Source organism: Rana temporaria, chromosome 1 (genome assembly GCF_905171775.1).
Source record: "Rana temporaria chromosome 1, aRanTem1.1, whole genome shotgun sequence".
NCBI lineage: Eukaryota > Metazoa > Chordata > Amphibia > Anura > Ranidae > Rana > Rana temporaria.
The window spans coordinates 479,144,117-479,216,205 of record NC_053489.1 but is presented as its reverse complement, the minus strand read 5'-3'; the positions used below and the strand labels follow the sequence as shown (position 1 = coordinate 479,216,205).

Genomic DNA, 72,089 nt, shown 5'->3' with positions numbered 1-72,089 from the left:
ATGGGATTTTAGTGTAGTTACATCTTTGCACAATATGTTCTGTGATGTTGCTATAATAATATATACAGTAATACTGTAAATAGTAAAAACTCACAAACTATAGTCAGACCTAAAGGAATTCAGTAATGGCTCTGAATTCCGACTTCTTTTAGTGAGCACATCGCCCGTGAGGAGGCCTGCTAAAGTCTAATGCCGCGTACACACGATCGGATTTTCCGTCGGAAAAACCTTGGATGCTTTTTCCGACTGAATTCCGCTCAAGCTTGGGTTGCATACACAAAAGTTCTTTGAACTTTCGTCCGTCAAGAACGCTGTGACGTACAACACTACAACAAATTAAGTTCAATGCTTCTGAGCCTGCGTCGGAATTTTGCGCGTCGGAATCTCTACAGACGATCGGATTTTCCGATAGGAATTTTTTTCCTTCGGAAAATTTGAGAACCAGCTCTCAATCTTTTGTTGCCAGAAATTCCGACAGCAAAAGTCAGATGGAGCTTCGGAATTTCTGATCGTGTGTACTGGGCATAATGGCGCTTTCACACTGCGGTTTGGCTGCAGTGCAGTGTATCCGCTGTTTTTGTGTGGGTTACCTGTGGTTTGACATAGATTTCTATTATGTCCCACGTTTTTGGTGCATTTTCTGAATGCGCACTTAAAGTCCTGCATGCTGCATCTTTGGTGCAATTTCAGCAAATGCACCACAAATATGCATCATATTTGAAGTCTATGAGAAAGCGCGGGTAACCCACATGAAAACTGAAGGTACACTATGCTGCACCCGTTCTGCAGCCAACCCACAGCAGGGCAGTGTGAACGTGCCCTAAAAGAAAACACAATCCAATGAATGGCTTTTTATCATTACCAAAATTCAATGATTTGCCCATTATTATTACACAGATTGCAAAGAAAATCTTTGTGAGGATGAAAATAATTGAAATCTGGATTGCTAGCACTGCAGGATCACAAGCAAACTAGGTAGCCCACTGTCTTCTAGATTAGCTTTCCCAAACTAAAATTCTATATTCCCTGATCCCTCCAGGCCAATCTTTTTCTGATGTAGCTGTACAGAGAAGGAATTTATAATAAAGTCACAGTGTCTGGCAGAATACCTACCTTACTTATATTTGCTGACAGCTCCTTTCTTCTGCATTATGCATGTTTTCCTGTTAATTGAAGAGAAGAACCTAACAGATTAGAGGCAGGAAGCCTCATGACATATGTTTTCCAAAGTGACCAGGAAATGCTGAGGGTCAGATATCTGTCTCATGTATTTGTTCAGAATATTCACCACTGTCCCCGTTATGCTGATGCACGGATCCAGTTCCATCTCCTGACAGCTGCCCAGCGAATAGAAATAGGTGAATACAGTACTTGGTGCTGTATGTAAATGAAAGTTTCAGCATTGGCACATGCTTAATTAAAGCAACCGCTAAGGGGTTACTGATCTGCACTAGTGGGTTGATTTACCAAAGGCAAATATAGGCTGTGCACTTTGCAAAGTGCAGTTGCTCTAGAGCTCAGTAAAATACTTAAAGGGGTTGATTTACTAAAGGCAAATAGGCTGTGCACTATACAAGTGCAATTTCTCCAGAGCTTAGTAAATTAGCTAAAGGTTCACTTTACAAAGAATACCCAATCACATGTAAGGAAAATAAAAAAAAATGCATTTTTGCTTGCACATGATTGAATGATGGAAGTGGTCGGAGCTCCCCCTTATTTACTAAGCTCTGGAGCAACTGCATTGGTAGAGTGCAACTGCACTTTGAAAAGTCCACAGTCTATTTGCCTTTAGTAAATCAACCCCATAGCATCCCTTTGCAAAGAATACTCACGTGCAAGGAAAATAAAAAAAAACAGCATTTGGTTTGCGCATGATTGCATGATTGAAGTCAGCAGAGCTTCTAGTCATTTACTAAGCTCTGGAAAAACTGCTCTTGCAGAGTACAAGTGCACTTTGCATGTTCACAATCTTTTTGCCTTTGGTAAATCAACCCAATTAAGTTTTGGTTCTCACTATTTTGCATGTCAGGAGGTTGTGACCTACTCTCTATGGAGTCGGTTCACACATCTCTGGAGCGGCTCTGGTGCGAATTACACAGGAGTCCTGTGCGTCTTCTGCTCTGTTTCTAGTCCGAATTCAGCCAAATTTCAGGCTGAAATCGGACCTGAGAGCAAAAACAGTGACGTTTTTGTGTAAGTACAGTACTAAAAACATGTACACAATGATGCATTTTTTAAATAAAAAAATGGCATTCATATTTAACCAGACCATCACAGGAGTGATTCCTATTGTTTGCTTTTGCCTTGCTCTTCCTGCAAACTCAGTGTTTTCAAAAATATTTCCCATCTACTACTAACCAGGTCATGTTTTGTGTGTATTTGCAAAAGTAGTTAAACAGGATTGATAATGAACACATTTTTCCAACTGTGCATATACAGTATGATTTTATCTGCTAAACATGTGTTGTTGGTAGGACTTGAGAACTGGTTTGGAAACTCAACTATAGCCATGTATAATGTATTGAGGCCACCAACATCCATTTAATAACTGAAATATTCGTTTTGAATGGACTGAGCCTTATCATTAAAAACTATGCAGAATATAATTATGTTCATTCTGTATTTGCCTTTAATTTATTGATGCAATACAGTTTAAAGACTTATATTTATCCCATATGTAATATGGTACTATGACCAGATTAAAGGAACACTAAAGGTTTGTGTTTTATTAGATCAATTGATTGCTGTAAGCTAGAGCATTTAAATATCACTTACCTCGTTTTTCCTTTTGACCTCCAAAATACAGTAATCCAGGTTTGAAAATGGCATTTCCTGTCTCTCCTCTTCTTGCTTTCCACCAGCATCTGAGCCGTTTTGCATGGTGGAAAGCAGAATGTGCTCACCCCCTACCTATGACTACAGCCCTGCGTGAAGATGCTCTCTTATCCCTCACAGGCATGGAGGCTAAGCCTAATGGGAACTGTAGTTCCCATTAGGCCGTGATGTAGCAAGAATGAATGCGCACCGCAAACCAGGAAGTAAGTGAGAATAATGATTCAGGAGTGCCGGTGGTGAATAAAACAGCTCGATTTCAACAGATATCAAACTAGTTATAATGCAAAACATTACTTTTTACTTTATCAGATACTGTCAGACTTTAATTTAGGAGGAAAATATGTTTGTCTTTACAACCCCTTTAAATTATATTTATAATGCAGAGCTATTTATGCCAGTGGTCTGTTTACACCAGGTACATTGGAACTGCGCTGGGCAGCCTCAGATCCAGCACAGGACAAGGCGAAAAACGTTCTTCCACATGAGGCCACTTCTTACCACCATGCGGCCTGTTACAATGCAATCCACCAGACAACAAAACTGAATTAACCTCTTCATATTCAGGCCATTGTAGTTTGACGGCCACAAGGTGGCTCTACAATGCCGGGAGGACGTCTATTGATATCCTCGGCTCCCCCGGGCTACTGGGGGGCGCGCCAGGTACACAGTCAAGGACATGGATCTGTGTGTGTAAACACACAGATCCACATCCTGTCAGGGAGAGGAGACCGATGCTGTGTCCCTTGTACATAGGGGCACAGATCTGTGACCTCCCCCAGTCAGTCCCCTCCCCCCACCATAAGAATCACTTCTAGGGAACACATTTAACCCCTTCCTCGCCCCACCCTAGTGTTAACCCCTTTCCTGCCAGTAACATTGATACAATAATCAGTGCATTTTTATAGCACTAATCGCTGTATAAATGTGAATGGTCCCAAAAATGTGTCCTCCATAATGTCGCAGATCGCCGCCATTACTAGTAAAAAAGAATAAAAAAAATTCTATCCCCTATTTTGTAGGCGCTATAAATTTTGCGCAAACCAATCACTATATGCTTATTGCAAATTGTTTTACCAAAAATATGTAGAAGAATACATATCAGCCTAAACTGAGAAAAAACTTTTTTTTTTTTTTAAATGGGATATTTATTATAGCAAAGTGTAAAAAAAATGGTGTTTTCTTTCAAAATTGACACTCTTTTTTTGTTTATAGCGCAAAAAAATTAAATCGCAAAGATGATCAAATACCACCAAAAGAAAGCTCTATTTGTGGGAAAAAAAGGACGTCAGTTTTGTGTGGTAGCCACGTCGCACGACCGCGTAATTGTCAGTTAAATCGACGCAGCTGAAATTTCGCCTGGGCAGGAAGGGGGTATATGTGCCCAGTAAGCAAGTGGTTAAATGTCACTTTAATAAAGTTCTAACAAAAAAAAGTAAACACCTCACGTAGCTTGCTGGTGTAAGCGAGGCCTAAATGATTTAGATTTTTTTTAACCCTATATTAAAAATGACATTAATTGACTAACACTCAGTAAACATGATGTGCAGCACCTTGTAATACCTTGAGATTATTGTCTTATTAGCAGACTATTTTTGTAACAGACGCACTGCTGCCTGTCACCCTATATTCGTGTAAAGCCTGAAAGACCGAAACATTGTATCAGGTTTACAAAAGCTAGAATGAGACCTTGACAAGTTCGTAAAATTTCATTCACGTGGGCAGTGTTTGCAGGAGAGCAACCTGTGTCAGTGTTTTAACCTCTTTTTGGCCCATGCTACTGTCACTAAGATGGGAAGAAGTGAGGTTGTTCTAACGGGAAAAACAGTTGAAGTGAATTGCTTAGCACAGATGAAACGTTCAATGTTCAGGGCCAGTCAGGACCACTTGACAAGCATTAAAACTGTCTGCCAAGCACCCATAGGCGTGCCTGGGCACACCCTAATCACTATGGGTGGTGCTGATTCCCTCTACTGTCTGGGCTTCCCCACCCCCCCTGTTGTCCCCCCTGCCCATCAGTGCTTCTGGCTTCCCTCCTCTCTTCTCTCCCTCCGGCTGTCTGCGGGGGATATTTCAGGATGGAGAGCAGGGGAAGGGGCTAGTAGATATGTAATTTAACAACCCCTCCCTTTTCTAAATGAACATAGTGAACACACTCGCTCACTGTTTCCACTCATAACTGAAGCATAGTAAACTGTGTTGTCAGAATCTCTTAACCACTTCAGCCCCGGAAGCGATACAGCACTACGTTGTATCTTCCGCAGGGGGAATGCACCCTATTAATGTGAGTACCCTAATATAGAGATTGTTGTTGCATATCAATAAATATTTTTAAACGTTAATACACTATCAAGTTTTCTCTATTATACCAATATGTGGAAAAACGTACCATAAGCCAGCCCAGGATCCCAGCATATACATTGAACCCAGAGGTGGTTCAGAAGCGTGTTTTGTACAAGCTTAGCCGTAAGGTCGCGCGCTCTAAGGTGAGCGCATAACCGAAGGGGGAACACTAGAGTGGACACATATGCACGTTTGATTTTTATTACCTGAATTTATGGATTTGATGGATCTGAAATGGACTTCATATGTACAGTAACGCATGGGATCGCATGAAAAAAATCGCAAGCAGCACTTCAGTGCACTCAAAACACATTTTTTGTGATATCATTGAATTTTTTTTATAAGGACTTTATATACATTGTTATATATTTTTTGACTTTAGTACTTTTTATCACATGGACACTTTAAATAATGGATAAGGCAATAGTTGTATGATTTGCAATAAGAGCATCTATTGTTTAATAAGGTATCACAATTTTAGGTTAAGACAGAGCGGCACTCTTCTCAATTTTTTTTTACTAGTATTGGTGGTGATCAGCGATTTTTAGTGGGACTGCGACATTGCAGCAGACAAATCGGACACTTTTGACACTTTTTTGGGACCAGTGACATTAGTACAGCAATCAGAGCTAAAAACAGCCACTGATCACTGTATAAATGACACTGGCGGGGAAGGGATTAACACTAGGGGTAAACAAGGGGTTAAGTGTGTCCTAGGGAGGGGTTTCTAACTGTGGAGGGAGTGGACTGTCTGGGAGTAGAGACAGATCACTGTTCTTGTTCCTGATCACTAGGAACAGACGATCTCTCTCTACTCCCCTGTCAGAACAGGGATCCGCCTTTGCTTACACTGGCAGATCCCCGTTCTGGCTCCCTGTGGAGCATTCACAGGTGGCCAGCAGACATCGCGGCCGCAGTCCGTGCGCATTGGATCCGGAGACACGTGCACGTCTGCTATAGCCATTGCAGGGAGCGCCGCACCGGTACAGCGATTCGCGCAATAGAACCGCCCTGCCACAGTATATCTGCGGCGGCTGGTTGGCAGGTGGTTAAAGAGCTTGTGTACATATACGTCTTTAGGCTGTCTTTCCTTGATGTAGGTCATAATATATATATATATATATATATATATATATATATATATATATATATATATATATATAAAGCATAAAGAGGACAGGTTTGCTGCTCCTGTCAGAAGGAAAAAATAGTTTTGCGTGCTTTGTCACCAACTTTTTTCCCATAGAGGTATGGAGTGTGTAATTTTCTTAAAAGCATTTATGTGCGTAAGAGGTTTCCTAGATGATGATTCAGTCACCACAATTTCCTTGCAGAGCAGAAACAGGTGGCCTTTAAGCAGGCTCTGCAGATACTAGCCTCATGTGGATGCACTTGGTTCTTTTCAAACAGCTGGGATGCTGAGGTGTTTTTTTTTCTGTCAGGAGTAGCCGTAATATCGGCTAATGGCTTTTGTTTTCTTTATACAAGGCACATGCACCCAGATCTGGTCAGGTAGCTGGAGATGTTCCTAAAGCAAAGGCGCACAACAGATTCACTATTAGTTAACAAAAGAGCATGAAGAAGCTTGTAATTTCCACAGGGAAAGGCAAGTTTATTACTGCAGAGGTGCTGAGGAAAAGAATAGAGGAGAAAGGCAAAAGTAAAGACAGCGCAGGGCACAAAAGAGAATGGTCCCAGAGAAAAAAAAAGCCCAACAGAGAGAACATGGGACACCAAAGGGTTGTGGATGCAGAAAACAGCAATGGCTCTGAACAGTGAATATGGCATTTTGAATGAGACTTGAACATTGTAAAGTTTCAGCACAATACATAAAGTAACAGCTCAAAAACAGAATCAATTACAGTTAGGAGAGCTTCTTCCTTCTAGGCTATACAGTTGTGCTCAAAAGTTTACATACCCTGGCAGAATTTATGATTTCTTGGCCATTTTTTTGAGAATATGAATGATAACACAAAAACTTTTCTTTCACTTATGGTTAGTGTTTGGCTGAATCAAAAAAATTTGGTCAAAATTGATAGCAAGATGAATGCAGTATGTTATCAAAAAAAAATGGAGGAACAATTGCATTCATGAGCCTAGAAGCTGCGCATGGGATGTACTTGGACATTCCAACATGACAATGATCCAAAAAACAAGGCCAAGTCGACCTGTCATTGGCTACAGCAGAATAAAGTGAAGGTCCTGGAGTGGCCATCTCTGTCTCCTGACCTCAATAACATTGAGCCACTCTGAGGAGATCTCAAACGTGCAGCTCATGCAAGACAGACCAAGAATTTACAGGAAACGGAGGCTTTTTGCCAAGAGGAATGAGCAGCTTTACCATCTGAGAAGAAAAAGAGCCTCATCCACAAATACCACAAAATACTTCAAGCTGTCATTGATGTTAAAGGGGCAATACATGGTATTAAAGCGGGAGTTCACCCATTTAAAAAAAAAAAAAAAATCTCCCCTTAGCTTCCTGCTCGTTCGGTCTAGGGGAATCGGCTATTTATATTAAAATAGGTGCAGTACTTACCCGTTTTCGAGCTGCATCTTCTTCCGTCGCTTCCGGGTATGGGTCTTCGGGAGCGGGCGTTCCTTCTTGATTGACATTCTTCCGAGAGGCTTCCGACGGTCGCATCCATCGCGTCACTCGTAGCCGAAAGAAGCCGAACGTCGGTGCGGCTCTATACTGCGCCTGCGCACCGACGTTCGGCTTCTTTCGGAAAATCGTGACGCGATGGATGCGACCGTCGGAAGCCTCTCGGAAACCTGTCAATCAAGAAGGACCGCCCATTCCCGAAGCCCATACCCGGAAGCGACGGAGAGGATGCGTCTCGTAAACGGGTAAGTACTGCACATATTTTAAAATAAATTGCCGATTCCCCTAGTAATAACGAGCAGGAAGCGAAGGGGGAAAAGTGCCCTCTAAGGGTGAACCCCCGCTTTAAGGACTGGGGTGTGTAAACTTTTGATCATGGACATTTGGGTAGTTTATGTTGTCATTATGATTTAAAAAGAGTAAACACAGTTGATTGATGATAAATGGCTTCAGCCAAAAACTAACCATAAGTGAAAGAAAAGTTTGTTATCATTCATATTCTCTGAAAAATGGCCAAGAAAACATAAATTCTGCCAGGGTATGTACACTTATGAGCTCAACTGTATATAAATGGTGGTTCTTCCATGTTGGAAGTGGCATTACCACTTTCTGCACCAGTCATTAAACAGAAACAAGAGGTTGGAGCTTAGGCCTCGTACACACAACTCGACAAGCCAATTTGCTCCATTCCCATCAAGGAAATAGAGAACATGCTTTCTTTTTGGCTCGTCGAGTTTCTCGACAGTTTCCTAGACGAAAATGTACATGACCGGTTTCCTCTGCAAAAAATATCTCCCAGCAAGTTTCTTGCTGGTTTTTGCCGAGAAACTCAGTCGTGTGTACGAGGCCTTAGAGGGATGTGGCTGAGCTTAGCAGAAAGGCCTCTGGGGTACAGTAATAAATAAACAATTTATTAGTGGTTTGGTGACAGGGGTGCTCATAGGTAGCCTCATTCATGTGGTAGTGTGTATGTGCAGTACAGCAAAGCAGAAGTCATGAAGGCTGGACACATGCATACACAAGGCTTTCTGTGCCAAAGAATTAAACTTTGTGTGAGGCCTCGTACACACGACCGTTTTCCTCAACAGAATCCAACAAGAAACTTGGTGGGAGAGCTTTTTTTTAGAGGAAAACGGTCGTGTGTATGTTTTTCATCGAGGAAACTGTCAAGGAACTCGACGAGAAAAGTTCTCTTTTTCCTCGAAGGGAGTCTCAATTTCCTCGTCGTGTTCCTCGTCGGGCTGGTTTTTGACGAGAAACACATTCGTGTGTATGCTAAGAAACCTGCGCATGCTCAGAATAAAGTATGAGACGGGAGCACACCTTCGGTAAAAGTAGCGTTTGCAATGGAGATAGCACATTCGTCACGCTGTAACAGACTGAAAAGTGCAAATTGTCTCTTACCAAACTTTTACTTAACACGCAGTAACATGAGATTAGCAAAAGCAGCCCCAAGGGTTGTGCCAGTGGAATCGAACTTCCCCTGCCGTTGTATGTGTTGTACGTCACCGCGTTTGAGAACGAGGAGATTTGGTCTTGACAGTGTGCACGCAAAGAAAGCTTGTCAAGTTTCTCCACAAGCCTGACAAGGAACTCGTCGAGGAAAACGATGTTTCATTTACGACAACAAAACCGTGGATTTTTTTCCGACGGAATGTTGGCTAAAACTTGTGTTACATACACACGGTCACACAAATGTTGTCGAAAATTTCGACAGTCAAGAATGCAGTCACGTACAACACTATGACAAGCCGAGAAAAATTAAGTTTAATAATTCCGAGCATGCGTCGAATTGATTCCGAGCATGCGTAGGATTTTTGTGAGTCAGAATTGCATACAGACGATCGGAATTTTTCAATCAAGAACTTTTGTCGTCAGAAAATTTGAGAACCAGCTCTCAATTTTTTGCTGTCGGAAATTCCGACAGAAAATGTCCAAACATTGGTCGGAATTTCCCGACCAAAAGCTCACATCGAACATTTTCTTTCGGAAATTCCGACCGTGTGTACGCGGCATTAGAAAGAAAAGTTGTGTTAATATAAGAAAAAGAGACATTCGGTATTAGTAGTTATTCAGATAAAGACAGTTTTTGAATTATATTCATACAAAAAATTAGGAAATTGCTGGATGTACAGTAATTTTACAATAGTCTAGAATTAGTTCAAACTAACCAATATCTCCCACAAAAGCCCAATGGCTGAAAATAATTGAAGCCCCCTCCCAAAATAAAAAGCATGGATTTATTTACATTTATGGGCATGCATTTATTCGATCATATCAGCTGGACATGGGACAACCTGGCAGGCTTGCAATTTAACAGTTGTTCTGCAGAAAAGTTCCATCATTTCAGAACTCTCATCACATGTCAGGCTTGTGATCGAATCATGCTCAGTAAGTAAGTATAGTGTGTTAAACAGCTGAAACTATGAAGTGTAGTTTATCAATGCTCAGAAAACAACAAATGATGTTTTATATGGCAGTAATTGTGATTTAATAGCTAATGCAATATAATTCTTTGACTAGCCATTTTGTATCACAGGAGTGTTGCATGAGAATATAGAACAGCCTTTCTCAAACTTTTTACCCCAGAGGAACCTTTGTAATATACTGCTGTAAGGTCACCTGCTGAAATGTGTATATACAATGCACTGCACATTAACAAGATCAGTAAGGTATATGTGTGTGTTAAAGCGTTATATATATATAGCGTTAGTAAAATAACAAACATCTTATACTTACCTCCACTGTGCAGTTTGTTTTGCACAGAGTGGCCCCGATCCACGTCTTCTGCGGTCCCTCTGCGGCTGTCTTTGGTCCTCCCCGCAATTACTCACCACAGGCATGCGAGAGCTCTCATGGTGGTCAGTAATTGCGGGCGCTCTAACGTGATACAGCGAGCGGCCATAGCCGCTCACTGTATCACTCGGCCCCGCCCCTCGGCGCGCCGCGTCACAGGATGTGATTGACAGCAGCGCCAGCCAATGGCTGCGCTGCTCTCAATCCATCCGCTCTAGCCAATCAGCGGCCAGGCTGAGCGGCAAAGAGGATCTCGGGACCGCGCGGGACTTTCGAGGGGTCAGGTAAGTATAACGGGGGCTCGGGGCTGGCATTATGAGATGTTTTTTCACCTTAATGCATAGATTGCATTAAGGTGAAAACATTTTTTACTTTACAACTCCTTTAATGTATATATAGTGTACACTATATTACCAAAAGTATTTGGACGCCTTCCCTTAGGCCTCGTACACACGACCGAGTTTCTCGGCAAAAACCAGCAAGAAACTTGCTGGGAGATATTTTTTTTCTGAGGAAACCAGTCGTGTGTACATTTTCGTTGAGGAAACTGTCGGGAAACTCGACGAGCCAAAAAGAGAGCATGTTCTCTATTTCCTTGATGGGAATGGAGAAAATTGGCTTGTCGAGTTCCTCGACAGCCTAACAAGGAACTCAACGAGGAAAATGATGTGTTTCGCCCGTCGAGTTTCTCGGTCGTGTGTACGAGGCCTGACATGCACATGAATTTTAATGGCATCCCAGTCATGGACATAAAGACATGGATGAACGAGATTAAGATGGAGGAACCTGACTGGTCTGCATGGAGCCCTGACCTCAACCCAATAGAACACCTTGGGGATGAATTAGAGCGCAGACTGCAAGCCAGGCCTTCTCATCGACATCTGTGCTTGACCTCACAAATGCGCTTTTGGAAGAATGGTCAAACATTCCCATAGATACACTCCTAAACCTTGTGGACAGCCTTCCCAGAAGAGCTGAAGCTGTTATAGCTGCAAAGGGTTGGCCAACTCAATACTGAATCATATGGACTAAGACCCGGATGCCATTAAAATTCATGTGCGTGTAATGGCAGGCGTCCCAATATTTATGTATATAGTGTATATATCAGTAATAATCACAAAATGAAAAGTAATAATAACGTCTAAAAAAGAAATGGACGGACTCCCTTACATTGGAGATCAGCAAGGAAATGCTTACCTGCCTTGTGTTCAGTAAAAGTTCTCCTTACATGGGTGGTCTTTGGAAGAGGGAGACAGCGGGAGTCAGTGGGAGAAGGGCACCATTACATTACGGTCAGCAAGAGAGGTTCCACTTATATCTATGTTTTGTAAGAGAAAGAATGCCAGTGGAAAAAAATGCACTATGCCACTGGCTGTTCCAAGTGCTGGTCCTGGAACTTTGCGGGCACTATCAAGTTGAATGTCAACCTGCCACTGCTAAAAGAACCTCTAGGAACGTCTGGAGGAGCCCTAGTTGAGAGTTGCTGCGCTACCATTGTATGTGCCCAATACACATTGTACTACTTAAATACAGTATATATGTACAGTTACTTATAAGAACAAGGAACTTGTTCATTAGTAAGCCATGTTTATTTTAACAATTGGGTAATAGAAAAAAAATCAACCAACAAGATTAATATTTTTTAAATTCTTCATAGTTCCTCATAACTCTAACCATACAAAAATGATTAAAAATAACTTCTGAGACTGTGCAGTAGCATTCCTATACCACTACTGCCTGCAACCTGAGCTTTGTCTGGTGACCAGACCTGTGACCAGACATGTGACCAGTCACTGACTAAAGCAGAGCCACTGATTTAGCTGCTTCTGCCTTAAAGCAGAAATAAACCCCCTATTGTTTTCAACCAAGGAAGCTGCCATCTTAGCCTCTGTTTCATCTTCAAATGCTGCACATGTGATCAATTATGACATCATCCATTTAATGGTTTGACAGTTTGGTTGAGAGCACAACCAATGTGACAGTTCCTGGCACGTGACCGGAATGTAACTGTTTTTTTAAACTGTTAAATTGATGGGTTTAGTTCTGCTTTACCATTAGGGATGAGTTTAGGTGGGCTCAGACGGGGGGGGGGATTCCAATCCCACTAAGCTATCCCACCAGGAAACTGTCAAAACGGATAGCTTATCCTAGCCAGTAGGGGCATGCCCCACCCTACAGCTGCATGTATACAAGGCGCGTGCAGGCCCGTCGCTACAGGACAGGCAAAACAAACAATTGCTTGGGGCCCTGAGCTGGCCTGGGGCCCCCAACTTCCCCTTCCCAGGCTGTAGCGTGACCAAATTCCACTTCCTTCCACCTGGAGTCCTGTCAGTCTGGCCGGGTACTGCGTGTGGTACAGGAGATTCAGTTTCCTGTTCCCGGCCGGACTGAAGGAAGTGCACACTGAGTGCTCACTTCCTTTCAGTCCGGCCGGGAAGACAGGAAACTGAATCTCCTGTACCGCATGATACCCGGCCCGGGCACTATCTGATAGGGGACTGGGGAAGAGGCAGGGGGAAGAGGAGCTTGGCCATGCTACAGCATCAGCCTACAGGGAAGAAGGGGAGGTAAGAATAGAAAAAATAATTATTGTAGTGTTAACGTAGGTTTTGCATCCGGGGGGGGTGCTTGGGGGCCCCCATTTTGCTTGGGGCCCCCAAATTCCTTCAAATGGCCCTGGGCGCGTGTATATGTGCGGCTGCGGGACATGGGGTTACCTTTACCACCAATGATTGGCTGTCCGCTTTGACAGCTTCCTGGCAGTATAGCTCAGGGGGGTTCAGAATCTTGTATCAATAAAAATGAGAATACGCCTGCTTAACATCAATCTCTTGGACCCCTTCAGCATGCAGTGTGTTCACTGAAGTGAACCTGGATTCTAGTTATTAATGCAGCAGGTATGTTAGTGAGCATTTTCAGCTTCATTACTTATAAATAAAGCCACCTCAGTGTGTGTTTGTAGCAGGCTGTCATTAGTTGTATGTATAATAGCAGTAATCATGTCTATCAACAGTTGTTGGCTTTGTCAGTCTGCTGGCCAGTCAACACCTGACTGCAACCAGCATTCTGTTTCCAGCTGCTGCTTCTTCTTTTAGTACAAAATGCAATTCATATGTAAGACCAATACATTTCATTGAAACAAGTTCACTTCATTACACTACAATTGAAAAATGTCTGCGTGCTGCAATATTTTGTTTTTATAATGTGAATTAAACATGAACCACAATACATAAGATTGCACGTATCATGCATTTTTGTGTGTTTTATCTAAAACTGTGCTATGGATATTTGGATATTTTCATTTTTGAAAAGTTCCTTCCCTAGTTTACATATCATAAGAACAAAATGCATGTAGAAAATGCAAAAATTGTGAGTGAAAGCTAAAGTAAAAGTGTGCATTAATTTATTAATTATTGTATTTTATGCTTTTGAAGGTCCCCAAATGTTAACTATTTGTTTTGACAGACCCAAACATTTTACAGGGCTGATATATATCTCTCAACTTTTTGAGATGAAAAAGAGGGACACCCTGTAGCACAAAGTATGTAGACAAAGGACACACCACTACCAAAACCCCTGTAAAATGGACCATTAGGCCTCGTACACACGACCGTTTTCCTCGACAGAATCCATCAAGAAACTTGGTGGCAGAGCTTTTTTGCCGAGGAAAACGGTCGTGTGTATGTTTTTCATCGAGAAAACTGTAGTGTAACTCGATGAGAAAAAAAGAGAACAAGTTCTCTTTTTCCTCGTCGGGAGTCTCAATTTCCTCATTGTGTTCCTCGTCGGGCTGGTTTTCGACGAGAAACACGTTCGTGTGTATGCTTAGAAACCCGCCCATGCTCAGACAGGTGGCACCAGTGGAATCAAACTTCCCCTTTATAGTGCCGTCGTACGTGTTTTATGTCACCGCGTTTGTAGAACGACGAGATTTTGTCTTGACAGTGTGTACGCAAAGAAACCTTGTCAAGATTCTCGACAAGCCTAACAAGGAACTCGTCGAGGAAAACGATGTTTCATTTTCGACGAGTTCCTCGGTCGTGTGTATGAGGCCTAAGGCCCCATTCACACTTGAGTTTAGATAATGTTAGGTGATCTTGAGACTTTTTTGCTATTTAATTGTAACTTGAATTTAGCTTTTGTTAGATGATTTTGAAGCTTTTTTTGCATGTTTTTAAGAGAAGAGTGCTGTACATGAGCCTGAAAAACATACGTAACAAGCATTTCTGTGCTATGTATGCGTGCTCCCATTTAAGTCAATTGGATCAAAAATTCCCCATTCCACAAATAGTAGCTCATGTACCTTTTCAAGCTTTAGGCTTTGAGCTACAGGTGCCTCAATGTGAACAGACATTTAAACCAGTGCTCTACCAAACTGCGACCCAGGGGCCATATACAGCCCTTTCCTTGCCTTTACCTAGTTCTTAGGGCACTGTTTCATCCACTGATACCAACAATAGGACATAATTCACCCCCACTGACACCAAAGAAGAAACACAATTTCTCCCAATTACACCAATGATGGGGCACTATTCCTCCCAATAACACCAACAACAGGGCACAATTTCTCCCAATGACACCAACAATAGGGCCAAGTGACACCAATGATGGGGCACACTTCCTGCCAGTGACACCAACGATAAGGCACAATTCCTCCCACTGATACCAATGAAGAGATGGAATTACTCTTAGTGAATCTGATGTGGCATTGTTTCTTCCCACTGACATCCTTTTCTGCTCCCAATGGCCACAGTCCGGCCCCCCTAAAGTCTGAAGAATAGTAAACTGGTCCTTTGTTTAGAAAGTTTGGAGACCCTTAGTTAAACCCACAAGTGCTTTTCTTACCACTTTTTCTACTTTGCTTTTCAAAGTAACAAATGCAATCTTTTACAGCAAACTGTGGCCCTGGGGCCAGATGCGGCCATTTGCTTGCCTTTAACCAGCCCTTGAGCCATTATTCCTGCCACTGACACTAATAATGGGGCATTATTCCTGCCACTAACACCAACTATTTCTTCCCCTAATACCGAAGATCAGGCATTGTTTACTCCCACCGGACAAAGTCCAGCCCCACTAAAGTCTGAAGGACAGTTAACTGGCCCTTTCTTTAGAAAGTTTTGAGACCCCTGATTTAGAGGATAGATGTAATATCTAGTATGAAGTAACACTTTTCATAGTTGAACAGTACTTTTTTTTTTTATAGAGGTCAATACATAAGACCAAATTGAAGGACAATTGAGGAAGAAAGAGAGGCAGAGGGATTTGTCTACAAATTAGAGACAGTTGAAAGACATGCTAAGAGATTTTGTCATTGGCCTAACAAAATGTATCTTTTGTGATCAACTGTAATTTTAGACAGAAGAGGATTTCAACTGAAAGAAGAGGTATCAGCACAAGGAATACCTACTACTGACTGTAAATGATGTCCCTTGTGCTGATTTTTTATTTTTTTTGGCTGCACTTACTCTTTAAATGCATTTGGGCAGCATGATATCCTGGCAACTAGCATTTTTCAAGTAAAGCTTAGGCATAGCTGACTTTGCAAAATCTAAAGCAGCTGTGCACGTTAGCCAATCAGCTTCCAAGTTTTATTTTCAAAACTTAATTGAACAGGCTGAAGTTAGAAGCTGATTGGCTACCATGCACAGCTGCACCAGATTTTGCGCTCTTCAGTTTTAGTAAATCAACCCCTGTGTGTCTCTCATAACATTTGTTTTAAATGAACTTGTCTGTGTAGAAGTATACAGTATAGGCAGCCATTGCTGACCACATTCTGAAAATGCTAGCTGCCATTGCTGTAATGCAGATTTAGTTACGGTACTTCAATTTTTGAGTCATTGAACATGGAGCAAGTATGCTGATTAGGAAATCTGATTTTTACTCTGGCTGCATGCTAGCTTTAGGTCAGCTAAAGAACTAAAGTCAGAGAAAGCCATGCTCCTGGCATTTTTAGAAAGTGGTCGACATTTATCTAAATTTATCTAAATTTAATGTTGTGAGCTTTTGAGTTGATGACAACCAGTGTGTCACGATTTTTTGAAATTTGATAACCTCAACGTAAAAATGGCTTTTTATTTGATTATTTAAATTCAAGTTTGAAAGAACAAAAATGTGTTCACTTATAGGGAATGTGGATGACATTTTTTATATTGAGCTCAGTTGTGTGAATTAAGCCAGCCATAGATGGTTCGAATCTCAGCCGGTTCAGCCGAGATTTGAACCATGTGTGAGCAGGCTCAATGTACCCAAGTTGTTCGATCAAACAGCCAGCCTGCCGCATTTTACATGCAATTTTTGCTAGCGACTGTTGCTAGCAATAATCACTGTATGCTCCTGGTGGGGATGGCTTCCCCCATGGTTGCAAGAAAGGAATTTGCTCTGTCAATGGTTAGCCTTATTGCCTCATGGCTTTAGTGTAAATGAACAGACATTTCATTGCCTTGTGTTGTAAAATTTCGGTAGTTGTTTCTAAATAAAAGGCAGGATTACATTTATTTTACATACGTTCCTTAGCAAGCTTGTTGTGGGAGGGATCTACCGTCGCAGTGGGATCTACTGTTGCTGTCAAGAGATCTTTGCACTGAGGTTCCTTTAACTTAAATTTCTGGCAGGATCCATCAGTATTTTTGGGGAGTTTATTGAACATAAATAACAAAATGCTTTCAATGGAAAATGTAACAGACCAGAAAAGAACAAATAAGAGGAGTTCATTGTAAGAGTTTACCTACACTTTCATCCCCAGTGTCATTGTTACACTTCGTAGAGGGAGAAAATGCGTGGCTGTAACTTTTCTGGTGTAATAAATAAATAACTTTTTTAATTAAGAATAGTAAAATTGAAGCTTTGTTGCAATGATTTTTTGAACATTGCACTTAAAGTAGAAATCCAGTCAAATGCTATCTAAACTTAAACCTGCTCCTACCCCTATTCTCAGCCCTGTTCTAACTACTCTATAAAGGAAAGATGTCTAATTGTCTATACTTACTGTACCTATTCTGATGGCATTTCAGACCAGTCACATGATTGGCTCCCAGCGCCAGCTTCAATGTAGAGGAGGGACAGCCAACAACGGATGCTCTATAGTAAGCCCATGGGTGATATCACTGCCTAGGCCAGGTGTGGCCAACCAGTGGCCCGCGGAGCCCTCTGATGTGGCTCGCGACCTCCTGCTCTGGAATGGCGGGTTGGCAAGCAAAGATCGCAGGTTGCCGACCCGCCATACCACAGCATCAGTGTTGTGATAGGAAGCTGGTGGTAGAGAAAGAAAGCCTCATAAGCCGATGCTTCCTCTACAACGCCGGCTTTTGCCACAGGCGGAGTCTATGGCAAGATTAAGCTAACCCGCAGGATACAGCTGCACTCGCGGTGTGGGTAAACCGCAACACATCAGTGTGAATGCAGTCTTAGGCCCTTTTCACACGATCAGCCCTGACCAAATGGAACCCTCAATTCACCTCTACAGTGCGACAGATGTCTGTTTACGCCCACCTACCTCCAATCCAAAAAAAACATTTGTCCCCTTCCACCTGGGCTGATAGGAGGGCCCGCGACTGGTTACCAAGTTGCTTAAGTGGCCCTCGCTCTTCAAAAGTTTGAGAACCCCTGGCTTATGCCCCGTACACACCATCACTTTATGTGATTAAAAAAAACGACATTTTCTGTGAAGTAAAAAATGACGTTTTTGAAACTTCAATTTTCAAAGACAAAGTTGCCTACACACCATCGTTTTTCTCACAATGTTCTAGCAAAGCGAGGTTACGTTCACCACGTTTTTCCATTGAAGCTCGCTTCATAAGTTGCTTCTGGGCATGCGGGGGTGAAAAAACGTCTTTTTAAACAACGTTTTTTGCTACACACGGTCAATTTCTGTGAAGTAAAAAACGACGTTTTGAAAAACGACACATAAAATTGAAGCATGCTTCAATTTTTTTTTGTCGTTTTTTACAAGACATAAAACGACGTTTTCCCCCACACACGGTCATTTAAAGTGATGGTGTGTACGCGGCATTAGGCATTGCAGCTGTTGTCGGCAATCTCTCCTCTTTGAAGAGAAAATATCCTGCTATGACTAAGCACTGAACCCCAGTGCGAAACGCGTCTGATATATACCCCACTGCTTGCTGTGCTTTGTAGTGCCTTTTTTCTTTTTAAAGGCCACCTTTTCAAGTTTTTTTTGGTGTGCGGCTGTCCATATTTTCTCTTCAAAGTTTTGCTTCGTGCATTGCCGGCACCAATTTGGTTCTGAGAGGACACTGATTGTACAGTGCACTCACCTGGAGTGGCAGTTTTTCCCTTTCTGTTTATCTCTCCTCTTCACTGAAGCCGGCCGCTGGGGGAGATCATTGGACCAGACCCTAGCATCTATGAAAAAAAAAGTATAGGTTTCTTTCCTTTACAGGGTAGTTAGTATAGGGCTTGAATAAGGGTGGGAGCAGGTTCAAGTATAGATAGGATTTGACTGGACTTCTACTTGAATTCTGAAAAATAAAAAGCTAAAGTGAGATTTTTGTAAATCTATTCCTAAATGTAATTGATAATGAAATCAGATTGTGCATGTGAGAATATCAAGCTTCGAGTTGATAGGGGGTATTTACAAAGCATTGCACAAGGATGCAAGTGTGATTGTAAATTTCTCATAATTACTGAATAGACAAAACTGCTGAAAATCATAAAAAAAAGCAATAGGTGATTCTTTGTAAATCTCCCCCATTGTGCTTTGACCAAATGTTTGCCACTATTATTAGTGAAAACTGTAGCATTTTCATAATTTTGGGTTTGGACTTACTTGACTCTGTGATCAAAACCATAGGAGTGCACTATGTAGTAGACAACTATGTAATCTGCTAAACAAAGCCCTGTTTTATACTCATACAGGTTTAACAAGGGTGTGAACACCTGTTGTTGTTTTACGTACAACAGCTGGAAGTGGGAAGGGCTGGTATAAGGGCTGGTATACACTGTAGATCTTTAAGAGAAAAGTCATCTGGGAGCTGTCAAACAAATCTGGGCACAAAGAAAATCATGTAACTGCAATGAATATGAACATGAAATATGAATAGCCAAACTATTCTTCAACCTATCCCCTAGTATGCTGCAAATGCAAGGTGAAGTACCCACACATGAATCACTCTCTGCCCAATTGACAGCACCGTTCAAGTGAGATGTGGCTTAAGCTGATTACACACGGCCCAAAAAAGGCCATCATTTGGCCGGTGTGTATGTCAGACGTGTATGCTGGAAAACCAGCAGCCGACCGACTCCCGATCAACGCTTTCAGCCAATGACAGAGAACGCTGATTGGAATGTTCTGGGGGGGGGGGGGGGGGCGGCCAATACAATAGCTTAGCGGGGGAGTTTGCTGAACTAACCACGTATGGTTAGCACAGAATTTCTGACCGAAGCTGACACTTATTGTGTGTACCCAAAGCTGAAACTACAAGTGTGTACCCAGCTTTAGGCTAGCCACCCAAGGATCAAATTTTGGTCGGTTCCTGATAAACCAGCCAAAATGCGCTCTGTGGTTGGCCATGTTAAAAAAATTAAGGAGCCAGTTAGAAAAGTGTTTACATTTAATCAGATGCAGTCATCCTTCCAGTATTTTGACAGATGGCGGGCCGGCTGTCAACATACAGTAGCTTCAGAGGGGGATTTTTCCATCCATGCTGTGTAGCATGCATGAAGGAGTCTGTAGGCTGAAGGAAAAAAGTCTATTAGCTATATTCATAAAGAGTTAGGCCGGCGTATCAGTAGATACACCGACCTAACTCGGAATCTGCGCCGTCCTAAGTTTAAGTGTATTCTCAAACAGAGATACACTTAAACCTATCTAAGATACGATGGCTTGCGCCGTCGTATCTTAGGGTGCAATATTTAGGCTGGCCGCTAGGTGGCGCTTCCATTGAGTTTGGCGTAGAATATGTAAATCACTAGATACGCCTATTTACGAACGTACGTGCGCCGGTCGCAGTAAAGATACGCCGTTTCCGTAAGAGATAGGCCGCCTAAAGATAAAGCTGCCCCTAGGAGGCGTAGTCAATGTTGAGTATGGCAGTCGTTCCCGCGTCAAAATTTAAAATTTTTACGTTGTTTGCGTAAGTCGTCCGTGAATAGGGCTGGTCGTAATTTACGTCCACGTCGAAACTAATACGTCCTTGTGGCGTACTTTACCGCAATGCACCCCGGGATATGTACACGGACGGCGCATGCCGTAAAACACTTCAATCACGTCAGGTCACCCACCATTAACATAAAACACGCACCCTCAGCCTAATTTGAATTAGGCACGCTTACGCCGGCCACATTTACGCTACGCCGCCATAACTTAGCAGGCAAGTACTTTGTGAATACAGTACTTGCCTAGCTAACTTACGGCGGCGTAGTGTAAATACGCTACGCCGCCGCAAAGATGCGGCGGGCTTTCTGAATCCAGCTATATATGTGTATGGCAGTTATTCCATAGGCTTATTATGAACTGCTGTTAACCTATTCCATAGCAGAGAATTGCTACTGCCACTAACTACTAATGGCAAGCTATGTCACAGGTCGTAATGTTGTAATGTAGTGCTGTCATTAATGTGCTCCCTACACAGGCATTTTTCATACCATATGAATGCTAATTGGGAGGCTGATTTTAGAGATGAAATAAAGGTACCTAAAATATTTTTGTAACTCCCAAATACCCCAAATTGAGCTTTAAAGCAGTTGTGCCCAATATATGAGTCTGCTTTATCCTGATTCTCCTCCTACCTACCTCAGTGCACTTTCAGTGTCACTTACAACTCCATCTCCTCCGCTCCTCTTCCCCTATCTGTTGGGGTCCCCCAAGGCTCCATCCTTAGGCCCCTTCTATTCTCAATCTAAACCTCTTCACTGAGCCAGTTGATAACCTCCCATGGCTTCCAATACCACCTCTATGCCGTCGACACCCAGATCTATCTCTCCACTCCTCTACTCAACTCACCTCCTTGATCTCCTCATGGATCTCAAACTTACTGAATGACACATCAATCTTTCTTAAACTGGGCTTGTTATAGTTCCTCCTTCACAGTTCCCCCCCTAAAGACTTTACCATTAATATCAACAACACAACAATTGGTCCCTCCAAACATGCGAGGGTGCTGAGTGTAATCCTTGACTCGGACCTTTCCTTCAGCCCCCATATCCAATCACTGGCTAAATCCTGCCGCCTTAACCTCTGCAACATCTCCAGAATTCGACCCTTCCTGACGAATAACACCACCCGCCTTGACTACTGCAACTCTCTCCTTAATGGCCTACCCTTAAAGCAGTGGTTCCGCGGGAATTCGTTTTTTTTTTTTAGATGCTTCTGGCGCTGTTACCTTTGCTAATCTGGTACTCACGTGTCCTAGTATTGCAGCCGCCAGCATGGTCATTCTGCCGCAAAATATATTTTATAAAAATCTTCGATGGACGTTTCCATCTTGCTTGTGGGCACTGTGAAGCCCACAGGCAAATCCTTCCGGGATACGGTGAATGCTGATGTCCCAGCATTCACCTCTCTATACCATTACAACGGCTGGCGTCCTGAGAAGTTCACGCCCCGTTGTGACAACATACACAGCATCTCTTCTATCAGCTAAAGCTCAGAACGTGCACTGAGCAGCTGATAGGAAAGGTAAGTGTATGGATTGTTCTGTCTGCCCTCAAATTTAATTTTAATTTAATTCATTCTAATGTAATGTAATGTAATAATATTAAAAAATAATAATTAGGATTTTTTGTTATCTGAACAACATTATTTAAGAAACTTGCCTTATTTTAAATCATTTTATTATAAAAAAATATATAGAATTTTTTTTTTCCAATATAAAAAAATAACATGCATATTTTAACAAACTTATACAGAGTCTCTTTTTTTTCAGTAGGCAGACACTAATTAATTCATTTTGGATTTCTATGTTATCTGATCTCTTTGTTTGAGCAATGCCAGACTCCACAACAATTAAAGGTCACTGATTGTAAAAAGACAGCAATTTTTTTTTTCAATTATACACATACAGCTGCCTCAATTTCTATCTATCTATATTCTTTGAGAAAAATAAATATATATATATATATATATATATATATTGAAATATATACACACACACATTGTGTATATATATATATATATATATATATATATATATGGATTTATTTATTTGTTATATATATATATGTGTGTGTGGGTATTTTTTATGTTTATTTAAAAATGATCATATTATAAAAATTTTAGGACCCCAGCAACGAGTGAAATTAGCAGCTCCCGTTCGATCGCTTGCTTCCTGTGATGAGTACAGGTGTGTAATGGCGTTTTACACCTGTGTTCCCTTACCTAAAATGGCGAATTAGTATCCGCCCTCGTCACATGACCCGCTTGCCGAGTCACGTGACCCGCGAGATAACGCGGGATTATAGTATAGATCGTCTCCTCGGAGTCTCAACACATCACTCCCAAGAGACATTGCGCACGGCCGGGGAAATGGAAAGACACACCCACTCCCGCGGGGAATAAAACCCGGAAGCGACATAGAATGTACGATTGTAAAGGTAAACATTGACCTAAGAAAAAAAAAAACGATGGATTGCACATCCATGTATGCTGCTGCTATGAGTGAGACAAAGTTGAAATTTAGGGTGAACCTCCGCTTTAAGCAGGCTACCCCCCCTTCAGTCTATTATGAATTCTGCTGCTAGACTAATACACCTCACTAACTGATCCGTAACTGCTGCTCCTCTCTGCCAATCCCTTCACTGGCTTCTCCTACCCCACCATGTAAAATTCAAAATGCTAACCACAACATACAAGGCCATTCACAACATTGCCCCCATCTACATCACCAACCTCATCTGCAGATATGGCCCCCTCCACTCTTCCCAGGACCCTCTGCTCTCTAGCTCCCTTGCTCGCCTTTAGGACTTCTCCAGAGACTCTCCTATCCTCTGGAACTCCCTGCCTCAGTATGTCTGATCAGCCCCTACCCTGTCCACCTTTAGGAGATCCCTGAAAACTCATTTATTCAGGGAAGCCTATCCCACACCCACCTAACACCTGTCCCCGAGCCACCTCCATCATATCATTCTCTGCAAATATTACCTTTTGTATCATAACCCCCTCCCTTTAGAATGTAAGCTCTACGAGCAGGGCCCTCCTGTACCTTTTGTATTGAACTGTACTGTAATTGTGCTGTCCCCCTATACATTGTAAAGCGCTGCTTAAACTGTTGGCGCTATATAAATCGTGTATAATAATAATAATAATATATGGAATCTCATTTCTCTTAAAGCAGAACTCCAGCCAAACAACTAAATACTAAATGAATATACCTAAATATATATGATTTTTTTTTTACTTGCAAACAGAGTTAATTAATCTCAGCCTCCCTTGTGATTTACATATCTCTGACATGCCTAACCAATGGGGTGAATGCTACTATTCTTTTAGCAGGCTTCATCTGTCTGCTTATTGGACAATGAATGTGCATCACAATTCCAAATCCTAGCATGTCAGATTGAGGATACTATGCAGTATGCTTATGTTCCAATTGCAGTGTATAACTTTCAAAGGGCAGTCTGATATTCAGAGGACTATTTAATGATTTTTGGAAAACAGTTTTTTTTTGTCATCCTAGCAGTATATTTAAATAGACTAAAGCTGTGTTCACACTAGTGCGAATTGGATGTGGATTTCTCCCCCGAATCCAATTCGCATTACAGGAGATTGTGACCGGCTTTTAATAGAGCCGGTTCACACATCTCCGTTGCGGCTGCGGAGCCAATAGCACAGGAGTCCGGTGTGTCTTTGGCTCCATTTCAGGTCTGAATTCAGGCAAAAATTCAGGCCTGATTCATCCCTGAAATGGAGAACAGGGACGTACCGAACCCTTGCTGTCAGTTTATTTTGTCTGCAGTGTGAGCCCAGCCTTAATGATTTTTTTTTTAACTGGACTATAACATGTTTGAATATTTGTAGGGAGTTCCATATTAAAACAAATGAGTTTTATCCCTGAGGATTTCGTTGTGACCCACATTTATGTCACGGATGAATGGTAAATGGACAACTGGGTTTTTAGATAACTAGCACATTATACAATATGAACTGTATATACGTTAGGGTTACTTGAGGCCTTCATAGATTTTGGCCAGGCTGTGGATGTCAGTGTAAGCAGAAGCATACCAGAGTAATTGAAGAGGCTATTGCTTAAAGGAGAGAGTGACCATTGGATAAACCCACAAGTAAGGGTTGTGAGGGAGTTACTGTTAAGCTTTCAGTGCCTCATCAAAAGTAGCCTCTGTCCCTGAAATTGTTATACATTTTGAGAGTTTTATCAATTTATCAATGTTGAGTCAAGAAATGTGCTCTTCAATAACAGAGTGTTGAATTTAAACACACCCTTTACTGATTTGTGCATCAACTTTAAGAACTACTTATTGCTCTGCTAGTGTTTTTTGTAATTGAATTTGCGCTAAAGAGCAATAAAACTGTTGTTTAGCAATTGTTCTTTGCCTTGAGTAAGCATAGTAGACAGACAAATCCTGATTTTTTTTTTGTTTCGATTGGGGGGGAGTGTTAATATTGCAGACTTTCATAAATGTGTTGTCCATGCCCTGTAAAGCAAATGTCCTTAGGTTTCACCCTGAATATTACAGACATGCATATGTGCCTAAATTATTTTTTATACTCTTTTCTGTCCCACTTATTTATTACAAACGAAACCACAAATGATTGTGTCCTGTTTAGGCTCCATTCACACTTGTATGATTCCAAAGTTGTTCCGACTTTGGAGTGCAACTTTGTCACAACTTTGGATGGGTGCACCTTCAATACGATTTTGGCTTTGACCAGTGATAATGGACAACTGTTGCATTGTATAACATTCAGGTACGACTTTGATACAACTTTTGAGGGTTAACATCGAAGACTTCCCTTAAATTACATGAAAGTCGGAACAAAGTACATAAACTACTTTGAAGTTGCTGCAACTTTAAGCCACACATATATAAATTGGTTATCATTGGAAAACATGGGAAACGACTTGTCATACGACTTTGATTTTCAAAGTTGCATGACAAGTCGCACAAGTGTGAATGGAGACTAATACATAGGGCTTACAATAGGATTTTCCCTTATACATGTTCATCAAAAAGTACTGCTTATAGAGTTCAACACAGTATTCAGATTTTTTTGTGCCACATTTAAAGGTGTATTTTTTTCTGTAATGATAAGATTGTCTGTAGAAAAAAATGACCTTGCAGTCAAATAAACGTGTTCTTTTTTTTCCCCTCAGATACGTTTTTAGGGCAGCCTTGTGGATGGCCCCGGAGCAGGCCCGATGGAAGAGGAAAGAAGTCACCATGATGAGGGCAGTAGATTGAGTCCATTCCTAATACAACCATTGCCTGCTTGCCAAAACAACCCAACAAAGCTACAAAATGGAGAGCTACCAATGGAAAATGCCCCACCCCAAGTTAATGGAGAAAGCTGTTTACCAACCAAAAACAGCTACAGTGTCCTCCACATGAAGGGAAATCAGGAGTGCTCTGACCTCACACATGGAAACAGCGTGTATCCAAATATACATAATGGTGCAATAAAGCGCACACTTAGTGAGCCTTTGCTATCTGATTTCCTCCAACCGAAAAAAATCAAAGCAGTTGGGGAAGAGAATGGAGAAAATGAAGGTGACTTAAATTGCAAGTACATCCAACAAAGTGTGTCTGACTTCTGTAGCAAAGACGAAGCTGTGAGAACAAGAAAACAGGAAAATCCAAGAGTTCATGTTCCCAGTGAGCAGAACAAAGATCTTAATTCCCACAATGACAACATTGCCTTATCTAATAAAGATAATGCAATGCCTAATGGTGCTACTGTTTTTGCCTCTTCCATGAAGCTTACACATGCTGAACTAATAGAGAAAACGGGATCGCAATATTATCCTGAAAATGTTTCCCTTGCATTGCAAAATACCACACCTCACTTGGTTGCCATTAACACTCTAAATGATGCTAGTAAAGACTTGTCTACTCAAACAAGTCATTCTTCACATACCTCAGGGCAGATCACTTCCCAACTAACCTTGAACTCGGTGCTGCCTCAAGGGCCAGATGCCTTGGCTACTGAGGCTCCTAACAGTGACAACTGCAGCGAGCCAGATGTAAAACCAGGAAGCTATACACATCACATGCAAGAAGAGCAACCACTTCCACAGGAGAAGCCAAAATGTAACTCCCAGGACATACCTGGAAGAAACTGTGATGCTGGTGAGCCTGATCATCAGATTTACTCTACCAGTGGTTCTTACCACCTCCAGAATAACAAACCTGATGAAAGGCTTCCTGAGTCTTTCAGTAAGGAGCGTTTAGATTTATTGCAAATGAGTAAATTATTATATGCCCAAGGAACTGACAGTTACCGTTCCAACCCAAACATATGTGATGGCAGTTTTTTAAATTCTCAGTCCAATGGAACATGTCAGTCAATTGATCCAAGAATGACTTCTCAATCAGATTTTATGCTTGCTCATAATAGCAGAATATTGTCTACCAATGCACTTCCTTTACTTCACTGTTCAGCAGGAGGAGAACCACCTTCAGAAAACAGTGGGCAGAAAAAAATTACCTTTGAGAATCATTTAGAAAAGCAAATAGAGCATACCATGCCACAAAAAGGGAGAGATCATTGTAATGGAACATCTGAACGCAGTAGGGGTATGGAGGAGCAAAGAAACCCGTACCTGAAGTCAAACTGGACAGACTTTCGCTCCAATCATTTTTTGAAGGAAGAAGCCGCAAAATCAGAAGACTTACTAAAATTATTATTGAACTCTCAGTCAGAAAATCAAAAGAGGCTTAAACAATATACAAGAAAACCGGGTAGTGCTAGTCAAAATATAGAGAGTACTGTGCCACTACCACAGCCTCAAGGACACCATTTAAATTTCCAAAAGCACTTATCCCAGGCAACAGGTAGAGATACTCAACAGCAAAGCTATGATCTTAAAAACAAAGGTATTCCTTTTTATCAGTCATTTTCAGATAGGTTAACTGGGCATATGTTTGACCAAACATTAAAACAGCACTTAAACCCGCAGAAAGTGGAACAAACACTGCACCAACAGGTTCTGCATTCAAAACCTTCAAGTCCCCAATACCACCAGGACCAACTTTATCATCAGAGGCCAAATCATGATTTTACAATGGGAATGGAGCAGTCGCCGCACAGTCGTAGCCAAACTCTGTTCGGTAATGCACCAAGTAGATCAAGCCCACAAAATCACATAAAATTAGAGGAGAGCAGTCAGTGCCAGAATTTCCATCAATACCATCAGGATGTAGAGAAGCAACAAAATTCAAGCAATGCAAATATGCATATAAAAGGGCAGTATATACCTGAAAATATAGAGCCTGGTAAAGGTAAAATGGACACATATCAGCAGTACTATCAAACAGAGCGGTCTCTTCAGCATGGCTACCAAGATCAAAAAGGCAACAGCAATATCCCCATTATGAATCCCAGCCAACAGCCAGCCCAGGAGTATGGTAGACATTGCCAGGATATTCAGACCCCAGATAAACAAAATAGATATTTACCACAAAGCAATACTTCTACTCCACTTCCACAAGATCAAACAGGATATCATTCTCAGTTTGCAAATCAGATGAATTGTATTCCAAAGCATGCCGCTTTAAGGCATCATTTGCTTCAGCGCCAGGAGCAAACAACTAAACATGATGGTCCCTCTGTACATAGAGCTTCCAAAGTGGAGAACAGCTTACAGTCTGCCTGTGCGCGTACACCCAGTGAAAAAATATCCAGGAAAACAATCAAAGAAGAGAATCAGCATTTCAGCCTAGAGAACGCACAAAAAAAGAGTATTCTTGAAAAAATGGAACAGCAGATGAAACAGTATCCTACCAAATCAATGTTTCACAAACATGTGTCTACCATTAGATCACCAAAGCATGTAAAGGTGGAGTCTTCAGGTCCAGTGACAATTTTAACAACACACACAAACTCTTCTACAGGAGATCACCATGCCCATCCAAGTGAAAAAACGCCAACCAAGAGAGCAGCAGGCTCTGCTCTGAATAATTTTTTAGAGTCTCCTTCAAAGCTTCTTAGCACCCCTGTCAAAAACCTATTTGATACTCCTGTAAAAACACAGTATGATTTTCCATCATGCAGCTGTGTTGGTAAGTACAATGTATAGCTTTACTGTTAGTTAAACTATATTATCATAAATCTGATTGCATGCTGGATTTTTTTTTAACCTCCCTGGCGGTATGATTCTGTCTGGAATTACGTACCAAAAGCGGTACAATTATTTTGCAAGGAAATTTGGCGTTTTATACTGTAGGCCTGTAATTTTTAGGAATAACTCAGTTAAATCTGACCAAACAAGAGTCTTGTAGGCATCCCGGGTATGATTTTTTTTTTTAAAACAAAATTATAAATTATAATATAATAAATAATTATAAATAATTATAACAAATAATAATATAATTATAATAAAAATTATTCAATAATGTAATCAACTCAAAATCACTGAAATTTGCTCAGTTGCAGAATTGTCGCTGTCATTACTTTTATTTTTTATGACGTATTTCCCCACAAATCGCTATCGCACAATTCTGCAAGTGATTATAATTTATTATCGCTGTTTTCTAGCTGATCTAAAACCATTTTTGACATAAAGGGACACTTTTGGACAATCTACAGTTTGCAGGGAGAAAGAACAGTTTTTATTATATAAAAGTACATGCAGAACACTGGACAGACCACTAGGGACAAGGGGGGGGGGTGTGTATTTTTTTACATACAGTACTGTAATCTATAAGATTACAGTATACTGTGTGTATAGTGTTTGTTTACTTTTTTGAATTTTGCGCCGTTCTCCGCCCCCGTGCGTCGTAACGTCGCAGGGAACGGAGATCGGCAGCACACGGGGACACTGTGAATCGAGCGAGGAGGACCCGCTCGCTCACACAGCGGGGATGCATCGCTGGATCCAGGGACAAGGTAAGTAACTTGCCTGTGGATTCAGCGAGCAGGTAAGCCGCGCCGCTGCACACTCTGCACGTCCACCCCGAGCGTGACTCGGGGATACCGATCCTAACATTGGAAACCCACCCCGAGTCACGCTCGGGTTTACCGCTAAGGGGGTTAATGTAAACAAACCAGACACCAAAAAACATTTGCATGCCTTACAATTATACACGTTTGTCTGCAAGCTGGCAATACATTGTGACCACATGCTTGGGTATTTCTAGCCTGATCTACTTTCTTCCTTTTTGGTATTTTGAAACTGTTACATTCAATTTTATGAAATATCATCCCCCCACTTACCAAATGTGTATGCTTATTGAGCAATATATATTATATGATACATACTGTGGATGATTTTCTAAAGAAATAGAGACTGTTTACTTAGCCAGGTAAATTCTCATTTTGAAAAGTTGACGTTGCAAAGTGAATGTTCTCTTATGCAACATGAAGGAAAAACGTTCTGGACAGCCGCACTCCAAAAATAAATTGCTCTTATTTTAAAATCAAAAAACACACAAAAATCATGCCACAGTAGACGGGGTAAAGACCTGAGGCGTTTCACACCAAACTTTAGTGCTTATTCATGAATAAGCACTAAAGTTTGGTGTGAAACGCATCAGGTCTTTACCCCTGTCTTCTGTGGCATGCTTTTTGTGTGTTTTTTGATTTTAAAATAAAAGCAATTTATTTTTGGAGTGCGGCTGTCCAGAACGTTTTTCCTTCATTTTGCATCATTCCATGCATTGCCAGCACCCGTGGCTTTGGATCAGGTGAGGAGACTTTCTGATTAGTATCCTAGAGCGGTGATTTCTCTTTTTCATGAATGTTCTCTTAGCTTGGTAAATAAAGTAAAGCTGTGTTTACTTTGAATACCCAATCATGTGCAAAGGGAATACAAAAGAAGGATTTTTGCTTGCACATTATTCAATGACACCCCATTCACTAAGCTAAGTGATTATTTACATTGTTATTCTTTTGTTATTATCACCCCTACTGTCACTAGATGGTGTTTTGCATATCATCAAATATCAGTTCAAAAAGAAGTAAAGTAAAGCTGGCCATACATGGATCGAAATTTAGCTGGTTTGTTAGGGACTGGCCGCATTTCGATCCATGTATGGGCACCCTGTTGTCTAATGATTAACTTCTGTACAACCACTTTGTCTGGGTTTATTTCTGAGCGATCAGTGCCACCAGCTGTAGAAGGCAACACTGTTCTGACGGCTACAGAAGTCTCCCTGCCATGAGTACACAATAGAACAGCAGGAGTGATTCCCCCATCCACCTCGAATGTGTGTATGGAGGAATGGGCACATTTTTTTTCATTGGACATGCTGGTTGAATGAAGAAAAAAAAAACGTATAATGTATGGCCTGCCTAAGAAATTAGCAACAGCTGATGTACATATTTGCTAACATACATAGGTTACATTGGGTTTTTGTATTCCCTTGTTATCTCCTTATGGATAATGTGCAATAAATAAAATAGCCAGTAACAATTGATATGAGACAATTCTTCTATATTGCTAAGATTTCTTGGCAGCTGAATCCTTTCCTCAGTTGAGAAGCTGAAGCTGCAGACAAGTTTGAATTGTTATATAAATATAAATATATTTGGAGACAGAGGTTGCTTTAGCAAGATGGAGACTGTTCACTTTGCAAGGGAAGTTGCACTTTGCAAGGGGGATTCCTCAGGGTGAATTTAGTAAAAATTCACTTGGCAAAGAATACCTAGTTACATTCAAAGAAAATAAAAATAACAGCATTTTTGCTTGTACATGATTGGATAATGGAAGTCGGCAGAGCTTCACCTCCTTTACTAAGCACTTGAGAAAATGTATTTTATTGTGCAACTTCCCGTGCAAAGTGGACAGTTAAATTGGGCCAAATCCACAAAGAAATTGCGGATCTTAGTTTTAGGCAGAAAAGTTACACTGGCGCAATTTTAGTATTTTAGGTAGCGATCCACAGAGCACTTACCTCTAAAATTGCGCCAGTGTAGCTGATCTCCTTGCATCTTAAGCGATCCCTAATTAAAATGGGCGATTCCCATTTAAATTAGGGCGCGCTCCTGCGCTGGACGGACTGCGCATGCGTGTGACGTCATTTTTCCCGACGTGCATCGCGCATACGTAGTTTACGTCGGGCTTTGTGGATAGCGACGGGTTCGTAAAGTTGCAACGGGAAAAAAAAATCAAATTTGAAAAAAAAACGCGGCGATCGAAAAAAAGGTATGGTTTTGCATGGTCTACTAAAGTTAGTCCATATAAAACCAACCTTAGTTTTGCGCAAGCAAATTCGTAACTTACGCAAATCACACAATGCCTAAAGCTTTGTGGATCTCCGTAAGTACTAATTTGCATACGCAAGGAGGGATTTCGACTCGAAATGCCCCCAGCGGCGGATGCGGTACTGCATCCGAAGATTCAACAGCGTAACTAAATTACGGATGTCGGATCTTCTGCCTAACTTGGGAAAAATCCTTTTGAGGATCGCTCCCAAAGTTAGGCACAGAGATACGCAGGCGGAACAACAGTTCCGCCTGCGTATCTCTTTTGTGGATTTGGCCCATTGTCTTTAGCATTATCAACTCCATAGGAACATTCACAGCCCTAAAGGCTTTTTTTTTTTTCCTACCAACATTCTGGTGGGTCTCAACCTTGATAAAGGTATGATGTGACCCACCAAAACAATATAATATGGCTATTTCATGTATACTGTATATTCAAGTATGCATTATGGCCCTGACATTTTCTGAAATTTAGTAAGGAGCTATAGGGATGGGCTAGAATTTACTGGGTCTCACTGGAGGTCTTCTTGAAAGAAAAAGGGCAATTTAAGATATTTGATTAAATAATCATACAAAAATGTTTCCAGCAAGTTAATTTTCAACATTATTGGCCCTAGTTATGTATCTGTAGTAGTTTAAAGCAAACTTGCAACTTGGTCTAATCAAAACATATTCTCTTTATAGTCCACTTCTTCTGTTACTCCTACCACCCCCAGGCTCTCTTATTCCCCCATCATCCAGCTGGAGTCCTTGAAGATACTCTGTACTTACAGGAATGGGAGAACAACACCTTCTCCCCTTCCTCCTACAATATGGGGAACAGCCCAAGCACTGTCAGGTGAGGTGGGGGTTCTCAGTCCTGCATAAGCTTTGACACAGACTGACACAGAGCTTACACAGAGCTTTTTACATGAGGCTATGGATGGCAATTAAGGAAGAGGTGTGAACCTGTTACTTTACATTCAATACACAAAGTTACATGTTCATTTGAAAGCAGAACTCTAGATTTTTTTTTTTTTTCATCCAAACACAATGCTAGTCCTGGGCATACAAGGTTAATCATCAAGGTTTTAAATCTGGTTTAATCATGTATAAAATGTCCAGGTAATAAGGTAAGGCCAGCCATACCTGGTTCAAATCTCGGCCAGTTCAGCAGGAACTGGCCTAAATTCAAACCGTTAATGGGCAGGCTGAATGTACCACATTGATCGATCGATGAACTTGGGTACTACCAGCCTGCCAGGGAACACAATTGCTGATTCCCCTATCAGCAATTTTTTTGGTGAAATGGCCCATGTATCGCCTGCCTAACCAATGTGTATCAACAATTCCATTGCATCTGTGAATTTATTGTTACTGTTCTAATAGGTTTTTGCTAGTAAAACTAGTAAGTAAATTTTGGTGTCAATACATTTTTTATAAACATGACCTCCCAACTCCTTGCTGCATTTTCCAGATGTCTTTCAATGCTGAATTTTGTAAAAACTTTTATGTAGACCTAAGGAATTTTTCTTGTAACTTTACTCAGATCAAATCATTGAAAAGGATGAAGGACCATATTATACTCATCTTGGTGCTGGACCGAATGTGGCAGCCATTAGAGACATTTTGGAAGAAAGGTAATGATTACAATATATCAGCCATAATTACCAGTCACTAAGTCAAGATGAATCAGCAAGAGCTATTATTTCATGCTGAAAGAAATACAGTAAATATATATTTTCTGTCAATACATTAGGTCAAAAGTGTGAATTTATAACAGCACTATATGATGATATGGCATCACTATCAATTTCCTCAATGTCAAACCATTGTTTTGTTTCATTGTGGCATATAAATGAACACTTTAAAATAAGCTGAATTAAGGCTGAATTCCAAGCAGGTGAGATTCAAAATTCGTACCGCACTGTATAAATTAATAAACGACTAAGCGGTTGGGTCAGTACCAAGATGGGTCTGACCATCAGGTGTGCAGCATACAAAAAGAGCAGTATGGAGGGAGGGGAAAGCAGAGTAAGCAAAGAAATTACCTCTTCAGTCTGTTGGTGCTCCCCTTTACTGTTCAGTCAGCAGACTGGGAGCAAGAAAGTGTCAACATTGTAGTCCTTGTTAAGAGGAAGGGGAAATTGCTGTACTGACATTGCTTGTTTTAATACAGTGATCTGTCAGGTTTTATTTGTTCAGCCCACTGGGTTAAGCGAAAAAAGAAACTTAGGGCCAGATTCAGGTACACCACCGCAAGTTTTACGGGCAAGTGCTTGATTCACAAAGCACTTGCCTGTAAAGTTGCGGCGGCGTAGCATAAATCCCTCCGGCGCAAGCCCACCTAATTCAAATGATCCGGGTAGGGGGCGTGGATCATTTAAATTAGGCGCGTTCCCGCGCCGAACGTACTGCGCATGCTCCCTTTTGAAATTTTCCGTTGTGTTTTGCGCGAAATTACGTCGCACCGACGTCATTTTTTAAACGTCGACGTGAGTTACGTCCTTTCCTATTCACGGACGACTTACGCCAAAAAATTTTTTTAAATTTGAAGCGGGAACGACGGCCATACTTTAACATGGCAAGTCTAAATATAGGCCACAAAATAGTAGCTCTAACTATACGCCGGAAGCCGACTAGCGACGACGTAAGAGAATGCGACGGCCGCGCGTACCTTCGTGGATCGATGGAAAATGCTAATTAGCATACCCGACGCGGAAGACGACCCGAACTCCACCCAGCGGGCGCCAAAGTATTGCACCTATGATCCGAAGGCGTACGAAGCCGTACGCCTGTCGGATCGAAGCCAGAAGCCGTTGTATCTTGGTTTGAGGATTCAAACTAAAAATATGACGCAGCAAATTTGAAAGTACGCCGGTGTATCAGTAAATACGCCGGCGTACTTATTCTGTGAATCTGGGCCTTAGAGTGTACCAGGCTTAAGTCCTCTTACACATGGGGTGAGCATCATTGGAGTCTGCTGCCTCAGCATATAATTTGTCCGCTGATCCCCACTGAGCAGGCGGATGAGTGGTCTGTGTCCACTCCAGTTATGCAGACTAGCCACAGACACAGCCTGTTCTCCTCTATGGGCGGTCAGATGTAGACAGACCGACTGTCCGTATACATCAGACTGCCTTTCGATCAGCTAGACAAATGGGCAACGGATCCCCATCCATATGTTTTTAGCAGACAGGATCGGATCAGATGTCAGCGGGTGTCAACGGACACATGTCTGTTGACAGCCACCACTCCACAGAGAAGACTGGAGGGTCTGATTGGGTCCAGTTTGGGTTTAGTTTTTAGGACTGAATGGATGAATATCCTTTGGCAGGATGACAGCTTCTTAAAATGTATCTCATTTGTGTATTTAGATGTTTGATTCAAGTTTGGCTTTAACATTTCCATTTTTCATGGAGGTCATCGTTGACCTTTTTTTCTTAAAAAATCTTAAGTTTACATTAATTATTTTTAGGTTTGGCCAGAAGGGAAAGGCCATCAGGATTGAGCGAGTACTTTATACAGGGAAAGAAGGGAAGAGCTCTCAGGGATGCCCAATAGCAAAATGGGTAAGTAATAATAATTTGTATGTTTCCATAATACCATAAGAAACCATCCCTAGGTCACAAATTTAACTACCGTATGTACATCATTTATAGATTCACCACTAGCGGTATGTATAATCTAAAGTTTTTTATGCCACAAGAAAGTACAGTCATACTTTTTTTTACTTGCTAATGATTGGGAAGAATTGCATTGACTTCGGTTATCCAATTATATGTGAGCAAAAATATATATTTTTTTATTTTCTTTGCACATGATTTGGTAGTTCTTTGCAATTAAAATTTCCACTTAGCTTCACCTTATTTCTTTAGCTAAGTGAAAATTCATTTTGCAAAGTGAATATGCTCTTTTAATAAATCAACGCCCTATCCAGGGCCAATTTTGTACAAAATGGGGCCCTGGGAAAATATTACAATGGGAGCCCTTATGCAAAAATTCTGTACTGTGTGACAGGTGTCTTAACAGAACAAGGAGCAAACACATAAAGGGAACTGTGGGTGTGTTTAGGTTTAACAGATAGTGGTACATCTTTCAGCCTTCACAGACTAAACACATAACAAACCTCTGAAAACAGTAGTAAACCAACTCCTGTTCTCAACAGTATATTATAGATACATTGACCATAGACAGTAATGTATTGGATGACAAGAAATAGGGGTGGGTTACAAAAATGAAAACAAATGCAGTCACCACATCTAAGGCCCCTAAGCTGCAATATAATACATTTTTGTTTTTGGGTTTTTTACCCTTTAAATGGGTTGTAAAGGAAAACAATTTGTTTTCATAATAAGCATCCTTTACCTGCAGACATTCCTCTTTTCACTTCCTCATTGTTCGTTTTTGCTCAGAAGTTGCTCTATTTCTTCTCTGTTCTGTTCACTTCCTGCTTGTCTGATTGTTACTCACCACCGTGAAGGGAGGCTTTACTGCGGTGGTCAGTGACGTGCTCGCCCCCTCCTGGGAACTACATCTGTGCGGCAGGACACTCTCTACGTGTTAGAGACTTCAAGGAGGTGTGAATTACTGGGTGTGCCGCATTGCATACTGGGAAATGTAGTTCTTACATGAACGAGCGCCGCGAACCAGGAAGTGAATGAGAGAACAGAAACTAGAACGTCGAATGGGGATATAGATGAAGGAATTTAATAGGTATTTACTTGTTTTTTAAACAGAATCATTACACTATTCTGTCTGTCTACCTTGCAGACATTAATTTTAGGCAAAAAATGTTTTTCCTTTACAACTCCTTTAAGGCCAGCTATGGAAGAAGAACATACAAAGAGATAGACTTAGGGCTTAAAAGAGTGATAGTGGGGTGCACTCATAGCTTTTCTCATACTACATGGAATGGTGAGCCTAACTTCATAGCAAATAATTACATAGAGCCCTAGCCTACTCGCTGTATGCACTTTAAACAAAAACTGCCGTTTTTTAATCTACAACATACTCCATAATTACTGTGTCACAGGCGAGAACCTCACAAACAATTCAAAGACAGAGGATAATTAAAAAAAATAAACTCTTTCTTTGAATAGTTTTTCTGCACATGGAAAAAAGTGAGAAAATTGTCAGTGGTCCGTTTAAAAAAAATGTCAGCATTGGTGGTCAATGATAGAAAATTATGCTATGGCACCAGGAGTCATTAAAGGATAAGTTAATCTTTTGTAACATGCTACACCCATATTCAGGGTGTAACATGTAACATGTTACAAATCCACCAGCCCCCGAACCTCCCTGGCTCTCTGATGTGAAAGGCGCCGGGCGATCTTCCCCGGCGCTCTGTCATTCTCTGCAAAGAACGTGGCGTGACTCCGCCCACCCGGCCACGTAAATTGAAAACTACAAGGTCTGGCAGTCTTTGTGGCTGTTGGCTTGTAGTTCTCAGTGAACTACCACAGCGCTGTTGAGCACTGTGGTTGTTCATTGATGCTTCCTTGTAGTGTGTAACTGTTTGGCCGTACAATGTACGGCCAAACAGCTTACACACAGAGGCCCAGATTCTCATAGAATTACGTTGATCCTGGGCAGCGTAACGTATGTGATTTACGTTACACCGCCGCAGGTTTACAGCGTTAGTGCCTGATTCTCAGAACACTTACCTGTAAACTTGCGGCGGTGTATCGTAAAAGCGCTCGGCGCAAGCCCGCCCAATTCAAATGGGGCGGGCACCATTTAAATTAGGCGCGTTCCTGCGCCGAGCGTACTGCGCATGCTCCGTCGGGTAAATTACCCGACGTGCATTGCGCTTAATGACGTCACACCGACGTCATTTGCTTAGACGTTAATGTAAATGGCGTCCAGCGCCATTCACGGACGTCTTACGCAAACGACGTAGATTTTTTAAATTTCGACGCGGGAACGACGGCCATACTTAACATTGGCTGCGCCTCCATAGACCCAGGGGCAACTTTACGCACGCAAAGACTACGGAAACCATGTAAATTCTCTGCGTCGAGCGCGCGTATGTTCGGGAATCGTCGTAATTTGCTAATTTACATAAGCGACGGGGAAAACGACGTCGGCGACACCTAGCGGCGGGGAAAAAAAATAGCATTTAAGATCTGACAGCGTAAGAGCCTTACGCCTGTCAGATCTAATGGGTATCTATGCGTAACTGATTCTAAGAATCAGTCGCATAGATACCCGGGGCCAGATTAGGACTTACGACGGTGCAAATGGTGTTGCGCCATCGTAACGCCTTTGAGAATCTGGGCCAGAGTCTGCAAGAGCCCTGCATTGCACCCATTGTCTGCTGATCGTGGGTGCAATGCTTTCAAGGCTCCCAACAAAAAAAAGAATAAATGCAAAAAAAATTTACCTGCAAAAAGATGTGCAATTATTATTATTATTTTAAAAAGTTGAACTTATCCTTAAAAGGAAATATTTTGAGCATTGGTAGTCAGACCGGCTGCAGTCGCTGATCAATAGATGTTTTATAGCGTGCTTTTTTGACAAAAGCTGATATAACAATTGACTTTTATCGAACAGGGAGAGCCACACACATGTTGAATTTCGGCTGATCCTTGCTGAACTGGCCAAATTTCAATCTGTCTGTGCCAAGCTGAAAGTGGAGTTTCCATCCCAATTTTTTTTTTTCATTATTGTGGTCATTAGACCTAAAAAAAAAAAAAATGTTTTTTTTTACTCATCTGGAAATGCCTGTTGCTATGCAGTCCCACGAAATCTGCCTTTGGTATCACCTAGGATCCTGACATCATCGCCCTCTAATGCTCCTCGGAAATGTGTCATCATTTCCCAGGATGCAGTGCGCTACCCAATTATCACTCCCCATCCAAGACTTCCAGGAAGTAAGTGCTTGTGGGCTTCACAATGCCCTCAAGCAAAATGACAACGGTGTGGACATAGTTTTATAAAACTATCTTTTTTGGATAACTATGCGGAGCGGCGGCGGATTGTAAAATAGTAAGTGACCGGATTTATATTATAAAAACGCATGATGAAAGGACATACATTTAAAAAATGCTAATTGTGATTGGAACCCTGCTTTAAGAGAGATTCAAATGGCAAAGTGAATGACCACACTCCAGAAATAAGGAAAAAAGCTTTATTGTATAACAAGCATCCAACATCAAAAATATGTACAGCAACAGCATCATGGCACGCACAGAGGGGAGCATGGTTGATGCGTTTCAAGAATTTCTTTGCTTAGTCATAACCCATAAGCACTAGCAACCACATACCTTAAATAGTAAAAAAAAAATTATATATATATATATATATATATATATATATATATATATATATATATATATATATATATATATATAGCTATAAGAAGAAAAGAATAAATGGATGACTCAAATATTTGTCTTAAAAAGAAACACACACATATACTTATTCTCAGTACCATTTAGGGTATCAATATATACAGTATATATACGTATCTAATATAGATGTGCAAAAAATATAAACAACCGATCATCTAAATTAAAAGAAGACACTTGCACAGCTAATAAAATTACCCCATGGAATCTCTTGCCCAAGCCAGGGATTGGACCAGCACCTGATCATTAAGGAGGATATCATTATCACCTGGAGCGGTGTTAGCTGTTTGTTCATTGCATTGCTGTCTTCCGTGTTCAAGACGCTAGCTCGGTGAGCTATTTCTGTTCCCTATATCATCTTTTATCGGACTGATTGCTGTTCTATGAGCATCCAACCATTAACAATGGCTGATAATACAGCTCAGGACTCTGCCGGAGGTTTGAACAGTCGCACCTTTAGAACTTTGGATAATAATCCTTTTAGAATTGATGCACAAAATGCTTTTAAACTAGGAGATGAAGATGATTCTGGATCCATTAAATTACTTTTCCGAAAATTGGAAAAATGTATGGTCAAGAAAGTAAAAGCATACTGGGAAAAAAACACCTTGTAAGAATATTTATCTGTTGAACGTGGAGCAAGAGGTCTTTGCATCAAGAAATTCCCTACGTTTGAGTTATCCAGTGATGAATTTAAAAAACAATGGATCGACATGCTTTCAACTTGTTCTGTGTCCTGATTTGATGAACTTGATCGTTACTCGCAAGACCAGCGAACTGGAGAAATTACGAGACGAAATTACATCTCTACAACAAGAGATCTTACCTTTGCAACATGTGGCCCAGTTTGCTGCATTGGATCAACAACTTAATGAGAAAGTTAATAAAATCGAGATGGATACTATTACTGGAAAGAAGGAGAAGCCTCTCCGTGATAAATTGGATTATGAGCTTAACAATGTTTATGTTTGGAAGAAAATACACCCATGGGGTCATTATGGCAATTCACACAAAAAAAGGGTTTGTTTTTCTGACACAGAACCAGAAATAATGGACAATACATTGGCGGTGTCAGTGTCTGATGGTTCTTTCGATTTATCTGGAGCTTCCGGTCCTACCAATCAAGCAAGCACACCCATGTCTTCAAAAAACAGACAGTACAAATTCAAGAACAAGAAGCCTCATTACAAAAAAAAACAACAAGAAAACAAGAAGGGGGAGAGAAAACATAGGCAATTTCACTCAGGCACGCTAATTATGTTAAAACTGTGTTCACTTCAATTATCCAATCATGTAGAAGCAAAGCATTTATTTTATTATTTATATGTAGCTGATTATTTACTGTAAATATAGCTAAAGATGTTATTCACAAAGCTAAGTGAACATTTACTTTAGTATGTGAACAGTCTCTATCGTTTTAAATAATTAAATTCCCAAATCTCAAGTACAAGTGGGGGTTTAGATGGGTCACCTTGAAAGGAAAAAAATATTTTGAGATAGCATCTTTGATCTTGCTGGATTTAAACATGTATAAAACAACTTAAAGCGGAGTTCCACCCAAAAGTGGAACCTCCACTTATCTGCTTCCTTCTTCCCTCCGGTGCCAGATTTGGCACCTTTCGGGGGGAGCCGGTACCTGTTTTTGACAGGTACCCTTCTACACTTCTGGGAAACCTCGCCGCGGTGCTGTCCCTCTGAAGTTTGGCCCCCCTGTTCCTTCCTCCGCTGCCATGCCAGTTAGAAAGGGCAGAGCACTTTGCGCATGCGCAGTAGGGAACTGGCTGTGAAGCCGAAAGCTTCACTGGTGGTTTTCCTCACCATGAATGGCGGAGGCACCCGAGAGCCGATCTGAAAATTGACTAGGAAAACCTCTACAACCCTCATACATTCATCTTCTTTTTTTTTTCAACCAGCAGGTTGAATGAGAAAAAAATATCAGATTTCCCCATCCCCACCATTGATGTGGATGAAGGAATCCCTCCCAATGTGGTATTGTATTCTGACAGCTGGTAGGCTGGTTCTACATATGTTGATCAGTAGATCGTCTTCTGTACAACCAGACAAATTTCAATCCATGTACGGCTGGCCTTAGTTGCACACAAGCAATGGGAGTGAATACAAGTCAGTCAAGTCAGTGATTGCTTTGACCATTTTAATTCTATATTGTCCTAAAACCTATTTACTTGTTTGGGGATCTGCACATGATTTTGTTATTGTCAGTGTGTGTTTTCTGTAAATTCCTTCCCTATTGATCTTTCAAAATCCTGCATTTTAAAGTAAATATGATTGGCATTCACATTTATTTTGTGTTGTTGCCTAAAATTATTGGGTTTTTCAAGAGAATGCCATGTGTGCTAGGTACCAGTTTCTGGTGTACCTTTAAATATATAAATTTCCAAATTAAAGTTTTAATACAAAAAACATGTAGGAAGACATGAGGAGATGTACACCTTTTTTTTTCAATAAGAGAACATCTTTAGTATTTTATCTCTTAAGCCCTGTACACACGATCGGTTTGTCTGATGAAAACAGACCGATGGACTGTTTTTATCGGACAAATCGATCGTGTGTGGGCCCCATCGGTTTGTTTTCCATCGGTGAAAAAAAATGTAATATGTTTTAAATTTTTCCTATGGATAAAAAAACAATAGAAAAAAACGATCGTCTGTGTGGAAGTCGACGCATGCTTGGAAGCCTTGAACTTAATTTTTCGCAGCACGTCATTGTGTTTTACGTCACCGCGTTTTGGCACGGTCGGATTTTGGATTGACGGTGTGTAGGCAAGACTGATGAAAGTCAGCTTCATCGGATATCCGACGAAAAAATCCATCGGATCAGATATCGTGTGTACAGGGCTTGAGTACACACTGGTTATCGGTATATGAAAACATTCTTTGACTAGTATCCCTAGTAATATGTATAAAAATTCTAATAAAATTTGATTTTTTGTGAGCTATGTTTTAAATTTAAAAACACATAAATATAACTTAGGTGTGAAACTGTTGTTCTTTACATATACTGGACAATTATTATGTCAATATAATAATCATTGTTTTATCCAAATAATAAATATTTTATCACCATTTCAAATGCCTCCTCTTCCTTCTTTCCTAATAGACTTAATAAAAGGCAACGCTCAATAAGGCATTTATGGAGTGATACTTAATTGACATTGTGAATTTACACTCCACATGACTGATGGTCTTGTGAATTTAACCTAATAATAATTAATATCATTACTGCAATACTTAATTTGTGGGACTCATATACATCTGTGGGGTCTAGAAAGAGGTTAAACATTGTTCATAATAAATGTGGATACAGATCTGCCAAAGATTAAATTGAATTATATATTTTAAAGCAACCTTGTCGATAGAATAAAAAGGAAAAACAAAGAGCTCCCTGCAAACAAGAGAGTTCATACATACATCTCTGCATTGAAGGCCTAGTCTCCATGCTGCACTCAGTGGTTCGATCCACCAGTCATTAATGTTAGTACTGTGTTTGTAGTGACATGGGGGCCAGTGGAAAGAACTACAGAATGCAGAGGGGCACAGGAATCGGACACTCCTGGAAGTGTCAGATTCTGAAGGTTTTTCAGGGTGCTATATTTCTGCAGATGTGCAGCAGGCAGTGGGCAAGATAAGTACAGCATTTATAAAGTAATAGTTCAAAATTTAAAATGTGACTGGTAGCTTTTGCATATATACTTTTTATAGCATTGCTTATTTTGAATTCTGGACTCCACTAGACCACATATGTATATACTGATATGTTAACAGGTCATTCGGCGGGGTGGAGTGGAGGAAAAGATGCTGTGCTTGGTGAGAGAACGGGCAGGTCACTCCTGTGAAACGGCGGTTATTGTGATTCTGATTCTGGTATGGGAAGGCATATCTCTAAGTTTAGCTGACACGATGTACTCCGAACTAACAGGAACACTAAGAAGATATGGAACCTTAACAAACAGACGCTGTGCTCTCAATGAGGAGTAAGTTGTTTTGTGATCAGTTTTAAACGTTATATTTACTGTGTTATTTATCAGTTAACTTACAATATATGCAATACAAATTAATGTATATTTTATTTATTTCACATGGAACATTCAATAAAGTGAAAAAATTCCTTAGAAGCAATTTTGGAAGTTGGCAACATTAAAGTTTATCTCAAGTCATTTTGGTGATTTTTCCCCAAATATGTGTCCCACAAACAATAAGGAACACAAGGACGTGAGCTTCCCAAACTAAAACTGGATACACGAGGACCAAAATTCGGCCGGATCAGCAGGGACCGGCCATGTTTTGATCTGTGTGTAGCCCTTTGTTATAGTCTAGTAACGCATTTTCAAAAGTCTCTTTTGCACTAATAAAATATCATCAAAGTAGAACTATTGATAAAACTTTTTTTTGTTATTTTGGATAGACTAACCCCTGTTTATTTTTGACATTCCTATCCCATAGCTAAACAGGAAGTCAGAGGAAATCCCTTTAAATTAACCGGTTCCCGACTGGCTCCTGTACATATACGTTGGCAGAATGGCACGGCTGGGCAAAGTAACGTATATATACATACGTCACTTTGAAATTCCCGCCGGGGATATTTATTATAGCAAAAAGTAAAAAATGTTGCATTTTTTTCAAAACCACAGAGGTGATCAAATACCACCAAAAGAAAGCTCTATTTGTGGGGAAAAAAAAGAATCTCAATTTTGTTTGGGAGCCACGTTGCATGACCAGGCAATTGTCAGTTAAAGCGATGAAGTGCCGAATTGCAAAAAATGCTCTAGTCTTTTCTTTTACTTTCACTTTCAATGATAATGATAAACAGGACAAATAAAGAGGGTGAATCTCCCTAACAGGGACATAGACAGCCATAAAAGCCTGAGTGGGGTTCTAATCCTTTTCCCCCAAAACCCAACGTGCTTAGAACAGAAGACTTTCTTTCTATATTTTCTGTATTGTTATAAAGTCAGCTCTAAAATATTTGTTATCTTTCAGGCGTACTTGTGCTTGTCAGGGGCTGGACCCCGACACCTGTGGTGCCTCGTTTTCCTTTGGGTGCTCTTGGAGCATGTACTACAATGGGTGCAAGTTTGCCAGAAGCAAAATCCCCAGAAAATTCAAACTTCTTAGTGATGACCCAAGAGAGGTGAGTGTCTCTTGATTTATTGGAAATGTGTTTGCTGTTTATTATCTGCACAAGCCCTATATCTGACACATATAAGCTTGGTTGGCTTGTTAATATATTAGGTACTATTTTGTATAGTTTAGGTTCTCTCTTAGTGATGTATTAGAATTTCTACTGTGGATCTTATTAAATGTTTGCAAACCTGTCAGAAGACATTGGTATCGTTGATGATCTATAGCACCCCCTTGGTGGACTACCATCTCAATCCCAGGGTAGGGTTCTTTGTCTACGGTGGGGGGGGGGGGGATTAGCATTTCTTTTGTCTTTTTTACCTTTTATTGCTGAATTCTATTCTAGGATAGAAGGTTTAGGGGTGCAGAATACCACCAAAAAGGACAGGTATTCAAAAGTAGCAATAGTAGCAGTGATCCCTTTAAGAGTTGTTTAAGTCATGGAAATGTGTCCCAAATATTTATTATGTCTCAAGCCATACCTCTGAGCAACCCATCAGGGATTGGTTGGGTCAGATACATATTCATAGCTCTGGGTTTGACTTTTCCAGTCTGCTTACTGGAACCTATTTCACAGTAACAGGCAGAAGCTACCAACCCATTGAGATTGGGAAAGATCTACAGAGCCAACAAAAAGGTAAATAACAGCTCAGACTACAGCTAACCTGCAACACGCTAAATTTTATGGGTGATATAACTAAACAGGATAGGGTCCCTCTACATATCTATAATTCTTTGTGGAATCATTATTGCATTAACCACTTCCCGACCCCCGCATGTATATGTACGTCCACAATATGGCACGTACAGGCACATGGGCGTACACGTACGTCCTCGCCTATTAGCGGGTGGGGGGTCCGATCGGGACCCCCCCCGCTACATGCGGAGGTCGGGTCCGCTCGGGGAGCGATCCGGGACCACGGCGCGGCTATTTGTTTATAGCCGCTCCATCGCGATCGCTCCCCGGAGCTGAAGAACGGGGAGAGCCGTGTGTAAACACGGCTTCCCCGTCCTTCACTATGGCGGCGCATCGATCGCGTCATTCCCTTTATAGGGAAGACACGATCGATGACGTCATTCCTACAGCCACACCCCCAAACAGTTGTAAACACATACTAGGTGCACCCTAACTCCTACAGCGCCACCTGTGGTTAACTCCCAAACTGCAACTGTCATTTTCACAATAAAGAATGCAATTTAAATGCATTTTTTGCTGTGAAAATGACAATGGTCCCAAAAATGTGTCAAAATTGTCCGAAGTGTCCGCCATAATGTCGCAGTCACGAAAAAAATTGCTGATCGCCGCCATTAGTAGTAAAAAAAAAAAAATTAATAAAAATGCAATAAAACTATCCCCTATTTTGTAAACACTATAAATTTTGCGCAAACCAATCGATAAACGCTTATTGCGATTTTTTTTACTAAAAATAGGTAGAAGAATACGTATCGGCCTAAACTGAGGAAAAAAAATGTTTTAATATATGTTTTTGGGGGATATTTATTACAGCAAAAAGTAAAATATATTGGATTTTTTTCAAAATTGTCGCTCTATTTTTGTTTATAGCGCAAAAACTAAAAACCGCAGATGTGATCAAATACCACCAAAAGAAAGCTCTATTTGTGGGGAAAAAAGGACGCCAATTTTGTTTGGGAGCCACGTCGCACGACCGCGCAATTGTCTGTTAAAGCGACGCAGTCCCGAACTGTAAAAACACCTTGGGTCTTTAGGCTGCATATTGGTCCGGGGCTTAAGTGGTTAAAAAGTACTTAGCAGATATGACCTTGGCTATAAACTAGATAAAAACACATGAAGCGAAGATACCTATACCTGATATCAGAGAAATCTGCCCAATAAGGGGAAGTTCTCATGTCTGTGAGTCCTACCCATTCCAACCATGCCAGACATCCCTTTCTTGAGCCTCTATAGGAGGAAAGTTAATTGGACGGGTTGTTTTTTTCCAGTCAGTTGTTTTGCTTCCACACAAAAGAGGCTTCTGGTAGGCATGCCTATAGAGCGTTTCCCTCCATTTTCCATAAATAAGCATTCATATTTACCTTATGCAGTCTTTCATGTTTGCGCTTCAAATTTTCTTTAGAAAGATTGTTTGGCAATTGAATTGTTCATAAACCATTGACTACTTTTGAATGTTTTTCTGTAGTTTACAAACTGGAAAATTAAAGGTCTCTGAATTATTATTGTATAGCAGAATCTCATCTTAATGGCAGTTGCAATAGAAGAGCTATTATACTTATCTTCCCTATGTCACTGCTGTGTCCTGTAGTGGTGTAGGGGTTGGAGGATGGAACCCGGAGGGGGAACAAAAGCCTTTACCATTCCCAGAAGTGTGGCATGCTAAAAAGTCTGACAGAGGCTACAGCACTTGAATGGAATGAAGGTAGGAGAATGCCACCGGAGAGGTGAGTATAATAGCACTTCTATTGAAGAGAACTGCCATTTTAAGGGTTTTAATGCTAACAGATATGGAAGTTGTTCTTTTTTATGGGAACTTAGGTTAGTGAATGTATTGCCTTCATAGCATAATCACAATAGACTCACAGAGGAAGAAACACATTTTTACTTATTGGCTCAAAGGAGGAGGGGAGGTTGTGAAATTTAGGCCAAGAAGCATACAATGTAAATAATTGTTACTGTGCAAGACAAGAAATTTGCATGTAAAAATTCATGTGACAGGAAAATAACTCATGGTAAAGCATCACTAACTAAGCTTTTCTGGTATTCAGAAATGTTCATAGTTAGTGATGCTTTACCATGAGTTATTTTATTGTTGTTGTATTTTTAGTTTACCAATAATAATGTTGTCCAATAGCAAGAAATTCTGTAATAATAAGCATTAATAAGTAATAAGCCCAAGCAAATTAAGTTTATTGTTAGGCAAGATGTTATCCCTATTAGTGATTTTCAATGTACAAAATCCTTTATGTCTAATTAAGGATCATTATGTTTTTCCATAGAAAAGCTAATACCCTATCCACTAAACTTTAGCCTGGGCATCATCCAACGTCCCACTACAAATGAGTCATAGCTTTTGACAAATCCAAAATGTAATGTGCATTGCAGGAATATAAAATAGTAGATACCATATTTAGGTTTATCCAAAAGATAATGCAAAGAACAATATAAATGTATTCCTAATTGATTTTGTGGGTTGCTACACTGTGCCTTACACCACTTTTAATAAGTGTGATTGTGGTTAAGTGATTGTAAAGGAAACATTTTTAAAAAAAAAATAACAACAATGTCATACTTACCTGCTCTTTGCAGTGGTTTTGCACAAAGCAGCCCAGATCCTCTTCTTCTTGGGTCCCCCACCGGCACTCTGGGCCCCCTCCTTGCAGAGTGCCCCCACAGCAAGCGGCTTGTTGTGGGGGTACTCCTGCATGCTCGCCCCAGAGCCACCTCTCTGGGTCCAGAAGACACAGAGAGACCTTGGCTCAGCCCCACCCCCCACTCCTGACTCACTGGCTGTGATTGACAGCGGCTGGAGCTAATGGCTCCTCCTGCTGCATCTCAGCCAATCAGGAGGGAGAGACCCGGGAGAGACCCTCACACACGGAACATTGTATTCTGACAGTGGAACATACCATTCTTAGAATACACTGCAGAAGCCACTGATCGACAGAGGTTTTCCAGCATGCTCCTTTAACCACTTAAGCCCCGGACCATGTTGCTGGTCAATGACCGGGCCACTTTTTGCGATTCGGCACTGCGTCGCTTTAACTGACAATAGCGCGGCATGCGACGTGGCTCCCTAACAAAATTGACATCCCTTTTTTCCCACAAATAGAGCTTTCTTTTGGTGGTATTTGATCACCTCTGTGGTTTTTAGCTGTTGCGCTATAAACAAAAATAGAGCGACAATTTAAAAAAAAATGAATATTTTTTACTTTTTGCTATAGGAAATATCCTCCAAAAATATATAAAAAAACATTTTTTTCCTCAGTTTAGGCCAATACGTATTCTTCTACATATTTTTCGTAAAAAAATTCGCAATAAGCGTTTATTGATTGGTTTGCGCAAAAGTTATAGCGTTTACAAAATAGGGAATAGTTTTATGGCTTTTTTATTAATATTTTTTTTTTACTAGTAATGGCGGCGATCAGCAATTTTTATCAGTACTGCGACATTATGGCGGACACTTCGAAGACTTTTGACACATTTTTGGGACCATTGGCATTTTTATAGCGATCAGTGTTATAAAAATGCATTGATTACTATAAAAATGCCACTGGCAGGGAAGGGGTTAACACTAGGGGACGAGGAAGGGGTTAAGTATGTTCCATGGGTGTGTTCTAACTGAAGGGGGGGTGGGACTGACTAGGGGAAATGACTGATCGCTGTTCATACATTGTATGAACAGACAATAAGTCATTTCTCCCCCTGACAGGACCGGGAGCTGTGTGTTTACAGACACAGCTCCCGGTTCTCGCTCTGAAACGAGCGATCGCGGGTGCCCGGCGGTGATCGCGCCTGCCGGGCTCGCGTGTCAGCATCAGGGGCCCCTATTGGCTGAACGGAGAGATAACGTATAGCTATGTGATCTCGCCCAGCAGAGCCGACCTGCCGCCGTATAACTGCCGCGGCTGGTTGGCAAGCAGTTATCAGAAGTCAATCAAACAATTAAAGGGGTTGCAAAGGTTTGTTTTTATTTTCTAAATAGGTTCCTTTAAGCTAGTGCATTGTTGGTTCACATACCGTTTCCTTCAATTTCCCTTCTAATTTTTTTTTTCTTTGTCTGAATTTCTCACTTCCTGTTTCTCCTCAGTAAGCTTGCCCCCATCATCCGAGCTGTTCTGGCTGTGGGTTAGTTAGGGAGGGGGCAAGCACACTGACAAACCCCCAGCCAGAACCGCTCGGATGATGGGGGCAAGCTTACTGAGGAGCAACAGGAAGTGAGAAATTCAGTCAAATGAAAAAAACATTTAGAAGGGAAATTGAAGGAAAAAGTAAGAGAACCAACAATGCACTAGCTTAAAGGAACCTATTTAAAAAAAAAAAAAACCTTTACAACCCCTTTAACTTATATTGAACAGGAATAGGCAAACACTGATCGAGATTGGGCCAGTCCCTGCTAAACTATTCAAATTGCAAAAAAGTGTATGGCCAGCTTTAGTGTCTTATTCAAGTTTCTGCCTTGTACATGAATTGTCAATGAATTACAATGTATATGTAGTTATATACTGCACATTTTACAGTTACTAATTTAAATTCCCATGTTTATTTTTGTAAAATTCTGCTAAATAAAGCCATGGGTGCTAGTGTTATGTATGGCCAAGCTTTCCTTATAATGCTATGAAATTAGTTTAGCCTTCTGTCTTTGTTCTAACACTGAAATCAGTAGTGGTGGGAGGTTATGGTTCTGTCTTTTTTATGTATATGCACACTGAGTGTAGAAAGAAGAAATGGTTGCACACCATGACTGATCTTGAGTCCATTTATTGCAACATCCCAAAGTGGCACACACAGAACAGTGACAGGTACAGATGGCTGACGCATTTCACACAAAAACGCTGTGCTTAATTGCTGATTGAGCACAGTGTCTGTGTGAAACGCGTCAGCCATCTGTACCTGTCACTGTTCTCTGTGTGCCACTTAGGGATGTTGCAATAAATGGACTCAAGATCAGTCATGGTGTGCAGCCATTTCTTCTTTCTATACCAGTTCCACGGAAGCAAGCCGGGACTAGCAACCATATGTGGAGTCCAGCCAGTCTGATTATCTCACCTGGTGACAGGCTCATACACTGGGGACTTAAGATTTTAGTACTGTCAATTTCCATTGCCATGAAGCAAGCTCTAAACATTGAGGGGCAGATCCACAAAGAAAGTATGCCGGCGTATCTACTGATACGCCGGCGTACTTTCAAATTTCCCGCGTCGTATCTTTGTTTTGAATCCTCAAAACAAGGTACAACGGCATCTGGGTTAGATCCGACAGGCGTACATCTTCGTACGCCTTCGGATCTTAGATGCAATTCTTCGGCGTCCGCTGGGTGGCGTTCCCGTCGTATTCCGCGTCGAGTATGCAAATTAGCTATTTCCGACGATCCACGAACTTACGAGCGGCCCTCGCATTCTTTTACGTCGTTTCCGTTCGGCTTTTTTAGGCGTATAGTTAAAGCTGCTATTTGGTGGCGTACGCAATGTTAAGTATGGCCGTCGTTCCCGCGTCAAATTTGAAAATATTTTATTTTTTATTTGCGTAAGTCGTCCGTGAATGGGGCTGGACGTAATTTACGTCCACGTCAAAACAATGACGTCCTTGCGACGTCATTTAGCGCAATGCACAGCGGGAAATTTAGGGACACGCATGCGCAGTTCGTTCGGCGCGGGGATGCGCTTCATTTAAATGAAACACGCCCCCTACTCGCCGATTTGAATTACGCGCCGTTGCGCCACGAGAGATACACTACGCCGCCGTAACTTACAGCGCAAATTCTTTGTGGATTCAAAGCTTGGAAAAGTAAGTTACAGCGGCGTAGCGTATCTCACATACGCTGCGCCCATGCAATTGTACGAGGATCTTCCCCTGAGAATATAAACTAAATGTATTTGGGGAGATCCAGCATTAATGATAGCTTTGCATGAACAAAACCCTTAACCTGCATATCCAAAATGTAAACACTGACTGGTGTACTTATTGCCATACATACCTATTTCTGAAGCTTTTTAAAAAGTCTGTTTACAAAGCACAGGGGTTATCTTTCCAAATGTGTTCAGCATTTCGTTTTCTTCAGGGCTTTGAAGCAAGTAACATTCCATTCAAGTAAATGAATGGGAAAACAAAGACAGGAGAAGTGCCTGATCACATGACCTGTCATATTTGATTTTTTTTCTTTAGTTGTTGTAAATGCTTTCTTAAAACATCATGACTCTGCTATTTTTTATTTAAGGAAGAGAAATTGGAAGACAGTCTGCAGAATTTGTCGACACTAATAGGACCAATTTACAAGAAACTTGCACCAGATGCCTTTAACAATCAGGTATGTAATCATGTCCAACTCAGTTTGGTGGTCTCAGCCCGGCTCCCGGTGGGTGTGCTATGCGAGGTAAGCCTGCGCCTAGTACGCCCACCCCCCTCCCACCAAAACCACCACACCTACACACGCACTCGAAATTGGGTTAACATGCACGCACTTTGACCACGTGGTCTCTAAAAAGAGAGGCAAAGGACTAACTGGGCTGGTTGAGCAGGCTAGATCCTCTCACTCCCTTGTAGGGAGTCCCTCTGCCCCGTTGGGCTTCAAAGCGGAGCAGGTAGGGCGGGCTGTGTGGGAGGACCCCCTCACACACCCGCCATTGCCATGGAGAAAGGTGGCAGATTGCCTCTGGGGGAGGCCTGCCTACTCCCAACTCCTGCAGTCCGGCTCCTCTCTCAGGTACATGCACAAAATACACAAAAAAAAATGTCCAACTCAAAAGGGCTGCTTTCACTGTCCAACAACCCTCTGTGCAGTGATTTGCCTGCATAATTTGAACGCTATCATTGAAGTTTCTTTCTAATGGGATCCAAGTGAACAGCATAGAGTAAAGACCTATATGATAACGTGTGTGCTTTTATTAGTAGCCCGTGAGAGCCACCAGTATGTCTTCCATTAACGTATATCTTAGCAATGTAAAGGATGCATGGGTGGACATCCTTTACAATGTTGTCTGCTGCTTCTGTGCGGCACAGCTAGTTTGGCGGATAGTGATGGTACGGAGTAAATGTATTATGTTGGGAAACCCTTTATTGCTAGGTTTTTAGTAGCGGCCCTCATTCAGGGCACAGGGGCGTCTCACCCCTAATCCATACTTCCAGGCCCTTAATCTACATGCAGGGTGCCGAATGCAATGATTCCAATGGGGTCCTGGCTGGGGAGGCCAGGGGCTGCCCCCCCTTTCCCAAGAAAATTGAGCACCAGCCGCCACTGCTAGGTGAGATTGACATTTCCACCATGACCATTGCACTACTATATATGGCTACTATATCACATCTTCTCTGTAAAATATTTGCTCATTGCATCATGGATTTTTTCAAAGAACATCTCCGGACAAAGCTTTTTGAATAAAGTGTTTTTATTGCTGTCTCTATCACTCCTTGGGTGATTCACCCTCTGTATTTGACCCGGCAGTCATTGTCACTGGAATGAAAAGTGATGGCAAATCCACATTTTAAGGCCGCCATACATGAATTGAAATTCGTACAGTTCAGCAGGGAGTGGTGGAATTTCGATCCAGGTATTAGCAGACTGGTTGTAAAGAATTTGATCTCCTGATCGACTTCTGTACAACCAACCTGTCAGGTTTTTCCAGATCAATCAGAGTTGTCGGCTAAATCCAGCAGCACTGATCAGTGTATTCTGATGGCAGGGAAGTCTCGCCACTGACAGATTACAGTAACTGTGGAAGGATTCCCACATCCACATCAAGTGAATTGTTTTCACTCGATGTGGATGTGGGAATCAATCCACAGTTACTGTAATCTGTCAGTGGGGAGACTTCCCTGCCATCAGAATACACTGATCAGTGCTGCTGGCTTTAGCAACAGGACATAGCAAAAAAAAAAGAAGACTGGCAGTCAAAAAAGTTTTGACAAGAGATACTCTTAAGATAGATGTTTTTTGGTGATTAAGCAGAAATAACGTGATGTTGTCTATATCCATCCATAGAGAATTCATCCAACATGTACCATTCAGTGGATGTTACATGAAAAATATTGCTCAGTGGTTTGATCATTCCCAACCAAAATATCAGAAACTCCATGTGTATTGGTACCTTAATTTGTACTATGTGCTATTTTTTGTAAGTACGATTATAAAATTCTCCCTAGAATTTTCCCTGGTGACACTGATGGACACTCCCATATAGAGAAGATGTGTTAACTAGATATTACATCTGAAATCATACATCTGTCTTTGCAAACCCATTATTTAACATATTGTACTTAGTGTTGTTTTATAGTTTGATTCCATTTTTTTCTAGTTTGGATTTTTTGTTTTATTAGAAAATGCTTGTATTTACAGAATTTTGCTGAAGATTGTAGAATAATATGAGTCACCCTAATAACTGAACATAACTAGTTCCCTGTTTCATTTGCAGATCGAGCATGAACATAGAGCCCCAGACTGCCGCCTTGGTAAGAAAGAAGGTCGCCCTTTCTCAGGAGTCACTGCCTGTTTGGATTTTTGTGCTCATTCCCACAGAGATTTGCACAATATGCAAAATGGGAGCACACTGGTAAGTCAGACTGTGGCCTTTAAAGTAATATTAGTGTGGATTTAAGTCAGGTTTACACTTGCTGTCGTCATAAGGCTTCATGTACAGGGACGTTGTTCAACCTCTCCTGAACGATTTACTTGACAGCTAGAAATCGACATCTAAAAACAGTCATTTAGCTGCGTTTACATGCCGCCTTTGCGTCTAAAAGTGTTTTGCTGCTAAACGCGAGTTACTGCGTTTAACCGCGTTTAGCGATTGAAAAGCTTCTGAATGCATTTTGTTGGGCTCCAGAAAAAGCCTCTAAACTCAACTGCCTAGAAACGACTATAAATGACACTGTGTACATGTACTGATAAGATAACAGAGGAGAGTTCAGGAGCAGTTGAAAAAAATGCCCAACTGCTCCTAAACACCTGTACCAGCAGCAGCAGTGCACATAAGGCCTTAGGCTTCATGTACACGGGACGTTGTTCAACCTCTCCTGAACGATTTCACTTGACAGCTAGAAACCAGCATCTAAAAATGGACGCTTAGCCGCATTTACATGCCGCGTTTAGTCGCATTTAGTCACGTTTGCATCTAGAAGCGTTGGAGAAAAAAAAATGTTGGGGTTAAAATAAAAAACGTCTGTAAATGTTCAGGAGCAGTTGAAAAAAATGTCCAACTGCTCCTAAATGTCTGTTTATCAGCAGCAGTGTACATGGGCCTTATACTACTTGTTTTTTATTGTTAATTATTAAATATTGTGCCTCCTTTCACATTGCACATCTAGATTTCATTATAAGGCCCCGTACACACGTCCGAGAAACTCGACGGGCAAAACACATCGTTTTGCTCGTCGAGTTCCTTGTGAAGCTGCTGAGGATCTCGGCAAGCCAAGTTTCCCCGTTGACTAACGAGGAAATAGAGAACATGTTCTCTATTTGGCCCGACGAGATCCTCGTTGGTTTCCTCGGCCGAAAGTGTACACACGGCCGGGTTTCTCGGCAGAATACGGCTCCGATCGAGTTTCTGGCTGAATTCTGCTGAGAAACTCGGTCGTGTGTACGGGGCCTAAGAGAATGGTAGGTAATGTTAGAATGGTGTAAGTAGCAAGCTCAATTCTCCAATTTTGCTTGATGGTCTCTACAGGACATGATACCTTGTGTATACAATCCTGTTTTAGTCATATAGATCCATTTTTAAAGCAGCACAATATTCATTAATACATCATAAAATTTGACTTGTATAAGAATTTGACTTGGTATCATCCTCTTTAATTCCCAGTACAGCAGAGTTCAGATTAGAAGCAGCAAAATTAACCAATCAGCTGTGCTGCAGTGCTCAATTGCCAGCAAGGAATATGCTGATAGGAGTATAGAACAGAGAGAAGAGCTCATCAGTCTGCTGCTTCTCCTTTCATTGGCCTATGACAGAGTGGGGAGGGGACAAGACCTGAAAGCATGACCTAAATGTAGCATAGAAAGATCAGGTCCCCTGATGCACAACGCCTTTGGGTGCCATTATCCTTCATGGCACCTCAAAACACAAGTTTAAAAATTGCGTGAAGTTTGCCGCCCAAAAAAGGAGCAGAAGCTTCTTTTGGGCAATAAACGAGCATAGGGCAGCCCAGTGAAGTGAATAGGCTGCCCAATGTAAAACACGTAGAAATGCGTATACATTGCTCTTTAAAAATTACAAGGAGGAATGCTTGTACATGATATCTAAGTGGGGCCTAAATGTGTTTGTAACTATATGATCAGATATTTTATTTCACAAACACCCTCCAACACTTATCCAACACTTCTGTGATTAATTTCTTCAAGGTTTGCACTTTAACCAGAGAAGACAATCGTGAAATTGGTAAAATGCCCGAAGATGAACAGCTTCATGTGTTACCTCTTTACAAAGTTTCTAATGTAGATGAGTTTGGCAGCAAGGAGGCACAGGAAGAGAAGAAAAGAACAGGTGCTATCCAGGTTCTGTCGTCTTTCCGCAGGCAAGTGAGGATGTTGGCAGAACCTGTCAAGACATGCCGGCAAAAGAAAATGGAAGCAAAGAAGGCAGCAGCAGAGAAGCTCTCTTCATCCCAGGAAAATAACTCTAGTAAACATGAAAAGGAGAAAAACTCACGTTCTAAGAATGCACACTCTGAAGCTGCTAATCATGAAAAGCAACTAGCAGGTAACTTTAATAAATGGCCTGAATTTGAACTGAATTAGGGTTCATATAGGCGCAGAAGGCCATACAGGTTATCTTTAGCACAGCAGTGGAGAACTCATTTAGAGCTAAATAACATAAAACTCCCAAACATTAAATATTATCTGAAAGCAGACACCCTAGAAAATAAAATAGTAGTAGTTCCAACTTTTTATGTCACACAGTATTACCGCAAAGGTCTAGGAAACCAAAAAATTCTGTAAAAAACACATTCAAAGTTAATTTTACCAGATTTTTGGGTAAAATATAAAAGCAAGTAAGTAGATACCCAACATGTCAAACCTTAAATTTGAGTGTGCCTGTGAAATGGCCTATATTTTCCATAGACGACACATTAAAAGCACCCTATAGGTTGTCAGTTTAGTGTTAGGAAGGCGGTCTGGTGCTAGAATTATCGTTCTCATTCCGGCATGCATAACATAATGTAACAACGTGTATCGCAATCAATGGTTTCAGGAGTAGGGGTCCCATTGTGCCATTGTGTATGTTTACATTTGCACATGTGTATGAGATGGTATGTGGAGGTGGGGGGGCCTCATTTTTTTTTGGGGGGGGGGGGGTTATGTGCTTGGGTGTAACTTACATTTTTTACAATTAAAAAAAAAATTTACTTAACTTTTTTTTTCCATCACATAGGGGACAAAAGGTCCCCATGTGATGATTTGTTGGTGACATGCTCTCTTTAATGAGACATCCAGGCGGTACACATGGCAAATTGATAGCTGGGGTTTGTCAAGCCCTGCCTTAGGAATTGTTTAAACTGTGTGAATGGCTCCAAAAATATGTCTATTATTATTATACAGGATTTATATAGCGCCAACAGTTTGCGCAGCGCTTTAAATCAGGGATGACAGTACAGTCACAATACAAATCAATACAGGAGGGATCAGAGGGCCCTGCTCGTTAGAGCTTACAATCTAGAAGGGAGGGTTGTCTAGATTATGTTCTTTGTCATTGCAATAATGGCAAGATTTTTTTTAACAGACAACACAACTGATCTGATTTGCAGTCATAAGTAAAAGTAGCTCCACTATCTACTGGATGCAAGGGTATATTTGCTTTTTCCACCAGTGACCATGTTTGTTTACTCAATACAATATGTGCATGAGCTCAACAGGCTTCCAATAGAACTGAATGGGAATTCTAATGCACATGCACTGACTGGCCAGGACATTTTCTGTGAGGTACATGCACCCAAATGCCCCACATCAAATATCTGCTTTTTATCATGGGCAGGAAGGGGATCCTGCTATATTTTTAAAGAATATCTGCATTAGAAGTACAGTTACCCCTTAAGTAAGACAATTCTCATTTGTAACAATGTCCAAAAGAGATATAAGCGCCATATCATATGTTAGGAGCTATTCATGCAAGTCTGTTTCAATCTAGATATTTGAATGCCTACGAATGTTTGCATACACATGAAATATGTATATTTTACGCTTAGGAATTCAACACTAAATCACAAATGATTGTAAGTGTCTATTTTGTTTTAGTTGGTTGTACAGTGCAGACAAGGTAAGTGCATAACGTTATAGCACTAAACCTTCACTGAGCACAATGGGGATTTCCATAACTCACAACAAGGTAATATGTAATAGTGGTGACAGGTTAAACCTGGTGCTGGGCTGTTGGTTAAACACATTATAGCATGACTATGCACTGGGTTTTGCAAGGTTGTCAACTTTGGGAATTAAAAAATATTTTTTTTCTGTATTATTAGTACATCCTATATTGTGTTGTATTAGCTAAAAAATTATTTGTATTTAATTACAGAACTTATGCGACTTTCAGGACAAGCCGCACAGCCAGTCTCCATTCCCACCTCAAGTCGTCCAAACCCCATGAATCCATTTCCTCCAACAGATCCAACTAACCCTTATGCAAGAATTGCTACCATGGCAAACACTTATCAAAATGCTTCTTCTACCTATGCTGGCTCTAACCACTCAGATTACTTTCATGCTCCTCCAAACTCTACAGTCTCTTGTGCCTCCACCCCAGTAAACCCTTACCCGGGATCCTTAAATCAAAGTAGCCCTTGTCCCCAATATCCATGCAATGGTAATATTCCTTTGGAAAACTGCCCACCTTATCTCAATCCTTATCCTTCACATCCACAGAATATGTTTCACAGGTTTAAGAATCAAGAACCAGCAGCTAATCTTAATATGCCTCCAGTTCAGTCCTTATACCAGCAGAAGTTTGCTAATGGTAAGGCTGCCTACGGTCAAAATTATATGAATTATGGAAGCCAAAGCATGCAAGCTGAGGATTTCAATAGCTGCAATTCTAAACCAAACTCTCACCCTATGGGATCATTTAACCCTTACTCTGTGCATCAATCGGATAATCACATAATGGGTGCTGTCTCAAAATCTAAACATAATCTTGGTTCCTCGGACTACCCCCCTCTAAACAGGAATGGTGATTACCCTCCTTCACACTCCTTCCCGGGTCATGAAAGCAATGCATCTACAGAAGGCAGGGCTGGCCCTCTGCATCGTAAAAACAATGACATGCATTTACATGCAATGAATGGAATGCCTGAAGTGTATCCTGGTCTTAATCATGACAGGACTAACCTTGGAGGACTTGGTAGACCAAATGGTGCTAATGTTCAGGAAAAGCTACCACAGACCTCAACTCCTGTGAAAGAAGAGCCAGAAGAAAAATGGTCAGACAGCGAGCAGAGCTTTCTTGATCCTGATATAGGAGGAGTGGCAGTAGCCCCAACTCATGGGTCAATTCTCATTGAATGTGCAAAGCGTGAACTTCATGCTACAACTCCATTAAAGAATCCCAATAGGAATCATCCTACTAGGATTTCACTAGTATTTTATCAGCATAAAAGTATGAATGAGCCAAAGCATGGCTTGGCATTGTGGGAAGCAAAGATGGCGGGTAAAGCCAGGGAAAAAGAAGAGGACTGTGAAAAATATGGTCCAGACTATGTTGCCCCAAAATCCTACAATAAAAAAGTGAAACGTGAACCCGTTGAACCAACCCATGAACCTGCTGAACCATCCTATTTACGATTCATCAAATCGCTCACACAGAGGACAATGACAATGACCACAGACTCACAAGTCACCACATCTACATACGCCTTAACACAGGTTACAGGTCCTTACAACAGATATATCTAATCTGTTTCTTTACCTCATGAACATCAGAGTGGTGCATCATTTTCCCATAGGCTAGTTGTGGTTGTTTGGAATGTGGCAGAGAAGTTACAGTATTCAAGTAATCAGTTATGTTACCCTTGGGGCAAGAATACCAGCAAAAACAAGACATGGTATCCTCACCATCACTCTCTTCTTTGACTCATATTTGGTCACAGAACATGTCAAAGAGGAGGGTACTATCATCCTATGCAATGGTGTTCCATTCAAACACAAGTTTTATTGGATGAAGCATAATAGTATTTTGTATTGTTCTCCTTATCACATCATATATCTGTGACCACATTTGTAAAACAGATATGTTTAGTTAGGAGCCAGAGATATACTTGCTTAGTGTTACAACATCAGGAATCTTACAAAGACCTTGCGGTGCTGACTTCCAAGTTCCTAATGTGCTAAATGATACTGGAATTGCAACTTTTTAACCTAGGCTATATAATCGTAATAATGACCTCCAATATTCTAAAGTAGTATAGATTCACAGATCACTATATATTTAATTGAAACACTGAAACTATTGGGACATTCAGAAAAATGGTGCTATCATGTGTGTCTATTAATAATGCCTTCACAACACGTACAGTTCAGTGATTATACACGACATATTACGTGATTCATTTTTAATTTTCAACAAAAGTACACTTTTAAATGCCATTTTAAAGTAGTTGTTTTTATATTTGTCCTTTTAAATGTAATTTACAGTTTAAATAGTAATGAGCCTAATATGTAAAACAAATAACTTTTTGCATTGCATATTGATTTATATATACTTTTTTTTTGTTTGCACTATTGGTAAATGAGCAGGTATGTAAAATAAAGTATATTTTTTGTTGACCTGGGCCAAACAATGATAGAAAACATGTCCTATAAATTAAATAGCTGGAATATTACCAGCCATGAATTGTTTCTGGACCTGCATTTATCTGCTTAATTATTTATTATTGCTAGAACCAATAAAACAAATGTTAGGAGTTGAAATTTGGTCCCTAATATTTATTTTTCTCTGACAAAATGAAGAACAAATAGTTCTGATGAAATATTATATAGGCAGTTCCTTATCTGTTGAAGTAGATGTAAACCTTAATAGGATAACATTTAGGGCACATTCACACCTATGTATTTTTGCAGTTGCACTTCAGTGCTCCAAGGCAATGCACAAGCACAATGTATGCATTCTTGTTGCTGAAAATAGTGCATGTCCATTTTTCGTCCATTCTGGAGCATTGGCAACCCATCTGAATGATTTAGCCTAATAGCTTTCACACAACACACCAGAATGGAAAGGTGTAAATGGGCCCTAACTTTGCCACTAGAAACATTCTTTTATCTTTATACCCAGACAAGGCTGACAATTACCAGGGCAAATGCAGAACATTAGCAAATAGATATTGACTTCACTTGAGGGACGAGTGTTGGCCATGGTAAGAGAAATTATGATAAAAATCTATTATATGTACAGAAGGAATTGAGAGCCATTTCCTTTGTTATGTAAAATGTACACAATATGCAAAATGTACACAATAATGCCCCAAGTCACAAACACCTTTGTTAACAGTTAAATGACACATACTTACACATTAATCTATTTCAAATAATAACTACTGTCATAAAGGGCCCTATTCAGCACAGGGGCAGAAAACGAAACTTGATATAATAAAAAAAATTGTATACAACCTTGTGCATATCATTGTTTGGCTCTAGCTATGCAACAAAGCAACTTTATTAATTATACCTCAAGTAAATGAGGAGGATCCTAAACAACATATTAATACTTAGTATTATTATTTATAGTATCCATTATTTATTGTTATTTAAAATACTTATCAGCACTTATAGTTCTACCTCAGCAAGCTTGGCTTTCACCATCTATCACATCCATTGGTAACGGATACATTCAGTAAAATAAAATTGGACTCATTTATAAAGACAAGAAAAAAAATGAGTTTGTTGCTCATAGAATAAAAGCAAACACCATTGTTTTGCCTTCGCTTTTATGATTGAGTACATTGGCAACACAATACAGAATAGTACTTTATAGATGGCTTGGCAGCACAGTGGAAGCTTGGGTCAAGAAATAGCTGCATAAAGGTATTTTCCATAACAATAAATAGCAGCATTACTGTTGATTTGCAAAATGAAATATTGTATGAATTATTACATTGGTGTACATCAACTAATAATTTTTGTTACTTCCATGCGGACTTAAATCTATTGGATTATATATATATATAGAGATTTCCTAATCATGTACTGTCCTAAATATCCAGTCCACAATCTGCAGAGACATAAAGGTAGTGTCCTCTTTCAGAAGAATCCTATTATTGTAATTATTGAAGCTGTTACACCTGTATGAATGTTCATAAGTTTTAAATATCCAACTGTTCCAATAGGACTAATCAGCTGCCATATTTGAAAGACTTTTCCTTTGATGAGTCTTTTATTTTAGTGTACGTAATACATTTTCTGCCTGAAGTTGTTGGTGGACTTACTGGACAGGTGAATAATCCTGCTGGATTAAATGTGGATGTTTAGAAATGAAAAAAAGTATGCACACATATAAAGAATACCTTCAATATTGTTACTGTTAGCTGAAATGCATTTTTTTTGCCTTCTTGGGAGAATATTTGTTCTTATATACTAATGCTGTAATTGCAGGGTATAATAATTTGTATCCTTATAGCTAGAGTGGTGGAAATGTTTATTGCCTGCCAAAGTTTTTTTCTTTCAATATTATTTCATTTATGAGGTTTTTTTATTTTGACGCAGTTTACATATAAGCAGAATAAGCTTTTACATACAGTACCAGCTTGGCTGCATATTTAGGACTGGATATATATAGAAGACAAGTGGTTATAACTGGGAGGAAAACATAATCAAAGGATAACTTCACATGATTAAGTAGTGACTGGAGTTGTTTTAGCTAGACAAAATGGCGGAATCCTTTTCTTATCTTGCTTTTCGCACCTGGAAAGGTCTTGAAGCTCTGCACTGGTTCTGTTTTCTTACAGATATCTGTAAGAAACCAGTCTGACTACCACAGGTTGATAAGAGGAATCTAGCCATTTTATTTAGCATAAAGTCTCCCAGTTATACAGATTTAGATATGGTAAAGATGTTTTTTAAAGTGCTACCATTACCTGCTAAAAATGGAGGCAGCTATTTTGTATGCTGATAAATTATTTGCAGGAAAACTGCTAATTAATGAATAAAAATTAGGAAGATCATTACCAAGGTAACCAGTTACCCCCTTTGGTGCTTACAGAATTCACATGGTGCATATCTGTTCAGACAAAATAATACTTGTCCTCCTTGTGTGCAGTTACTTTTCACCATACTGTTCCATTGTGACTGAAGGCTTAGTGTCCTGTTAACCAAACCTAGACCGGAGCACAATACACACCAGATGCAGCAGTCATGCTTGCTTGGGTGAAACTGCACTTACTGTATCCCAGTCAAAGACTGAGTTTAAAAGAAGTCTGCCGTGAGAGAAATATGAAGGCTGTCATTACTGACCCCTGCTTCTGAAGATGCCTTGCTGTCATGACGACCATCTGACTTGAGTCAATGTCCTGAAACAAGCTTTCTCCAGCTTTCCTAATTTTTTTTTGAAGGTTAGTAATGGCAGCTCCATGTTTTTCTCATGAAAGGCTTTAAATGATTTAATATTACTTGAAAAAAGCGTAGTAAAAACTCCCTACAATAAAAAATTCTTCATACTTACCTCTCAGGGAGGAAACAGATATGTTCTTTGCACTGTTGAAGTTCTACAGCCTCTGGCAAAATATTCACATCTGATGCCTCGTACACACGGTCAGACTTTTGACCATGCAAAAGTCCGCCGTGAGTCCGTCGGAAGTCCGACGGAAAGATAGAGAACAGGTTCTCTATCTAAGGTCCGTCGGACTTCCGACAAAAAAAGTCTGATGGAGGCTGCACACAGCTGAACTTTCTGAGAAAAAAAGCCTGTCTGACTTTTTTCCTCGGAAAATCCGCCTGTGTGTACGAGGCATTACAGACATCCAGGTGTGTTGGATGCTTTATCCCCCCATATAGCACTTTGGTTTCTCCCCCCCACCCCCCAGTCCTTTCCTCGCTACTGTATCCTGTAGTGATGTAGAGGCCATTGGAAAAAATTGGATTAAGTGGCAGGCATCCAACACGCCTAGAAGTGTCAGATGCTGAGAACTCTTCTAGAGCCTGTAGCTTTTTAACGGAGCAAAGTTCAGTCTTTCCACTCACCAAAGATGTAAGCTAGAAGAGTCTTATTTTGTGAGGAGCTTTTATCAGAATTGTTTTTCTTTCAGGCAACAGAATCACATTAGGTAAAGATCGGAACTCTGAACTCGGAACTTTGAGATCTAGATGACTGCAGTTGTCAGTACACTTCGACTACCTTGCATTCAGTGAACTCATCCAATAAAATGCATTTGGCACATGGAATGCATTTAGTTACCTAACAGATGGTTATGTAATGCTATGTAAACTAAAAACATCTAGTTTCTATTGCGCTAGCAATATCTTTACTTCAGGTTCATCTTAATCAAATACATCTGTTATTATTGCCTCTTATATGTATGCTAGCAACCATATTTACCAGAAAAAAAATTAAGATGTGGGCAACTTTTGTGTAGTTTGACAGATAAAAGGTACGTTATACTCTTTGTTGACAATAGTATGATATGGAAAATGGCCCCTAGCATAAAAGTCTTTTTAATACTTGTTTTATTTACTGCCCCTTTTTTCTGTATCTTCAATTTCTTTCTGGAAAGAAATATTTTGGTGCTTATCTCAATGATTTAAACAGGCTGTGAAACAACATTGACCCTAGTTCTTGAACAAGATTAGAGAGATACTCTTTAAGTAAATGCTACTCGCCAGTCCTTTATCATTGCACTTAACTGGCATGACCATTGATGGTGAATACAAACAATTGCCTTGTCGGGCTGCAAACCTTTCTTTATTACATGGGAAGGCAACATAGGCAGCATGCTCATTCTTTACTCCAGACTGTGCTACACTTGTTGTGTAGCTGCAAAATTAGGCAGCTGTCGTGTGATAGTTATTTTAGATTCATGAATTTGTAGAAGAAAATGAAAAGAAACTATCAGTCAAGACCTGTATAGTGAAGCAAATAAAAAGATCTATTTTTTTTATTTTTTTCTTCTTTTAGTACTGTATATAAATATATATATCTTCTTTTTTCCTTTTACGCAAACATTCATGAAACAAGTCTTGGTAATAGTTTAGGCTATTTATGACGGTGCTACTCAACCTGCTACCAGATAATACAATGTGAGATAAAGATACAGGATAGGTCTGAGTTAGGGTCCTATATGTCATTTACCTCAGCACTAGTTTGGCAGTAGGACATTGAGCATGGAGTGGAAGAGTATTACATGGCATACCATCAGTGTATCCCAACCACCTATGAGAGATAAACTAATCAAAACAAAGAAAATTAAATGACAGCTCTTCTTAATATTACTTGATATCTTAACAAGTATAACTTGAACTTCAGTCTTTTCTTCTAAAAATTCAGGGATATTTCAGCTTGCATTCTTTTCATGCCAATTGGTCATGTTTCTGTAAGGCTCTCATAGGCTGTATTGTGTTTCTTTCTTCTCTTGTTTTCCAGAGGGTAAGTCTTTTTTTTTTTGTTTATCCCAGTTTTCATTTTACTCCTTTATGTAGTAACACATTGTAACTGAAACTAATTGTGTAAATGTGTGGGCTATTTGTTTTCTTCAAACTGTAAAATATGTAAAGCTTAAAATGTTTTAAGTGAAAGTTGAATGCACTGAGCTAAATTTAAAGGGACAAATTGTAAGGCAGGGGTTTGGCAAGTGACAGTCTTAGGGGCTTATGCACCAAAACGCATCACTGGTTAATGCCATCGTTAACTGCTGTTGCCATGGTATTAGCAAAGTGTGCCACATTGTAGCACTTGGTAACTTATTTATATAAATAAAAGATAATATGTGGTGAGCTCCTGCATTCTCAATAATCTAGAGCAGAGGTAGGTAATCTGTGGCACCGACATGACTCTTGAGTGCATTTCCTACAGCGTTCAGGGTCATATGCGAACCGGCATGGGACGTGAACATATTCTACTAAGAGGCAGTAGTTTTCTCTAGAAGATTTAATGTCAGTGCTCACTGTCACTTGCTCTGGGCTAAACATACCCATGGACACGTCAGATAAGGTTCAAAATGCATTTTTTGCAACCAAAGCATAAGTAAGTATTAAAACCTATGTCAACCAGATTAATCTCATGCTAATCTGGAATATGTTTTTACACACGGTACATAAGAAATCTAAATTCAGTGCTCAAATGGACCAGGGTGCAGGCCCTATGAATACATGCCTTCATTATCATAGCTGCACTATTCTGTGCTCCTGCCCCTAGGGTATAGTATATAAGTGTTGAGCTCAAAGACAAATTTCACTTTGTTTAACACAATGTGCTAAGTAACACTTTGAAGACTGCTTGATGCATCTTAGACACGTCTTAAAAAAGTGCAAAAAAAGTACCACCAACAGTCACCAAATTGTCAGTTAGTACTAATATACGACCAGAGCAATTATCTCTATGGTGGACACTGCATAACAGAAGCATTTAGACTGGAGCAGGGGCAGAGAGGACAGTCATTAGCAGAACTCCCAATGGTTCAGCTACATGGGAGATTTGTAATAACTTATTAGCATGTGATTATCTTTATTGACAGTGGCCTCATTTTTAACGAGTTAAAATCATTGTGTTCCAAATGTCATCTAAAGGTTAGTATTATGCTACTAAGCAGATAAAATATCCTGTTTAGCCAATGACAAATGATAGATGAACTTCATTTACCATTATTGAGTGGTTAACATAAAAATTACAGTTGAGTCACAGGTTGTCTGACCCTCATCTAGATGATTAATTTAGAATTATGACTGAAGGTGCATCTTGCTAGAATGTACTTCAGTGCACAACATCCTTTAGTGTTGATTCTCATTTCCATTTCTTTCACAATTAATTCAGTAGGTACATGTATCACTGGGCTTCCTCCACCATTATTCACAATGTCCAAATCCCTTTTCACAAATTGTCATACTGTGCAATATATCTTCAATTTGGTTTATGTCTAGTTCCCATTTCAGTTACCTGGGAACTTTTCTTATTTTTTTTCTACCAGTCACATACTGTATATATGTATATGAACTTTTTTATGATCATTGTGCCTGTGCACATTATTATACTTTTTTCTTTTTTCTTTTTTTTTTGTAATATTGTGTTTTGTTTAATGCAAGTACGTTTTGTTGTCATGTAAAATGATGGTATTTCCAAAAGAGGCAAGAGACTTTTAACCCACATGATTTAGCTACGAAGAGGGTATTTTGCCTCACGAAGAGACAAACATAATGCTTATGTTGATATCATTCATGTGACTTTTTATTACTGTTATTTTATTTAAAAACTAAAAAAAAAAAAACAACACCGCGCACCACCATTTGCCAAACTGCTTGCAAAAGAGAAAATTGGCAAAAAGCAAGGTTGGCTTAAGAGATCAGCAAATAGTGTAAAGTCTGTAATTTAGTGTACAGATGTGAACATGGTAGAAAGCAGCCTTCAACTGCTGGAATAGGATTTGTGAGGCTGCCTATAGCCATACTTGAAAATGCTTTGAGTGTTGTCAACTTTACTTGAATGAACCTTTTCATCTTTATAGGTGCACAGTAGTGTGGTCACTTCTAAAAGCTAATAGATAATGTTTATAGGACATCATGCGGTTTGACACTAAAGTAATGAAATTATGTGTGCATTTTTTCTGCGTACTTTTAGAGGCTTTTTTTCTACCCTTTTTTTTTTTTTTTCATAAAATGTTGGTATGTGTATAAAATCAAAGGATGGCTATAAATACTGTAAGTATTGTAATGTAATGTAATGAACGCAGGCTATTTGAAAACTGTTTATTATATCATTCCTGATAATGCTGAGATGTGGGTGTTTTTAATAAAATTTATATTTATTTAATGCATCTGTTTTAAAAAGACTGGTGTTTGTTTCACTTGCATGTTTATGCCACTTACCTAAAGTACTTTTACCCATGTGCATTTTTGAGTTCTGGCTTTGAAGTAATTTGATACTTTGAGAAATAGGTAAGATGCCATGGCTGACTTCCTTCAAAAAATTGTAAGTTTCTTGGCTGTCCATGGCATCAGAACAGGCTAAGGTTGCAATATTCCTCCAAGGTAGGCCAATGAATGGATGTACTACCTATTTATACACATCTATTTGCTAACATGGTAAGAAAAAGCCCTGTAATATTCATGGGTTCTGCAGAAAATACTATTTCGGCAGATGATCATGTAACCAAATGCCTAGGCATTGGTCTATTAATCTTTGCTGTAGAGTAAAGTAGTGGTTCTTCCTGCACATCAATATTTTTCGGTTTAGATCACATGACCAGTGAATAGACATGTGGTCATGTAAATAAACATCAATGGGAGCCTAGTATTTTCTGCAATGCAGAAACTAATAGGTAGATTCAGAGAGATTGGAATATCTTTAGGGCGGCGTAGCCTAGCCTGTTTAGGCTACACCGCCGTAAATTAACTAGGCTAGTAGTGATTTTCAATCTACTTACCTGCTAATCTACGGCGGCATAGCCTCAAACGAGCGGGCGTAAGGGCGCCTAATTCAAATGACTTGGAGGGGGGCGTGTATCATGGTAATGAGGCTTGACCTCACGTTTTTGACGTTTTTTTACACTGCGCAGGCTGACTACATTTCCCAATGCGCATTGCGGCTAAGTAAGATTTCGACGTGGACGTAAACGACGTAAATCCCGATTCGCGGACGACTTACGCAAACAACGTAAAAATTTTGAATTTTGCGGCGGGAACGGCGGCCATACTTAACATTACTATTCCACTAGAGCATAGCTCTAACTTTAGGCGGCCTATCTCTTATGGAAACGACGTAATTCGGGCGAGCAGGAGTGTCAGGACACTCTCTACTTTGCAGATAGAGAAAGGAGCTGTGTGTTAGTGGGCGTCCTGACACTCCTGCTCGCCCCCTCAAGAGGCTTTCTCCACACCAGGAAGAAAGCTTTGCATTACGGTGTGGAGTTACAGACAGAAGAACAGGAAGTGAGAATTTCTCAGAAGAAATAAGGACATTTAAAAGCAAAATTGAAGGATGAGGTAAGTGAAGGAGGACTGCACTAAGGTAAAGGAAGCTATTTAGGGAAAAATATGTTTTCCTTTACAACCCCTTTAACACAATAGAATTTGAAAAAGGATTTGTGTGTTAAAAAGGCCATACATTATGCAATGTTCTTTCCTTTGACCTCTGCCGATGAGAGGGGATGTCACAGGGATAACAAATCTAAGTAAATATCTCTGGGGTTGATAAAGATAGCAAAAATAAAAAATAAAATCAGTGGGAAAGGGTCATGACCTCCCAGACCTACTCTCTGTTCCTTCCTGTCCTGGTGACACCTATTTTCAAATTTTGGTATCCTTTTTGTCACATGGATCAGAATTTTAGTCGGGGGGATCCTCCCAATGAGGTATCAAGCTTCGATATAAACCTGAAAGACCTGAAAGATGGTCTGGTCCTTACAATCCTAAAGTGCCCCTGCGTTTTTGCGGTAAAAAAAGCAGAAGAAAAATGCATGAAAAATATATTTAAAATTAGTGGATCGCTTACACCAGCAGGTGAAGTACATTTTTATAAAGCCCTGCATGCTGCATTTTTTTGTGCATGTTTGAACACTTGGGGCCAGATTCTCGTAGATCCTGCGTATCTCTGCGGCGGCGTAACGTATGTCATTTACGTTACGCCGCCGCAAGTTTTACAGGCAAGTGCTTTATTAACAAAGCACTTGCCTGTAGTTGTGGCGGCATAGCGTAAATCACCCGGCGCTAAATGACGTCAGAAGGACGTCATTGGTTTCGACGTGAACGGAAATGGCGTCCAGCCCCATTCACGGATGACTTACGCAAACAACGTAGATTTTTAAATTTCGACGCGGGAACGACGGCCATACTTAACATTGATTGCGCCTCATATAGCAGGGGCAACTTTACGCCGGGACAAGCCTAGCGTAAACGTCGTAACTTCACTGCGTCGGCCGCGCGTACTTTCGGGAATTCGCGTATCTAGCTAATTTGCATTCTCAATGGGGAAAACGACGGCAGCGACACCTAGCGGACGAAAAAAAAATGGAGTTTAGATCCGACGGCGTAAGAGCGTTACGCCTGTCGGATCTAATGGTTATCTATGCGTAACTGATTCTAAGAATCAGTCGCATAGATACGACGGCTCGGATTAGGACTTACGACGGCATACATGGCGCTGCGCCGTCGTAAGTCCTCTGAGAATCCGGGCCTTGAGCTCCAGAAGATTTTACCCCCTTCATGAGGGCCACTTTTTGCTACTTAGCACTGTGCTACTTTAACTGGTAATTGTGCGGTTATGCAACACTGTACCCAAACTAAATGTATATAATTTTATTCACACCAATAGAGCTTTATTTTGGTGTTATTTGATCACCACTGGGTTTTTTATTTTTTTGCAATATAAATGAACATAAAAGTAGAAAAATTAAAAAATATATATATATTTTTTACTTCTTGCTTTTAAACATATATAATAAAAAATGTAACATTTTATTAATTTTATTTCTTCATGAAAAAAAATCCCAGTGTATGTTGATTGGTTAGCATCAAAGTTGAAGTGCCTACAAACTATGGTGTATATATACAGGATTTTTTTTTTTTAATATATACTATTAGTGATCAGCGACTTATAATCGGACTGCAATAGTGCAGCGAGCAATCTAAAACTAGCTGACGCTGTGGGGAACTGATTAGCTGCCACTGACATCAACAGTGACATTAATACAGTAATAATATACACTGTCACTGTACTAATAACACTGGCTGCAAAGGAGTTTATTTATAGAGCGATCTAGGGGTTAAATGTGTGCCTAACAATGTGTAATGTGTGCTGCTTTTTACTACAGAATTCTTTGTTTCTTATCCCTCCACAGAGCCCTGTGTTGATTGTCAACAGAGGGCTCTGGGCTCTGATTGCACACCGTTGATCAACAAGTCCCAGCCATGAATCATTGACTGGGATCTGCTGACAGACTCCCACTGTGTACAATAACAGTGTGGGGGGCCTTTGCTAGCGGGTGGTCAACAAGTGGTTAAAAGCCTCACCAAAAACGCACCTCTCATTTGAAATGAATGGAAAACGCAGCAAAAATGCACCCACGCGTAATTTTTACCGTGTTTTTTTAACAGAGCAGTGTAACATGACCCTAAAACCTCATTCTACTTTTAATACCGTTAAACACACTTCACCTAATTTTTGGGGATGGAACGTGATAGAATACATATGCAAGCTGTTACCAAAGCCTTTCCTCATAGTGATTTACTATCCAATTAGAAAGCAGTCCCCTTTAACCGCTTCAGCCCCGGACCATTTTGGTGGTCCGGGCCACTTTTTGCGATTCGGCACTGCGCCGCTTTAACTGACAATTGTGCGGGCCGTGCGACGTGGCTCCCAAACAAAATTGACATCCTTTTTTCCCCACAAATATAGCTTTCGTTTGGTGGTATTTGATCACCTCTGCGATTTTTGCGCTATAAACAAAAAAGAGTGACTTTTTTTTTCCACAGTTTAGGCCGATACGTATTCTTCTACATATTTTTGGTAAACAAAAATTGCAATAAGCGTTTATTGATTGGTCTGCGCAAACTTTATAGCTTCTACAAAATAGGGGACTGTTTTATGGAATTTTTATTAATATATATTATTTTACTAGTTATGGTGGCGATCAGCGATTTTTGTCGTGACTGCAACATTATGGCAGACACATCGGACACTTTTGACACCATTTTGGGACCAGTGCTATAAAAATGCACCGATTACTGTAAAAATGACACTGGCAGTGAAGGGGTTAACCACTAGGTGGCGCTGCAGGGATTAAGTGTTCCCTAGGGAGTGATTCTTACTGTTAGGGGGTGTGGCTACATGTGACACGTCACTGATGACCGTTCCCGATCATGGGGAACGGTCATCAGTGACAGTGTCACTAGGCAGAATAGGGGAATGCCTTGTTTACAAAGGCATTCCCCTGTTCTGCCCTTGCCGACCGCAATCACGGGACTCCCGGGAACATCGAGTTCCCGAGACCCACGGCCGCCATCTCGAAGCGCGCAAGCCCGCTGGGCGGCAAATTTAAATAGACGTACCTGTACGGCAATCTGCCTGCCCGTGCCATTCTGTCAATGTAAATAGACGTGCGGCGGTCGGCAAGTGGTTAAAGTGCATTTCCACGTTTGTGGCCAAATTGCAGTAACACCCACTTTACATGTGTTACATATCTCTATTCACATAGCATAACATGCAGCGTATCTTTTTTTAAAACACTCTATTCTGGACCCCCAGCAAGAAAAAAATCCTACTAGTTCTCTTTGTTTACTGGCCAGCTGTGTTTGCCATAATTAACCCGGTCTATTCTGTATAGGCAGATCTTCATTATCAATTATAACTAGATTTAAACACTGTCTACCCTAACACATGTTAAAAGTGGGCTTGCATGTTAAGAAGGACAGAAAAAAATTTGGTTGGAGATCAATACTCACTATTTGTCAATACCATACTGGGTGTGCAATATACCCATATGGTGTCGCAAAATTTGTAGGCTCACCAATGGTAGGTGCAGTCTCTGTGCCTAGTAAATATACAGGAAAGAGAGTTACAGGGGAAGGATTCCCACTGTGAAAAGACACAGGCGGACCATGCTGCTTAATATAGGATACATTTTTTTGTATTAAATAATTTTTCTGATAAAATGTATCCCATAATAAACAGCATGCCCCGCCTGTGTCTCTTCACAGTGGGAATCCTTCCCCTGTAACTCTTTTTCATGTTAAGAAGGAGAGACCTGGGAAAGGCTCACTCTAAGGCCTCGTACACACGACCGAGAAACTCGCCGGCGAGACACCTCGTTTTCCTTGACGACTTCCTTGTTAGGCTTGTCAAAGAACTCGAGAAGCTTGCTTTGCGTACACACATCAAGACAAAATCTCCTCGTTTTCAAACGCGGTGAC

General features: G+C 40.6%; 1 protein-coding gene across 1 annotated transcript; it reads left to right on the top strand.

The window, feature by feature from the left end:
- Positions 1–25,874: 25,874 nt before the first annotated feature.
- TET2 (tet methylcytosine dioxygenase 2) lies at positions 25,875–61,847 on the top strand. Its single transcript, XM_040329725.1, has 9 exons — positions 25,875–28,765; positions 33,436–33,526; positions 35,365–35,458; positions 43,021–43,229; positions 44,236–44,386; positions 51,288–51,377; positions 53,476–53,613; positions 55,401–55,758; positions 57,571–61,847. The coding sequence occupies exons 1-9, from the start codon at positions 25,906–25,908 to the stop codon at positions 58,941–58,943; spliced, it is 5,364 nt and encodes a 1,787-aa protein (XP_040185659.1). The 5' UTR covers positions 25,875–25,905; the 3' UTR covers positions 58,944–61,847.
- Positions 61,848–72,089: the final 10,242 nt, after the last annotated feature.

Bases quoted from the DNA above. Each gene is read 5' to 3' on its own strand.
- TET2 (XM_040329725.1), top strand. From the start codon at position 25,906: ATGGAAGAGGAAAGAAGTCACCATGATGAGGGCAGTAGATTGAGTCCA. The intron at 28,766-33,435 runs GTAAGTACAATG...AACTTTACTCAG, and splicing joins TCCATCATGCAGCTGTGTTG to ATCAAATCATTGAAAAGGAT. The intron at 43,230-44,235 runs GTAAGTTGTTTT...GTTATCTTTCAG, and splicing joins CGCTGTGCTCTCAATGAGGA to GCGTACTTGTGCTTGTCAGG.